The 72,089-nt window shown below is 38.2% G+C and overlaps 2 protein-coding genes and 2 long non-coding RNA genes across 9 annotated transcripts in view; 3 read left to right on the forward strand and 1 right to left on the reverse strand.

The window, feature by feature from the left end:
- The first annotated feature begins 23,790 nt into the window (after positions 1 to 23,790).
- LOC130462519 (uncharacterized) lies at positions 23,791 to 24,436 on the forward strand. The gene is made up of 3 exons (XR_008922925.1): positions 23,791 to 23,999; positions 24,085 to 24,234; positions 24,306 to 24,436. It is a non-coding gene; the product is annotated as an uncharacterized lncRNA (long non-coding RNA).
- A 2,428-nt stretch (positions 24,437 to 26,864) lies between these two features.
- LOC110787481 (calmodulin-interacting protein 111) lies at positions 26,865 to 32,880 on the forward strand. Of its 6 annotated transcripts, none has more exons than XR_008922905.1 (8): positions 26,866 to 27,093; positions 29,162 to 29,287; positions 29,400 to 29,648; positions 30,089 to 30,596; positions 31,018 to 31,098; positions 31,232 to 31,422; positions 31,507 to 31,683; positions 32,619 to 32,880. XR_008922905.1 is itself a non-coding variant. In XM_056830891.1 (7 exons), exons 3-5 carry the CDS (start codon positions 30,248 to 30,250, stop codon positions 31,243 to 31,245), a joined length of 444 nt encoding a protein of 147 aa, XP_056686869.1. In that variant the 5' UTR covers positions 29,173 to 29,287; positions 29,400 to 29,648; positions 30,089 to 30,247; the 3' UTR covers positions 31,246 to 31,422; positions 31,507 to 31,683; positions 32,619 to 32,880. The 6 variants fall into 6 exon arrangements, 2 of the variants coding, with proteins under 2 accessions (XP_056686870.1, XP_056686869.1); XR_008922906.1 differs by having other exon boundaries at positions 29,173 to 29,287; XR_008922907.1 differs by having other exon boundaries at positions 26,882 to 27,010.
- A 29,092-nt stretch (positions 32,881 to 61,972) lies between these two features.
- Positions 61,973 to 63,427, reverse strand: LOC130464251 (uncharacterized). The gene is made up of 2 exons (XR_008924632.1): positions 63,246 to 63,427; positions 61,973 to 62,345 (listed from the first exon to the last, which is right to left on the reverse strand). It is a non-coding gene; the product is annotated as an uncharacterized lncRNA (long non-coding RNA).
- Positions 63,428 to 69,487: 6,060 nt separating this feature from the next.
- The window catches only part of LOC110787090 (uncharacterized), a 5,438-nt gene continuing 2,836 nt past the window's right edge, over positions 69,488 to 72,089 (forward strand). The window contains exons 1-2 of the mRNA XM_056833707.1: positions 69,488 to 71,760; positions 71,924 to 72,089. The exon at positions 71,924 to 72,089 is cut by the window's right edge and continues 2,836 nt beyond it. The gene's annotated coding sequence lies outside the window, so the exon portion shown is untranslated. The remainder of the gene's footprint in view (positions 71,761 to 71,923) is intronic.

The following is a 72,089-nucleotide window of genomic DNA, read 5'->3' on the forward strand; positions in this document are numbered from 1 at the left end:
CATCCGAGCACGGCCATGCATTTCACAGTTTCTAGCTCTCCGAGTGGCCTTGTACAACTTTTAAGCATCTCATCCCGATTTATGGGAGGACAATCCCAATCTTGCGATCTTGAGATTAGACTTCGTTTGATAGGTGATTACCTGAGCGTTGCCTTTATAGCCTCCTTTTACGGTGCGACGGTTGGTCAACGTCAAAGCAACCAGTTCTCAAACAAGTAATCTCAAATCACTCAGGTATTGAGGATTTAGTGTCTAATAATTTTAATGAGATTTACTTATGACTGATTTTCATCTCTTACAGTAAAGTTTCATAGGTATGTCCGATACTAGTCTTTCCAAAGTAAGTATCTATGCAAATGATTATGACATTGCCATGTCCACATAGTTCAAGAAACAGAACTACTAGTCATCTTGCATTCTAGTCGTCTAACGTTTTCTATGCGTCCAATTTTATAGAAAACTCCGACCAGGGACCATTTTCAACTTTTGACATTCAAGTTCACTTGATAGACATTTCTTAGTCACAGGACTGGTCCTGACAGTCTATCTTGAATATATCGTCAAATTGAAGGGACTCATCATTTAATACTAAACCAAGATTAAATGGAATACATTTCATATATGATAAATTTTCAACCCCAACGTTTTACAACCATGGGCCTCTAACCCATCTTTAAAACATTTCATGGAATTCAAAGCTATGCTTGATTTCCAGTGCTACAATGTGAGTGTTGCTTCTCACTTGTTGCATAGGTTTAGTTATCATGCTTTGCTAATCTTAATATCCCTTTCATCGAATGTTTTTCGAGATAGGATGATAAGATCTTTTGAGTTTGTTTATTATGTGATCTAGTCTTTGTTACTTAAATAGTGGTTCTACGCATTTTGCAATGAAGAACCATCAAGTCAGCAGACATGTGATCCAGCCAAGTCCAGTGAGGAACTTTTTAATGTAAACAACTCAGTTTTATTGCTTCTTAGGCAATAAGTACTTCTACTTCAACTGTATAGGTTGCTAGTGATGCTTTGGTTTGGATTTACTTATCCAAGCAGTTCATGGATATGTGGAAGACTTTTCAGCTGTATCTTAGAACATAGAAATTAATATTTAATTTCCCACGCAACAACTCATGGTCTCCAATCCATGTTTCCATATCAAAACACGATGCTCTATAGCTCGTCCTTATCAATGGTTAACTCCAAGGGAATCTTGCTTGATCCTTTGCCAGTGTTTATGCGTGTAGCATCAATATTTAGCATATCTTTATTTCCTTGAATCAAGAACTATTCCTATGTACCTTTTCAAGTACCATAAGTTTTTCTTGATATCAATCTAGTCGATCTTCACTTAGATCAATAGAGACTGGTATATGTTCGTCATGCCTAAAGCCATACGATACGTTTTTGGCGATCCTTATATTATATCATACATGATAAATTCTTTTGCAGAATAATTCCCAATTGAATTCTATTCATGTAACTTTAGCTCATCTAGTTTCAGTAGATACTAATTACAGCTAAATTCTTTGACATATAATATAGGTTAAGAATCTCATTTAGAATCTTTGATGTTTAACTTAGTAAATGCTTATACATAGTTCAAACATCGTTTACTTAGATTTATTCACATAGGTCGAATATCTCCAATGGAGTATTTCGTGTTTGATTTAGTAAATGCCATTACTTAATCCAAAACAATATTATAAGATCTTTGTATATAGATCTTAATACCCAGTATGCACTAAGTTTCGCCATGGTCCATCATAATTTCAAATCTAAGTCATTAGCATTTGAATGTTATTTCACAATAGAGAGATATGTGTGTGATACACATAGGACCAATTAAGTTTTACGTACTCCCACTAAACTTCTTATATATGTACATTTTATGAAACTAAAATACTTATTAGCTTCACTAAAATACAATTCCAATTCCCAATTGCTTGCTTAAACCTGTACTTAGATTTCTTAAGCTAGCTTTCCTTTTCAAGCATTTATTTGGATCCAAAAATCCTATGACATACCATGTACATAGTTTATTCCAACATTTGATTGAGGAATACGTTTTGTCATCCAATTTCCATATGTACCAATATGCAATCATTGCTTGAATTATAGACTAAAGCATTACGATTTTGCATGAGGTTTTAACACAATCCACACCGTGAATTTGCTTGTAACCTTTAGCAACTAATCTAGCTTTGTGTGTGAACACAATTTCATGTTTGATGGTTTTTATCCTTAAAACAAACTTGCAACCAATAAGTGTGAAACTATTCTTGCAAATCAACAAAATTTCAATTTTGTCATCAAAACATTGAATATGTTTTTATGGCCTTTAACCAATTAAACATTAAGTCTATATACGGTCTCTAACCATTTTAGGGAATCTAGGTTTCTTCATAGCTTTCTTACAAGTCACAAACTCATTAATCTACATGATAATAGTTTGACTGTAAGTTGTAGGTTTCTTCACTATTTAATAGAAGAATCGCATAGCTTCAGTGACCTGAACTCCATGTTTCTTCACTATTTAATAGAAGAATCTCATAGTTTCAGTGACTTGAACTCTATGCCTACTTTGGTATAGAACATCAAACAATAGAATATCAATAGCCACTTGAAAGTCCTTTGAATATTCTGTTCTCCTTGAAGCACTTGTAAAGTCTTCTAAGAGATGTCTATTCTTTAAAGCCACTTCTAAAGTCCTTAAAGAATAAATTCGGATTTTCTGAAGCACTTCGAAAAGCCTCTGGAATGTCCGTTTATGTTTGTTGTTCGCCTCGAAGACTTTCGAGGTCTATTTTCTCCCACTTGTCATTTTGGAAACGAATCTCCAAAAGGACATTATTTCGAGCAAACAAACATTATGTTCTCAAAAATTCGTGGTAGAAACAATACCCTTGTGTCTCATTTGAATAAATCACAATGAAACATATATCTATACTTGGGCCTTAGTTTGTTAAATAACAAACGCTAAGCTCCCACTGAGTTTGGCAACTCTCTAGATATATATATTATGAAAAGATATTCTGAAATTACTTTTCAATAGCTTTGACGAATTTGGTTTAGTTTGGTGGTAGTTGAGCATTTTTTTTAAAAATTATAGGAAAAAGTCTTTATGATCCATCATTGATCGAATTAAGTACTAATCGACTTCGATCATTCCAACTTAGATATACCATATCTTATGGAGCTAGATCGTGAAATTACAACACACAATCATTGATGATCATACTTGGTATAAGCAATCAACAACATGATCTAACCTAGATCTTTATGATTTCTTTCCAAGTGGATTTTATACTTCTGAATCTTTGAACTAGCCAAACAGATTCAACTTATATCACATTTGAGTAAATAAACCTATATTCACTCAAATCCATGTGAAATAAAGTCATAAAATATTTCTTTAGCTTTGAACTCTATTGTCCAGGCGTTCTAACAATAGTTCATATCTTTTGTTACTTTCAACAAGTAAGACTAGTTGTCTTAAATTGATCTAGAAATCAATCAACTTTCAAAAGTCCATCAAAATAGAGCTTTTGAATGTTAACTTGTTGATATGGTCTAAGCAACAATGCTAAAGGTTAGTGGCACTCAAATCAAGAGATTGATTTGAACCTAGTAAAGTTTTTTAAAGAGTTGTTTGTTTTAATCAAGCATATTGACTCATCCCGTAATTGACCATTTCACTCAAATAAACAAACAAACATTGTTTTTGTTTTTCTTGAATGTGAGTCTTTCTGTGTTTGAAAAACAGAAATTTAGGTATGCTGATTATGGAACAAAATAGCCATCAAGTTCCAGCCTTTGAAAGGACTTAAAACAAACTAGATGACCCTACAACTAATGTAGCATTGCCATGCTTCATTTCCCACTTGTAGGCCATTAGTGTAGCCTAGCTTCCATTGTTTGAGTTATTACCGAAGTAAGAACCTCAAGCGGTATATGATACCAAGGAAGTTTGATTGCTAGGTCACTTTTCTTTAAACATAAACTTACAGGTAGAAACGGAATTGTAAATTCCTTTCATCTGTTCCTTTGTTTTCCTATTTCTTGTACCCTTTCTTATAGCCTTAAGAATTGAATTCTCTAGTGTTGACTTTTATATTTTGTTAGACATGTCCAATGTCACTCCAACAAGGTTCTTTCCATTTAATTTATGTTGAATATTCTGTTTCAACTAGATGATCATACCAGAAGCTTCTAAAGTTCTCTAAGCATCGATCTATTCGAATGTCTAGGGACTAGACTCATTCGAGAATTAAATGGACAAAGATATTAGGTTGTTAACCATTGGTAAAGCTGAGCGTTTAAGCTCAATGCTTTATGATCTCAAAACTACAGTGTATTTTGAATTCACAAGCACCAATTGGTTTGCCATTCGATTTTGATATTCGAAAACAACCATAAAAGTCGCTAAAAGAAACGTACATTTTAAATTGCTCATTTTCTCTCATTTCCGTGAATCGTTCTTGGATTCACTACCAATCGAAGAAATTTACTGTTACCTTTCTAAAAGGATTTACCGCAGTGCAAGATATTTAATTATAAACAATAATTAAAACATACATTGAAGCATGCAAAGTCTAAACATTTATCATGAATAATAACTTGAAAATTAAAGCAATCATGCAATTAAAACAAGTTATTAGCATTTTATTCGAATTTATTGTTCCGGCAGGTGCGAATAAAATGATTCCAAGATCCTAAAACCATTGAAGAATTAAGCACAGTTTGTCAACTCAATTCTAAAACATTTTAGGTAAGCAAAAGCCTTTTTCTAATAGTCTAGAAAGTATTCTTGGTTGATAGGTACGTCTAAGAACTTATTAGGTAAACCTATCGATTTTGCCACGACATAAAAGGACTCCTTACTTATATCGTTGAGTTTCACCAAAACTAACATGTACTCACAATTATTTGTGTACCTTGCCCCTTTAGGACCAATAAGTAACACCTCGCTGAGCGAAAACTATTACTAGATTGATGTAAAGGATATCCAAGCAAGTGTATATTTTGGCATGGCACCTTTTAACTCAATTTTTAAGTTTGGAACTTAAGGCTCTTATTATGTTGGTTAGATTTTAAGTGAACTAAAATCCTTAATCATGCAACATAATCAAGCTTTGATCTCATGCATATTTAAGACATATTTAAAAGCAATAAATAACTTAAAACATGCATAAGATAAATGTGATCTAGTATGGCCCGACTTCATCTTGAAGCTTCAACTTCAAAGTCCGTCTTAAAAATCTCCGTGGGAGGCACCATTTTTTTTTCAAATAGGATAAGCTATAATTAAAACTAATTACAACTATTTGATGGCACGCAGACCATATTTGAATTGAAAAACAATTTTGGTACTTTAGACCAATTACATTCAAATTAATGGTACGCATACCATATTTTCTATCCTATTTGGGCCATACTAGTCACTTCATAACCTGCAAAACAGTAAATATACAATATATACCATTCACCCATTCATTATCATGAATGGCCCACATAGCTGGTTAGTAAAACACATTATGCATCACATAAACATTTGCAGCAATTAATTAAGGGCACCAATAATCTACAAATTATTCAGTCCTTATTAATTCTAATCAAGTTGTTTTAACCTTAAGGATTTGTAGACCTAATCAAGAGTATATGACTAAAAAGAGCTCCCACTTAAACCAATAAATTCATATGCTTTACTAATTTTAAACATAAAAATGTATTTCTAGTCTAACCGGAAACATACAAATTTAATTAAAATTTAAAGCTCATATAAATTTATAATTGAATTCGCTTATTTAATTTATTTTTCAGTCGTATTTAAATTAATTCATGATTTTAATTTTAGTAAAATAATTAGAATAAATAAAATTTATTATAATTATAATATTTAAAATTAAAATCCAAGAAAACAATTTAAATTATTAATTTTAAAATTAATTAAAATTACGAAAACTAAAAATTTCAAATTAAAATTTTAAAACGATCTAATCGCAACGCAAAAACCCCACGCATCGCACGCCCATGGGCCACACGCACACAGCCATCGCTGGCCATGTGCGCGCAGCCCATACGCTGCGTCGAATCGCTGCTGCTCCCCATCGCAAGGCGCGCGCCAGCGCTCGTCGCAACAAGCATGCTGCTGACCATCGCTGGGCGCAGCGCTCGTCGCACGTCGCAACAAGCACGCTGCTCGCCATCGTTGGGCGCAGCGCTCGTCGCACGTCGCAACAAGCACGCTGCACGCCATCGCTGGGCGCAGCGCTCGTCGCACGCACACTAGCGCTCGCTGCGCGCGAGGCTCCGCACGCTTGCGCGAGGCAGTGCGCGCTGTGGCGCAGCACGCTTGCTGCCCACACGCGACTGCTCGTGCCTTGCTCTCGCCCTTGCCCATGCGCCCATTGCTCACAGCCCACGACACAAGGCAGGGCTGCTGTCTTGTGCTCGTGCACCATTCCCTTGCTCGCTGCATTCGTACCGCATGGGCGACGAGCTCCCTTGCTCGTCGTCGCATGCCCGCACTATACAACACCCCTTAAGGGTAACACGTAGCGTCCATTGCTTTGTGCGTGCAAGTTATATGAGCGAATCGCATAAAAATTTAAAATTTATATTCAAAATTAATGACAAATTGATAAATAATATTAATTTCATAATTTTAGGGCGAAAAATCGAAAATTTATTATTTAATTGATTTCCGATTAACATGGATTCAAGTCTAGGTCATAACAATTTAAAATTTAACATAAATTTACAATTTTATGGTGGTTTTTAATCATAGGTTTCTAATTAAATTATAACTAATTATGAAAATCAAATTAATTCTAAATTATTCCAATTTTCAACAAATTAATCATAATTACAAATTAGATTGCATAATTAAAAAGGCTATGCATTCAAACTTGTTAAACATATATAGTAGGTCAATCAAAAATTCAAGATTTATCAACAAGAATCGCAAATATTTAATTTAACATCTTAAATTTACGAAATTTTGCATTCGTAAAACTAAAACCTCCGAAAAGTCATAGTTAGGCTTCGAATTTGAGAATTCTGGGTTCGGCCGAAAAAGATTTTTTTTGTCAAAATTTTAGAATGCCTTTTACATGCGGAATTGACACAAAAATCACTCGATTTGGATGAGTAACGAAGAAACTGCCGAAAAACTGCGTACGTATAATTAAATAAACGCAATTTGCAATTAATTAACAATTACGAAAATTAATCACCCCTTTTAATTCTTGCAAATTTGTAATATTTAACCATGTTCATGAAATTTAGATTATGAAAATAATAAGAGGCTCTGATACCACTGATAGGTTATGATACATATGACAATTCATAAATCATGCGGAAAAACCATAAAGCCAGGAAAGCATATTATTTTCACATAATCATTTAGCATAGAATAGATGCATACATGTTGTAGCGTGCCTTCCCTAGCTGCGCCCGAACCGAACAAGAACAAGTCTTTAGGACTCCAAATGTCGTCCCTCCGTAGATAGTCCACAGTACGTCCGGATCCGCCTCAAGTTAGACCAACTAGAATCGCCCTTAAGGTTACTAGGAATTTCGGCTATGTGTTTGCAAGTGTATGGCTGATTTTTCTTTCAAAAACTTGCCCTTTGAATACTTCAATCGTACCCATAAATTATGACCCTAGGCACTTATTTATAGGAGTAAGGAAAAGGAATTGTAATCCTACTAGGATGTGGATTTGTTAATTAGAACTTTATTAGGACTCTAAATAACAAAGCAAATCTAATAGGATCAGGATTTTAATCTTTGCACAAATCCTAATAGGATTAGGATTTCCCGCACACGCATCATACAAGCCGTGCACCCGCGCAGGCCATGCGGCCCACGACAGGCGCACAGCCCATGTTGATGTGCTGCGCGCGCGCGCGCCCTTGGCTGGGCCTGGCCTTGCGCTGGGCCTGGTCGAGGCGTGCGTTGCTGCGTGCGGCTCGCTGGGCGATGGCCTGGCTTCGTGCTGGGCCTTCGTCTAGCGGGCCTCGTCCGATGCTAATTCGTACGATACGCTTCCGATTAAATTCCCGATTCCGGAATTCATTTCCGATACGAACAATATTTAATATTTCCGATTCCGGAATTAATTTCCGTTTCGAACAAATATTTAATATTTCCGTTTCCGGAATTATTTTCCGATTCCGATAATATTTCCGATTCTGACAATATTTCCGTTTCCGGCAATATTTCCGATTCCGGCAATATTTCCATTTCCGATAATATTTTCCGATACGTACCATGTTTCCGTTTCCGGCAACATCTACGACTTGGATAATATTTATATTTCCGATACGATCCATATTTCCGTTTCCGGCAATATCATCGTTTCCGGAGTATTCATTTCTTGCCTGTGACGATCTCAGCTCCCACTGAAACCAAGATCCGTCAATTCCGAATATCCATAGATGGAGTATTTAATGCCATTAAATACTTGATCCGTTTACGTACTATTTGTGTGACCCTACGGGTTCAGTCAAGAGTAAGCTGTGGATTAATATCATTAATTCCACTTGAACTGAAGCGGCCTCTAGCTAGGCATTCAGCTCACTTGATCTCACTGAATTTATTAACTTGTTAATTAATACTGAACCGCATTTATTAGACTTAACATAGAATGCATACTTGGACCAAGGGCATTATTTCCTTCAGTCTCCCACTTGTCCTTAGGGACAAGTGTGCATTTCCTAATTCCTTTGTCGCTCGATGCTTGCTCTTGAACATAAGGTAAGAGTTGTCATCCTTTTTATGTCCAGAGGTGTTTCTCGGTTTCAGAGTTCAACTGATCAAATAAACAGATAATCATAGCCTATGATTCATCCGAGCACGGCCATGCATTTCACAGTTTCTAGCTCTCCGAGTGGCTTTGTACAACTTTTAAGCATCTCATCCCGATTTATGGGAGGACAATCCCAATCTTGCGATCTTGAGATTAGACTTCGTTTGATAGGTGATTACCTGAGCGTTGCCTTTATAGCCTCCTTTTACGGTGCAACGGTTGGTCAACGTCAAAGCAACCAGTTCTCAAACAAGTAATCTCAAATCACTCAAGTATTGAGGATTTAGTGTCTAATAATTTTAATGAAATTTACTTATGACAGATTTTCATCTCTTACAGTAAAGTTTCATAGGTCTGTCCGATACTAGTCTTCCCAAAGTAAGTATCTATGCAAATGATTATGACATTTCCATGTCCACATAGTTCAAGAAACAGAACTACTAGTCATCTTGCATTCTAGTCGTCTAACGTTTTCTATGCGTCCAATTTTATAGAAAACTCCGATCAGGGACCATTTTCAACTTTTGACATTCAAGTTCACTTGATAGACATTTCTTAGTCACAGGACTGGTCCTGACAGTCTATCTTGAATATATCGTCAAATTGAAGGGACTCATCATTTAATACTAAACCAAGATTAAATGGAATACATTTCATATATGATAAATGTTCAACCCCAACGTTTTACAACCATGGGCCTCTAACCCATCTTTAAAACATTTCATGGAATTCAAAGCTATGCTTGATTTCCAGTGCTACAATGTGAGTGTTGCTTCTCACTTGTTGCATAGGTTTAGTTATCATGCTTTGCTAATCTTAATATCCCTTTCATCGAATGTTTTTCGAGATAGGATGATAAGATCTTTTGAGTTTGTTTATTATGTGATCTAGTCTTTGTTACTTAAATAGTGGTTCTACGCATTTTGAAATGAAGAACCATCAAGTCAGCAGACATGTGATCCAGCCAAGTCCAGTGAGGAACTTTTTAATGTAAACAACTCAGTTTTATTGCTTCTTAGGCAATAAGTACTTCTACTTTAACTGTATAGGTTGCTAGTGATGCTTTGGTTTGGATTTACTTATCCAAGCAGTTCATGGATATGTGGAAGACTTTTCAGCTGTATCTTAGAACATAGAAATTAATATTGAATTTCCCACGCAACAACTCATGGTCTCCAATCCATGTTGCCATATCAAAACACGATGCTCTATAGCTCGTCCTTATCAATGGTTAACTCCAAGGGAATCTTGCTTGATCCTTTGCCAGTGTTTATGCGTGTAGCATCAATATTTAGCATATCTTTATTTCCTTCAATCAAGAACTATTCCTATGTACCTTTTCAAGTACCATAAGTTTTTCTTGATATCAATCTAGTCGATCTTCACTTAGATCAATAGAGACTGGTATATGTTCGTCATGCCTAAAGCCATACGATACGTTTTTGGCGATCCTTATATTATATCATACATGATAAATTCTTTTGCAGAATAATTCCCAATTGAATTCTATTCATGTAACTTTAGCTCATCTAGTTTCAGTAGATACTAATTACAGCTAAATTCTTTGACATATAATATAGGTTAAGAATCTCATTTAGAATCTTTGATGTTTAAATTAGTAAATGCTTATACATAGTTCAAACATCGTTTACTTAGATTTATTCACATAGGTCGAATATCTCCAATGGAGTATTTCGTGTTTGATTTAGTAAATGCCATTACTTAATCTAAAACAATAGTATAAGATCTTTGTATATAGATCTTAATACCCAGTATGCACTAAGTTTCGCCATGGTCCATCATAATTTCAAATCTAAGTCATTAGCATTTGAATGTTATTTCACAATAGAGAGATATGTGTGTGATACACATAGGACCAATTAAGTTTTACGTACTCCCACTAAACTTCTTATATATGTACATTTTATGAAACTAAAATACTTATTAGCTTCACTAAAATACAATTCCAATTCCCAATTGCTTGCTTAAATCTATACTTAGATTTCTTAAGCTAGCTTTCCTTTTCAAGCATTTATTTGGATCCAAAAATCCTATGACATACCATGTACATAGTTTATTCCAACATTTGATTGAGGAATACGTTTTGTCATCCAATTGCCATATGTACCAATATGCAATCATTGCTTGAATTATAGACTTAAGCATTACGATTTTTCATGAGGTTTTAACACAATCCACACCGTGAATTTGCTTGTAACCTTTAGCAACTAATCTAGCTTTGTGTGTGAACACAATTTCATGTTTGATGGTTTTTATCCTTAAAACAAACTTGCAACCAATAGGTGTGAAACTATTCTTGCAAATCAACAAAATTTCAATTTTGTCATCAAAACATTGAATATGTTTTTATGGCCTTTAACCAATTAAACATTAAGTCTATATACGGTCTCTAACCATTTTAGGGAATCTAGGTTTCGTCATAGCTTTCTTACAAGTCACAAACTCATTAATCTACATGATAATAGTTTGACTGTAAGTTGTAGGTTTCTTCACTATCTAATAGAAGAATCGCATAGCTTCAGTGACCTGAACTCCATGTTTCTTCACTATTTAATAGAAGAATCTCATAGTTTCATTGACTTGAACTCTATGCCTACTTTGGTATAGAACATCAAACAATAGAATATCAATAGCCACTTGAAAGTCCTTTGAATATTCTGTTCTCCTTGAAGCACTTGTAAAGTCTTCTAAGAGATGTTTATTCTTTAAAGCCACTTCTAAAGTCCTTAAAGAATAAATTCGGATTTTCTGAAGCACTTCGAAAAGCCTCCGGAATGTCCGTTTATGTTTGTTGTTCGCCTCGAAGACTTTCGAGGTCTATTTTCTCCCACTTGTCATTTTGGAAACGAATCTCCAAAAGGACATTATTTCGAGCAAACAAACATTATGTTCTAAAAAATTCGTGGTAGAAACAATACCCTTGTGTCTCATTTGAATAAATCACAATGAAACATATATCTATACTTGGGCCTTAGTTTGTTGAATAACAAACGCTAAGCTCCCACTGAGTTTGGCAACTCTCTAGATATATATATTATGAAAAGATATTCTGAAATTACTTTTCAATAGCTTTGACGAATTTGGTTTAGTTTGGTGGTAGTTGAGCATTTTGTTTAGAAATTATAGGAAAAAGTCTTTATGATCCATCATTGATCGAATTAAGTACTAATCGACTTCGATCATTCCAACTTAGATATACCATATCTTATGGAGCTAGATCGTGAAATTACAACACACAATCATTGATGATCATACTTGGTATAAGCAATCAACAACATGATCTAACCTAAATCTTTATGATTTCTTGCCAAGTGGATTTTATACTTCTGAATCTTTGAACTAGCCAAACAGATTCAACTTATATCACATTTGAGTAAATAAACCTATATTCACTCAAATCCATGTGAAATAAAGTCATAAAATATTTCTTTAGCTTTGAACTCTATTGTCTAGGCGTTCTAACAATAGTTCATATCTTTTGTTACTTTCAACAAGTAAGACTAGTTGTCTTAAATTGATCTAGAAATCAATCAACTTTCAAAAGTCCATCAAAATAGAGCTTTTGAATGTTAACTTGTTGATATGGTCTAAGCAACAATGCTAAAGGTTAGTGGAACTCAAATCAAGAGATTGATTTGAACCTAGTAAAGTTTTTTAAAGAGTTGTTTGTTTTAATCAAGCATATTGACTCATCCCGTAATTGACCATTTCACTCAAATAAACAAACAAACATTGTTTTTGTTTTTCTTGAATGTGAGTCTTTCTGTGTTTGAAAAACAGAAATTTAGGTATGCTGATTATGGAACAAAATAGCCATCAAGTTCCAGCCTTTGAAAGGACTTAAAACAAACTAGATGACCCTACAAGTAATGTAGCATTGCCATGCTTCATTTCCCACTTGTAGGCCATTAGTGTAGCCTAGCTTCCATTGTTTGAGTTATTACCGAAGTAAGAACCTCAAGCGGTATATGATACCAAGGAAGTTTGATTGCTAGGTCACTTTTCTTTAAACATAAACTTACAGGTAGAAACGGAATTGTAAATTCCTTTCATCTGTTCCTTTGTTTTCCTATTTCTTGTACCCTTTCTTATAGCCTTAAGAATTGAATTCTCTAGTGTTGACTTTTATATTTTGTTAGACATGTCCAATGTCACTCCAACAAGGTTCTTTCCATTTAATTTATGTTGAATATTCTGTTTCAACTAGATGATCTTACCAGAAGCTTCTAAAGTTCTCTAAGCATCGATCTATTCGAATGTCTAGGGACTAGACTCATTCGAGAATTAAATGGACAAAGATATTAGGTTGTTAACCATTGGTAAAGCTGAGCGTTTAAGCTCAATGCTTTATGATCTCAAAACTACAGTGTATTTTGAATTCACAAGCACCAATTGGTTTGCCATTCGATTTTGATATTCGAAAACAACCATAAAAGTCGCTAAAAGAAACGTACAGTTTAAATTGCTCATTTTCTCTCATTTCCGTGAATCGTTCTTGGATTCACTACCAATCGAAGAAATTTACTGTTACCTTTCTAAAAGGATTTACCGCAGTGCAAGATATTTAATTATAAACAATAATTAAAACATACATTGAAGCATGCAAAGTCTAAACATTTATCATGAATAATAACTTGAAAATTAAAGCAATCATGCAATTAAAACAAGTTATTAGCATTTTATTCGAATTTATTGTTCCGGCAGGTGCGAATAAAATGATTCCAAGATCCTAAAACCATTGAAGAATTAAGCACAGTTTGTCGACTCAATTCTAAAACATTTTAGGTAAGCAAAAGCCTTTTGCTAATAGTCTAGAAACTATTCTTGGTTGATAGGTACGTCTAAGAACTTATTAGGTAAACCTATCGATTTTGCCACGACATAAAAGGACTCCTTACTTATATCGTTGAGTTTCACCAAAACTAACATGTACTCACAATTATTTGTGTACCTTGCCCCTTTAGGACCAATAAGTAACACCTCGCTGAGCGAAAACTATTACTAGATTGATGTAAAGGATATCCAAGCAAGTGTATATTTTGGCATGGCACCTTTTAACTCAATTTTTAAGTTCTGAACTTAAGGCTCTTATTATGTTGGTTAGATTTTAAGTGAACTAAAATCCTTAATCATGCAACATAATCAAGCTTTGATCTCATGCATATTTAAGACATATTTAAAAGCAATAAATAACTTAAAACATGCATAAGATAAATGTGATCTAGTATGGCCCGACTTCATCTTGAAGCTTCAACTTCAAAGTCCGTCTTAAAAATCTCCGTGGGAGGCACCATTTTTTTTCAAATAGGATAAGCTATAATTAAAACTAATTACAACTATTTGATGGCACGCAGACCATATTTGAATTGAAAAACAATTTTGGTACTTTAGACCAATTACATTCAAATTAATGGTACGCAGACCATATTTTCTATCCTATTTGGGCCATACTAGTCACTTCATAACCTGCAAAACAGTACATGTACAATATATACCATTCACCCATTCATTATCATGAATGGCCCACATAGCTGGTTAGTAAAACACATTATGCATCACATAAACATTTGCAGCAATTAATTAAGGGCACCAATAATCTACAAATTATTCGGTCCTTATTAATTCTAATCAAGTTGTTTTAACCTTAAGGATTTGTAGACCTAATCAAGAGTATATGACTAAAAAGAGCTCCCACTTAAACCAATAAATTCATATGCTTTACTAATTTTAAACATAAAAATGTCTTTCTAGTCTAACCGGAAACATACAAATTTAATTAAAATTTAAAGCTCATATAAATTTATAATTGAATTCGCTTATTTAATTTATTTTTCAGTCGTATTTAAATTAATTCATGATTTTAATTTTAGTAAAATAATTAGAATAAATAAAATTTATTATAATTATAATATTTAAAATTAAAATCCAAGAAAACAATTTAAATTATTAATTTTAAAATTAAAAAATTACAAAAACTGAAAATTTCAAATTAAAATTTTAAAACGATCTAATCGCAACGCAAAAACCCAACGCATTGCACGCCCATGGGCCACACGCACACAGCCATCGCTGGCCATGTGCGCGCAGCCCATACGCTGCGTCGAATCGCTGCTGCTCCCCATCGCAAGGCGCGCGCCAGCGCTCGTCGCAACAAGCATGCTGCTGACCATCGCTGGGCGCAGCGCTCGTCGCACGTCGCAACAAGCACGCTGCTCGCCATCGTTGGGCGCAGCGCTCGTCGCACGTCGCAACAAGCACGCTGCTCGCCATCGTTGGGCGCAGCGCTCGTCGCACGTCGCAACAAGCACGCTGCACGCCATCGCTGGGCGCAGCGCTCGTCGCACGCACACTAGCGCTCGTTGCGCGCGAGGCTCCGCACGCTTGCGCGAGGCAGTGCGCGTTGTGGCGCAGCACGCTTGCTGCCCACACGCGACTGCTCGTGCCTTGCTCTCGCCCTTGCCCATGCGCCCATTGCTCACAGCCCACGACACAAGGCAGGGCTGCTGTCTTGTGCTCGTGCACCATGCCCTTGCTCGCTGCATTCGTACCGCATGGGCGATGAGCTCCCTTGCTCGTCGTCGCATGCCCGCACTATACAACACCCCTTAAGGGTAACACGTAGCGTCCATTGCTTTGTGCGTGCAAGTTATATGAGCGAATCGCATAAAAATTTAAAATTTATATTCAAAATTAATGACAAATTAATAAATAATATTAATTTCATAATTTTAGGGCGAAAAATCGAAAATTTATTATTTAATTGATTTCCGATTAACATGGATTCAAGTCTAGGTCATAAAAATTTAAAATTTAACATAAATTTACAATTTTTATGGTGGTTTTAAATCATAGGTTTCTAATTAAATTATAACTAATTATGAAAATTAAATTAATTCTAAACTATTCCAATTTTCAACAAATTAATCATAATTACAAATTAGATTGCATAATTAACAAGGCTAGGCATTCAAACTTGTTAAACATATACAGTAGGTCAATCAAAAATTCAAGATTTATCAACAAGAATCGCAAATATTTAATTTAACATCTTAAATTTACGAAATTTTGCATTCGAAAAACTAAAACCTCCGAAAAGTCATAGTTATGCTTCGAATTTGAGAATTCTGGGTTTGGCCGAAAAATATTCTTTTTGTCAAAATTTTAGAATGCCTTTTACATGCGGAATTGACACAAAAATCACTCGATTTGGATGAGTAACGAAGAAACTGCCGAAAAACTGCGTACGTATAATTAAATAAACGCAATTTGCAATTAATTAACAATTACGAAAATTAATCACCCCTTTTAATTCTTGCAAATTTGTAATATTTAACCATGTTCATGCAATTTAGATTATGAAAATAATAAGAGGCTCTGATACCACTGATAGGTTATGATACATATGACAATTCATAAATCATGCGGAAAAACCATAAAGCCAGGAAAGCATATTATTTTCACATAATCATTTAGCATAGAATAGATGCATATATGTTGTAGCGTGCCTTCCCTAGCTGCGCCCGAACCGAACAAGAACAAGTCTTTAGGACTCCAAATGTCGTCCCTCCGTAGATAGTCCACAGTACGTCCGGATCCGCCTCAAGTTAGACCAACTAGAATCGCCCTTAAGGTTACTAGGAATTTCGGCTATGTGTTTGCAAGTGTATGGCTGATTTTTCTTTCAAAAACTTACCCTTTGAATACTTCAATCGTACCCATAAATTATGACCCTAGGCACTTATTTATAGGAGTATGGAAAAGGAATTGTAATCCTACTAGGATGTGGATTTGTTAATTAGAACTTTATTAGGACTCTAAATAACAAAGCAAATCTAATAGGATTAGGATTTTAATCTTTGCACAAATCCTAATAGGATTAGGATTTCCCGCACACGCATCATACAAGTCGTGCACCCGCGCAGGCCTTGCGGCCCACGACAGGAGCACAGCCCATGTTGCTGTGCTGCACGTGCGCGCGCCCTTGGCTGGGCCTGGCCTTGCGCTGGGCCTGGTCGAGGCGTGCGTTGCTGCGTGCGGCTAGCTGGGCGATGGCCTGGCTTCGTGCTGGGCCTTCGTCTAGCGGGCCTCGTCCGATGCTAATTCGTACGATACGCTTCCGATTAAATTCCCGATTCCGGAATTCATTTCCGATACGAACAATATTTAATATTTTCGATTCCGGAATTAATTTCCGTTTCGAACAAATATTTAATATTTCCGTTTCCGGAATTATTTTCCGATTCCGATAATATTTCCGATTCTGACAATATTTCCGTTTCCGGCAATATTTCCGATTCCGGCAATATTTCCATTTCCGATAATATTTTCCGATACGTACCATGTTTCCGTTTCCGGCAACATCTACGACTTGGATAATATTTATATTTCCGATACGATCCATATTTCCGTTTCCGGCAATATCATCGTTTCCGGAGTATTCATTTCTTGCTTGTGACGATCTCAGCTCCCACTGAAACCAAGATCCGTCGATTCCGAATATCCATATATAGAGTATTTAATGCCATTAAATACTTGATCCGTTTACGTACTATGTGTGTGACCCTACGGGTTCAGTCAAGAATAATTTGTGGATTAATATCATTAATTCCACTTGAACTGAAGCGGCCTCTAGCTAGGCATTCAGCTCACTTGATCTCACTGAATTTATTAACTTGTTAATTAATACTGAACCGCATTTATTAGACTTAACATAGAATGCATACTTGGACCAAGGGGATTATTTCCTTCAGTTAGTTCCCTTCAAAACCTCAACTACTAACTGCCAGTACTTTGGTCTCCACGTCCCTTGACTTGAGGAACAAGGGGAAGAACACTTCCCACGTTCAACCACAAAGCAGATAGTGTTTGACTCAATCAAACTCTAAAAGATTTTCTTTAAAACAGATTTTTATTTATCTACAAAAACTTAGGAGAATTTTTAGGAAAATAAGTTTTCTTAAATAAAACAAAACGTAAATCTATTTTATATTAAGTATGTAAAACTTATTTTTATTTAATTAAATGCTTTCCATAAAAATTGCTTCCAGTAAAATAAATGGCCTAATTAAATCACAAGTTCCTTGAGTACCCTATATACCATTAGCATAATTAATATTTACATAAAATTCTAAGTACAGTAGACTACCTAGACTTTTATGTCTTCCCTTTGTCTGGAACTTGCAACTCAGAAGCTTCAGACGTTCCAGCTCTGGAACAGTGGTGAGTTCCTTTTGTTAACTAGAGGAACTCAAGGTTAGAAACTGCAACTGTCTTTGCGTATTTGAGGATCACTTGATTGCAGGTGGATTTGTTTCTATTTTGTTGACCCTTGGTGCTTTAGCCTTTACTGTATCCAACCCAGGAACTCCAGCAGTTATTCCTAGTTCCTCACAGGAACTCGACCATTTAACTGTCAACACTTATTAACAACATCAATCAGGAAGTTTGCAGTGTGTGTCATCAACCAAAATCAGGAACAACAATATTCCCCCTTTTTGGTGAAGACAACACGTGCAAACTTTTACAATCAGAAATTAATCAGTACTAGGAGCAATTACAGTTTCTAATTTTGCAACAACAAACAATGGAAAATAATTTAGAGAGAAAAAAAATTAAAAAAAACTTACAGAGGAGAGAACACTTGATGGTGAGTCAGGAACTAGGTTTGATTCACCTTGGAAGTTTGCAACTGATTTCCCCCTGTTGGCATTAACAAAAACTAGAGCATGAAATATAAAAATTCCAAACACAGTGCCCCACGATCAACGTTTGTCAAGTTAAGCTAGCCTCAAAGTGTTGGAACTACGCATACCACAAATAAGACCAAGAAGCAGTTTTCAAGAAACCATTAGATAGAAGATACTAAGTTAAGCAAGTTTAGTTTAAAGTATGGAAACAAGTACCCAAGGTTAAATTATACAGACCAGCAAAAACCAACAATAAATACTAAAAAAAACATTGTTCCATTGGCAAAAGAGAAGATTAGGCATGATAGTAATTTAGGCTTGGGAAGGGGAACCAGAGGCAGTTGTTTCTTCAATCACAGTTTCCTCAAAGGATTCCAAATTGTTGATCTTGGTAATAATAGTAGCTCGAGCCTTGTTAGCTTGATCAGAGTAGTGATGGAGGGTGGTCTGCAAGTTCTTGATAGTGTCAACCAGAGCTCCCACATGAGCTTGTAGCTGACTGAGCCTATGGTCAGTTCCTTCTGGCAGGTGTACTAGATGAGCCACCGTCTCCTTGAGTTCCTTGATTTGATGATCCTTGGAACTCTCTGTGTTCCCAAACCCAGCAAATCCAGATGAGCCACCATAAGTTGAACCTGGTTCCTGAGCTGGAGGAACTTGTTGAGGAATGACTTTCCTAGAAGTAGTGGCGACCCTTTTTCTCAGCTTGACTGCTTGAACCAGTTCCTCCTTTTGAATAGGAACTGCAACCTCATACTCAGTCTCCTCTTCTTCATCCTGTTCCCCCTGTGCCAGTGTGTCCACCTCTACTCCTTCCTCCCCTGTGATATCCATGTATACTGGACCCTTCTTCTTATTTTCCCTACAAGCTACCCTCATACTCTTCCTTTTTCCAGTCTGTGCATTTGCCTTATTCTTTTGGGAGGAGTGAGGAACTCGAGTGAGTTTAACTTTCAAGGGAGTGAGTTCCTCATCCTCCTCCTCTTCTTTCTTTTCTTCCTTACCACATCTAATCACTTTACCTTCAACTATTTTTAGTTTTAACAGTGTAAGCATTTCGGATTGAACAATTTGAGTGGATTTGAGGGGTATAGTGGCATATTTGCTCAGGTCAACCGAGAAACTCTCAAAGATTGTGAGTAGTGAGGAATAGGGTATTTTGAATTTTGGGATGCAGGTGGAGAGGTGTTTGATCATGATAGCTGGGAAGCTGATTGGAATTTTCCGTTCAAGACAGTACATTAGGCATGCATCAGAAAGACTGGCAATGTTCCTCTTTTGAGTGCGAGGAACTATGCCTCTCCAAACAATATTGAACATGAGTTTTTGTAAAGGGGAAAATGAGTTTTGTTGGGTGGAAATAGAAATTTTACAGTTGTAGGGGGGTGTTTTTTTTATCCCGTTTCCTACAAGGGGGGTTTGGCACGCGGCGGTTCGTTTAGAGAACCGTTGAATTGTTTTTGCACCTCGAAGGAGTCGCCACCAAACATTATTTTAGGTCCCGTTTGGGAAGACCGCAAAATGACTCTATTTTTGGATAAGGCCTTGAATCCTTGAAACGGATGGGTGAGATCTGGGCTCGGAACGAAAATGCTTATTCGGCGAGCTTTAGAAATATTCAAGTACGTTGGCACAACATTGTTTCGAAAATAAACCCTAAGATTAGACTATGTGGGTTCGAAATTTAGAGCAAAATAGAATTTCTAATTGTACGGTGGTCACTTTGCTTTAAAGATTGATTTAAGGAACCTAAGGCCGGTTTGTCCAAAAATATCTTCGTTAAGCGTGATGTAACCTTTGTATTTTGTTTTATTTAGCATGTTGGTGATGAAAGCGATAAAGCACATAAAGCAACATCACAATACTAAATAAAGTGCGGAATTAGTAAATACAAGACCCCCTAGAAAAGGACTAGGGAGTAGGTCGCATTGCCTAGAAATGGACTAGGCAAGTAAAGGTGTGGAATTGAAAGTGCGAAATTGAAATTGCGGTATTGAAAGTGCGATATTGAAAGGTGCGATATTGAAATTGCGATATTGAAAGGTGCATAATTGAAATTTGTACTTGGGCACATGAGATTCGAACGCCAAGCGGCTCCTCAAAAATAAGTGCGCCCAACACGAATTCAAAGCCAAAAATCTCAACTTGGGAGAGGTTGCTCAACCCAAATGTCCTAGATTTTGCATATTGAACTTGAAATTGAAAGCTTGAATATTGAAAGGTTTGAACTTGAAAAGATTGAAACTTGAAATTGAAATGATCCTAGTTTAGAGAGGTAGTTATGAACAACCCTAAACATGGTGGGATATTGAAATTTGAAAACTTGAACTTGTATATTGAAAAATGGAGTCTTGAATCTCAAAAGACTAAACCTTTAAATGCTAAAAAGGTGTCATCTTTGATTACTCCACACTTGAAGGTGATTCTAGTTCAAAGAGATGAATGTAAGAAACTTTGAGCATCCTTGAATCTTGAAAGTTTGTATTTTGTATTTTGAAAAAGTTTGTATTTTTGAAAAAGCATGTATGATTGTTGCAAGTGGTGTTTTTTATGGCAAAAAACACCAACTTTCTAATCATTTGAAATCAAAATAACATGATTGATTGAAATGGGATTCGGATTTACCTAGTTAGGCTTAGGCATGAGCTCCCAATTGCTTTTGAATTTAGGAATTTTGTATGTGTTTTTGAGGAGTTTTGGAGTTTGTATTGTGAGGAGTAATGTCGAAATTACGACGTTGTATGTGTTGTGCTCCCCCCTTTTTTCGATGTAAATGAGGGGTATTTATAGGAGGGAATGGTGCAAAACGCCAGCACACGCCAGCGCCTGGCGCCTGGCGCCAGGCCAGCGCTGTGCGCTGCTGACGTGGCCTGAATGCCGCCAAAAAGGACGGAAAGATGCCGCCTTGATTTGTCTTGTATGGGTGTACCTTCGTACGAATAGTACGATGTTTGGCGTGTAGTGTTTGCTTGGAGGTTAAGACTTGAATTTGGGTCTAAAAACAAGCCTTTCTCGGTTTTTTGAATTTCGGTTTTACGGGGCGGGGCCCGGCATGCTCGGTTTTGTGGGTCGGCGCCCGAATTTGACTTGCCTTATATGATTTTGAGTGGAAAGGGCCTAGTAAAACCAATGGGATGGTCCACTAGTTGAGATTGAACTTGAATTTTGAAATTGGATTTTGGAAGTTGTATCTTGTACCGAGTTCCGGAAGGGGAACGGTCTCGGGGATTGGATTTTGGACCTTGGATCTTGGAGGTGTTCTTAGCAATTGGGATTTCCGCCTGGAGTTACTCCAATCGCCTAACAAGGATAATGGTATCGTCATCATCCCAAAGGGGAGACACAAATTAGGTGTCTACAGAAGCCCCCACTTTGACTGAGCGTTCGGTTAGGAAAGCGCAAGTCAAAGTATTTCGAAAGGGACGGAGAATGGTCAAGATGTTCTGCAATCGAGACCACTCTTTGTACGCCGGTACCTGCATAAAAACAGGCGTTAGAAAAAGGATGGAGTCTACCTCGGTGCGGTTGGTGATGACTCCGATTTGTACTTGTATTTTTCCGCCTTCAGTTCAGGACGGAGCTTGGCATCAAAAATTTTGAATTTTTGAATCTTGAATTTTGAACTTTGACACCCGGAGTTAATCCGTTGGGATGTGCTTTGCTGGGGATAAGAGCTTTTTACTGGCCCTTAAAATTTTGAACTTCGACTGACTTTCCCGGAGCTTGGGTCCGTTGGGAGTTGGGCGCCTGATTCGTTGTATTTTTTGGACTTTGTATTCTTGAAATATTCATCTGTTTGTACTTGGAGATACGGGTTTATACCCGTATTTTCGATGGATGGTTCGATGCGACGTTTGATGCTTGGTGCTGAAGACCGTAGCAGCAAAGGACGTGCAATCAGCACGGGAGACCGCGCGCGCTGCAGACTTACGCATGCAGCAGGTCAGCGCACGGCGCTGGGGCGGTGCCTGGCGCGGGGCTGCACTATAAAAGTGCCCCTTGCCGTGCCATTTTGAGGCACATTCACTTGAAATTCTTTTGCTCTTTCTCTCAAAGGTTGATTAAGCTCTTCCTTTGGTCTTGTTCTTGCCTTCTCCATGTAAGTTTTTCATGTTTTTGCTTATGAAATAACTCTAGGAGTGCACGTAGTTTTGATTTTCTCGTACTTTGAAATGATGCTTGTATGCTTAAGCTTTGAATCTTGTAGAAAACTGTTTGATAGCCACTTGAACTTGAACTGTTGGAACTTGTACTTTTGAAAAAAAAATTGAACTCGTATCTGCTTCGGCATGGATAGCCTAGGCGTTGATGTAGAACTTGAATACCTGCTTCGGCGTGGATAGCCTAGGCGTTGGTGTAGGAATTGTATACCTGCTTCGGGGTGGGTAGCCTAGGCGTTGGTGTAGAACGTGTACTTTGAATTAGAGGTCCACTGGGGATTTTGTTTTGAATTTTTTTTGACTTTGTTTAGGCTAGTATAGGATAGCCCCCAGTTTAGAATTTTGACTCTTTGTATGCTACTTGATTTAGTATGCCTCGTCACACTCGGAGAAAGCTCGCTGAATCATCTGTGGTTCAAGCTCCTGAGGAAGACGCTTCGGATGATGAAGCGGATGCAATAAATGCGCCTGGTGGGGGTATGGTTCCCCGAGATGCGCCTGCTTTCCCTGGTGTTGGTTGGACCCCTTCCGACCTGGTGTTTCGGCCGGATTGGCACTTGTCTCAGCGGCCTCGCGCTGGCATGGTGAGTCTTGTACTGTGTTTTGGGTTTGTATTTTGTACTTGTATAGGTCTTGAGCTAACTCGTTCACCTGTAGGCCGACGGAAAGTCGTTCCGTACTTACTGGTCCTTGGTGAAGGTTCAGAGGGCCTTTAAAGCTCTCCGTGCTGATGCAAAGGCTATGGAGATTCGGTCGCAGATGGGCTTGGCGGATTTCTGGCGCACCATGGGAGGTTCTCCGAGAAGAACGAGGATTAAAAACCGTTTGTGGGCTTTGTTAGAGCTTTGGTGGGATACCACCAACACTTTCCACATGGCATGGGGAGAGATCGCTGTTACCCCTCTTGAGTTTGCTATGATTACAGGTCTTCCTTTTTCTGAGAGGAATGTGACCTTTGATTCTGAGCTGACGTGGCGCTCGACCGCTGTTAGGGACTTGCTCGGCCCTGTTGTTGATTTGTCAAAGGACGACTCCCACGCTTCTGTGACGGTGCTTGTGGATGCTATCTGTGGTGAGGGTGTGTCCGCGGAGCAGAGGGTTAGGATCTTCCTCCTTGTCTTGGTTAGCAGAGTGATTGCCCCGAGTAGGAACAGTCTGGTGCATATTAGCTTCTTGTCCGCTCTGAGGGACTTGATAGCTGTCTCGAGTTATAACTGGGGTGGTTTGGCATATAGCCACCTCTTGTATGAAATGGGGCGGGCCTCCCGGACTGCACTGGGGAGTGACCCGAGCATGGCTGCTCTGTGGAGCGTGCTGGAGGTATTCGAGACTCCTTGTACTTTGTACTATGTATTTGTATGCTTGTATCTTGAACTTGACTGATGTTTTGTTTGTTCCTTGAAAGATTTGGATCTATGAGCACTTTCTGACTTTGGCGCCGTAGCGTACTAGAGATGCGGCTTACCCGTATGTTGCCTCTTGGATAGGAGCGGTGCGCGTTGGTGCGTCCCTGGCGGCTTCTCGCAGAGCTTGGAGAGTTTTACCTGCTGATAGGGTAATATTCTTGTACTGTTTTGCTCTCTTGTATTTGTATTTGTACTGTTGCCTGAGTTGTCTGCTTTGTAGGTGGTATGGCGTCCTTTTGCCAACGCGGTTGTACCTGCCTCAGCTGCTCGTGCCCATTTCCTGTCTGGGCGGCGGGTTTTGCTTCCAGGGGTGTACCGCCATATGTGGTATCTGGGGGAGCGGGTGTCCCCTCAGCACAATTCGGGGGAGGGACTCATCCCCAAGGACCCACCAGGGTCCATGCTGGCGTTGGATGAAGAGTTGGCCCGGTTCTATGTGGAGGCTAGGGGCGATGCTGTTTGCCGCTCTTGGAGGGATTTTGTACACAGGAAGGGGAGCTATGATGACTTCCTGAGGAGGCTGGCTCCACCGGTACGCTTTATACTGCCGGTGAGCTTTTGAATCTTGTATTCTTGTATTCTTGTATTGATTGGATGATTGCATGATTGTATGATTGTATGATTGTATGGAGGAGGAGGAGGTTGATCCTGAGGACATTCCTCATGCTGATAGGATCCTCCGCTATGAGAATTCGGACGGGGAAGAGGTGGTGGAGACCATTCCTTGGGCTTCTCCTCCGCACCGAAAATCATATGATGTTGTACCTGAGCATTACGCCCCTGTAAGTACTGTTGCATTTTTGAAACTGTTTGTAACTTGTATTTGGAAATTGATCTTGAATTTTGTATGCAGGCGCCTCGGGTGAGAGTGCGTCGCTGGATGCTCTTGCTTGATTCTTGGAAGAGGCAGTGCGCCAAGCTGACCCGGAAGCTTTCTGGCCAGAACAGAGAGGTACCTCACTTGATCTTGAAACTTGTATACTAGAAATTCCAACTGGGAAATTGATTCTTGAAATTGTATCTTATATAGGAGCGCCGTCGAGACCGTAGAGACTCTATTGACAGGAAGCCTCAGGCGGAGACGTCTTTGGGACAGGAGGGACCAAGCTTGGAGCTGGGACAGGGGTCCGGTGCTGGTGCTCATCAGAGGCATTCTGATGCTGAGCCGGGAGCTTCCCCTTTTGTACATGTTGACCCCACCAGGCATTCATTTGGAGGTGCTAGCGGTTCACGACCCTTCGTTCCTCCTTCCGGCTATTACTTCGGAGGAAGTGGTCCTCAGCCTTGGGGTGCGGGTTCATGGGCTTGTTATGCGGAGATGGAGAGGATGCGCCAGGCTCAAATGTTTGCGTCGTACCCGTATATGCCGATGCCGCCGCCTTATCAGTATTCCTCTCCTCAGCAGGGAGTTCATCCCTCCACTGGCACACTTCGTATCTCGGAGGAGGATCCTAGTACCCCTGGGACGGAGCTGGATCGGGAGCTGGAGCGCCTTAGGAGGCGTAACAGGGACAAGGGGCCTGTGGTTGACGTCACCGCTGATGATGACTCAGACTGACCCTGCATGGTAGCGAGTTCCAGCTTGCCTGGGTTGATTTTGTGTAGACATAATTGTATTGTGTTTGTATGGCTTGAAACTTGAATTTTCGTATGGTTTGTATGGTTTTGAACTTTGAATTGGTTTGTAAAATTTGAAGATTGGCTTTTGTATGTTTGAATGCTTGAAATTGTATGCGTTGTGTGTGCCTTGAAATTTTGTAGCTATATGCATGCATGACAATTTTGCGAAAAAAATTGAAAAAAAATTCCCATTTTTTCGGGTGTATGTACCCACTATAAGCCCCCACTTTGACTGAGGTTTTTTGGTTAGGAAAAGCGCAAGTCAAATTATATTCAACTCTTTCTAATGCATATGCAGACTCGACTTAGGACGCCGATCTAGGACTAGAATGCTTGAATTTTGAAAGAAAGAATTGATCCGAAATCTACTCGAAGCGTTGATCCGGACTGCTTGAAATTGCGCGGCTTGCGGCTTTGGAATCTTGAATAATGGAGGTTGTACTCTGCTGTCCGAAACACTAAAGAGTGTATACTCGGAGTCATAAGAGAGGACGGTGGCCTCGTCCTTTGGTGCAGGCTCCCGGTGTCTGGCGCGGGCTTGGCACCTTACGCCTTTGAGCTATCGTGCAAGCCAATTCTTGTATAAATAGGGAGCATTTCGGATCATTTCTTGTATCAATCCTTCCCTGCTATCATTGCATACTGCTTCCTCACGAAGAGAAAATATGGTTGTGTTTTTTGAAAGTGCCTTGAACTCGTGACTTGGTTCGCTAGGCAAGTTGGAGAAAAGGGAGCTTGATGGCATGCATCTTGGGGTGCTCGTCTCTTTCCGGTTTGTAAAATTGGATTTGCACTTCATTCTTGCTGCTCTGGAGGCTTGGGACCCGAATCATTATGTCTTCCGCTTTCACTGGTACAAAAGTGACATTAGGTAACACCAAATGGTAACACTTTTAAAGTAATAAAATTATTCAGTGTATATGTAACACTTTAGTAACACTTTGATATTAGGTAACACTTATTTGTAACACTTGATATTAGGTAACACTTGATATTAGGTAACACTAATTTGTAACACTTTGATATAAGATAACACTTATTTATAACACTTTAATTCAGGTATTTTTTTTAAGGTAAGGTATCATTAATTTATTCGGAACACTTAAAAGTTAAGTTTTAACATTTTTTCTTTTTTTCTTTTTATTTTTCTTTTTATTTTTTCTTTCCCTTGAATTCACAGGGTTCTTTTACAAACACTTAAACCTCCGCCGTTTAGCAGTTTAATTTCTTCTCCCAACCAGTAAAATTGGATGTTGAAGATCTAGAGTAGCATTTTTCTTCCATCAAATCCATGAGCAAGGATAGGTAATTGGTTTCATGTTCAACTCGCAGCTTAGTATCTATTATTCTTCTCGATCAATTACCTTCTCTCTCCTGTTGTCTTTGAGGTAAAATCATCCTCATTTTCTTATTCTTTCAATTTAATTAATTGTTATTTTCCGATTAATTGATTCCGAGATGCTTTGGAATGGAATCTGACGAATTTTAGCATTTCTAATGGTTTGTTAAGCAAAATTATCAATTTTTAGGGTTTTGATTTACAAGATTGAGCAATCAGATTTCGGTTTATGTTCTGCAATTGTTTACCTAACTAATTTCGTAACATGTAGTTAATGTAGGTTAGGCTGATTGTTCTACTCCATCTAAATTAGTTTAAATGAGTAGTATACAAAAGTATAATTTTGAATTGTTTTACTTGTTCTTTGTCCAGTGTTATCATAGTGGTATAATTACTTGGTATTTTTTGGGTTTTTGATGCTTAAGATCAATTTTTTATACCCATACGTTTGAATTACAGCTGTATATTCTGATGAACCAAAGCTAGGTATCCTACTTTTGGGGGCCTAAAATATTTAGAAACAAGCTCTCTGCTCAGTATTGTTTCCCTAATTGCAACTCCCTAATACTCATCAAAGGATGTGAACTTCAAATTTGTACGTAGTGGACACAATAACATTGATCATGATATTACTTAACCATTGAGCAATATTAAGGGGGGAAATAGAAGGGGAAGAAGCCAACAATTATATGTCTGGGAATGCCAATGGGAAAAGATAGAAGGGTATAGAATTCTCAAGCATTCGGTTCATTATTTTGTTCATGGTTGATTGAGGAATGAATAACCACCTGATTGGGTGGTTTTTAGAGTTTCATTTAAATGGATTTTTTGGTGTGATTAAGCTCACTTTACTATAATTAAACTTGCAGTTCTTACTTTTTTCTGTCATAGCGCTTATCATCGATAACAAGTTAATGCCTATTTATATTATTTTAGTTGTATCCAACTAGCAGTAATTGAAGTTAGTGTAGTCTTTGTTATGTTGTGATTAGAATTAAAATAATAATAAATAGACTTTCTTAGCTACTTAAAAAAGAAATTTGAGTCTTTATAGTGTTCTGAGTTAAGTGCACTTGAATTTCCTTTGACTATGAATGTCTCGTAGATGATGTTCTTTTTGGATATTCAGGTGTTGGAAAGTATAATGTGCAACTTATTTTGTATTCAAATAGATGGGGAAAAATGACTCATGAATTATTGACTAATCCTTGTTACCAAACCATACTCAAACCGTGTCCTAAACAATCTGACATCATAGTATTTATCTTCGAGCCAAAAAAATAATTTAGCGTATATATTGAATTTTCATACTCCTTTCCCGGTGTTTTTTGCACTTGATTGTAAAGGTCATTCCGAAAGAGTTTTTCACACCTCTATATTGAGTTTAAAAACAACTCATCTCTCTCCATCACATCAACCCCTTCTATCTCTCCATCCCAATACTTTCTCCTTTTTTTTCTCTCTATATTTACTTCTATTTATGTTAATTCTTCATCTAATAATCATTCTTCTATTTATGTTAATTCTTCATCTAATAATCATTCTTAAACTCATTGTACCCCTAACGAATTGGAAAGTCTGACCCAAACCGAATATATTGGATAGTAGCCAAATTGAAAATGCCATGACTTTTATATGACCTAAACTGAATCAATGGAATCCCAATCAATATAGAAGTTCATTTTCCAAGTCTATTTCCAGGTCTATTTTCAAGCTCTACATACTAGGACTTTTCCTCCAATCAAAATGATACTTTTAAGCATTATTTGTTGATTTTCTCTATCATTACAGTCAATATCGTCTCCCCTTTCTCTGCCCAAATGAGGTCAGTAAGCTTGGACCTTGAAATGACGGTTCCTATATTACATCATCAGCTTTACTTTGTTGTTATTGCAGCAGGCTAGTTTAGTTTTCCTATTCATGTGCTAGATGTGTTGTAGACTATAGGCTTGCATTACGTTTGTACATTGCCATGAGACTTCCCTTACAATAGTACATATAATATGATTTTCCATTATCGCTATTTATTACCACCTAAGACATGGGCCATTAGGACAAACTCAAAACTTTGAAATTTTGGATATTACTGACACTCTCCTTTTCTGATATAATGGAAGATTTACCATAGTCCTTGGCTTTGGAAGTTATTTGAAAAGTTTAAGGTCAAATTCATTTCTTGATCTTCCCCCTTCGATATTTTGCGGACACGAAGACCCCACTCCTTGATGTCACTTGCAAGTTAGGTAGGTTTTGACCCTGGAAAGACCTGATATGGCATTCTACTGCTCAAAATGTTAGTGATTGTTGAACTCCTTTTTTGACACTGTTTTCTTGATTGCCTGTTGCTTCATTCAGAATATTTTGTAGCAGTTGACTTTCAAAGGGCTCATGATATAATCAATCAGGTGGCTCTTAAGCCGTCTACAATTCATCCTTCACACTATCATCTTCATCCTTGGATGAAGAATCATCCATCAATTCAATCTCTTCTTCAACTGCTGCATCAGGGTTGATGCAAAGACTAGACTTCACAGAATCATATACACGAGAAGCAAAATCCTTAGGGTCATCCAGCAAGAAGCCACTCTCAAAGAGAGATGTCTGGTAAGTGAGTCGCGCTGTCTAGTACACGAACTATTAGAATCTATTTCAGGAAATCCATGCATTTATGTACAATTTCAGGATAAAGTCCTTGTGTCCGGAATTTCAAGCCACAGTTGGTCAAATACGTGGATATGTACTTATACCAGACACTGGTTGGATATGTACAAAAAATGGTTGATTTTGTTTAGTTTCCTGTTCTTGAAGCTTCCTTCTCTTCTGTCATATCCCCTACGTGTGCAGTATGCTGCCGGTTCATGCATTGATGCAGAGATTTCAATATCTTGGTCTTTTCTGCACAAAAGTCTATGAAATTCCTTGTTGTCAGAAAGTATTCAAGGAACTTCTTTTACCTGTTTAGTTTAAATTTAGAGTTATGTGGTTTATATATCTTCTCCTTTGGCTTTGTATTATCTGTCAACTTTGATATCTTCTGTGAATAGGTAGCTGCGATGGGTTCAATAGCATCGTCAATGGATCTGGTTTTGCTGGACAAGAATCAAGATTTTCATTTTATCTGAAAGATGCTTATCAGTATCCCTGTCCAGTAGAGATTAGAATGCTTCAAGTACAAGTTGCATGTGTAGAACATTTCTCGGGTGATGTCATCTTTTCCAGAGCATCCTAGAGAAACAGATAATCAAGAGCATGCGCACCAACAGGAGTGTTGTTGTTTGGTCCCCCCTGGATGCAGCAAAACGCTCATGGCCCATGCTGTAGCTTCTGAGGCAGGACTGAATTTTCTGGCTGTCAAGGGTCCAAAGTTATTCAGCAAGTGGGTTGGTGAATCTGAGAAGGCTGTTAGATCTCTTTTTGCCAAAGCAAGAGCTAACGTGCCATCAGTTATATTTTTTGATGAAATAGACAGTCTTGTTGTCATCCGTGGAAAGGAAATTGATGGTGTTTCAGTTGCAGATAGGGTCATGAGTCAACTTTTGGTTGAATTGGATGGTAAGCTATTTGTGGGTCTAGTAGAAGTATCATTGTTTAATAGATTTGGAAGTGTTACTTTGTCGTAAAGTTGTTTTAGCTATTTACCCTCTGTTGTCTTCTTGCTGTTTTGTTGCTTTCTTTAATCTCTACCCTTACGCCTTTCTTTAGTTTTCCTTTGGGTTTGCATTCTTGTTGGAACTGGATTGTTTCCTTATTTTACACTCAAGATCTATTAGTGAACTTGAAAGAACCATGTGAAGATATCTACAATCTTCGAGTACATTTAAGGCCCCCTCAAATTAAGTGGTGGCATGGTGCAATGATGGAAATTGTGTCAATTAAAAGTGAAGCAAACTAGACTTATGTATGGTCCGAAAATGTTTTTTCTTATTCATGTCATATGATGTTTGGAACCCTAAGAAGACCTGCTTTCTTCTAGGTCTACATGGAAGAGTTAATGTTACTGTTATTGCTGCTACAAATCGTCCTGACAAGATTGATCCTGCCCTTCTTAGACCAGGTGATCTTCTGCGGCTCTCTCTGATACACAAATATGAGTAATTGTTTGGTTAAATTTGCTTTTTTTTTTCTTTATCCTGCATGTTACCAACTTCTTAAATATTTTCCTGATGTTGGACCCGTTTATTGAACAGGGCGGTTTGATTGAATCCTATATGTTGGACCCCCTAGTGAAACAGATCGTGTTGACGTATTTCATGTTCATTTGCGTAAAATGCCTTGCGGTTCTGATGTTGATGTAAGCGAGCTGGCTCATCTCACTGAAGGTTGTACCGGTGCTGACATATCTTTGATCTGCAGGGAAGCAGCAATTTCAGCAATTAAAGTATGTTGTATAAGTTCTTGGGTTACATAAACGTTTGTTATACTTTCAGCTGTAATTTTTATTTGCATATTTCAATGAAATCAGGAGAACCTGAATTGTTCAGAAGTAAAGATGGAGCACTTGAAGACTGCAATTCTTCGTGTACACCCATCAGAGATTCAACCTTATCAAGAATTGTCGGACAAGTTTCAGCGGCTTGTCCAAGTCTCCATCAGAGGCATGTGTACATCAGCTTAATAGACCAAAGGAGTTATCATCCTGGTAACAGTCCTTTTCTACATTGCCTATTTGGTTTAAATTGTCAGCCTACCAACCTGCTTAAAATCCTTTTGATTGCTTGTAGTGCTCCCTTGTACTGTTATTAGCTTATAAAATGTAAAATTTCTCTAAGATATCGTTTTTCCATCTGACCAACCTATTTGGTTTTCTAGACTATCTGCTGAAATATTCTGAGACTTGTGTTGCTGCATAGAGATTAATAGCTGAACCACCAAAGCCACATGCTACAAGCTTAGAACTATTTGGGATAACTGACTTCTACTGCAGATAACTGACTTCATTTACTGCAGATAGAACATTAGCAGTAGAAGGAATTGCATCATCTAAAGGAATAGACTGTCTTGATTTTCCCATATCTGTTGCCTGACCAGACGAATCACACCTTGTGTCATCATTTGCAATTTGTCCCTAGCTCTGATGTGTTCATATTATTTAACCGAGTCTCCAACAGCAAAAAGCAATGTTTGTAATCAGCTAATTCTGATTGCAGCTCTTCAAACTTCTTCAGGATGTTGTTATTCAATCTATCTGCATAACACCCATGTCAAAATGTTGTTATTGATCATATCTACCTGAACAGCAAATTAAAGTAGATTATCTGGATAGTCCTCGAAATGATAGGAAATGTGGAGTAACATGTAGGTGCCTGTTCTTGCAGTGACCATAATGTTTTAGAAGTATGGTTGCTTAGCGTCCTTGCAGAAGGCAAGAATCTGATGTACAGTGTGGAATTAGCTAGGGGGCATTGTCTGTCATCTCTCTTAACAGTTACCACTCACTACACAACTTCGTCTTATTTGTTAATCGCATGCGGTCTGCAAAATCATTTTGCACTAACTAAAGAAGCAGAGACTTTTTTTTGTTGTGCTAATCTTTATTATGGATATTGGATCTTAATAATTTTATCCTTCTTATAGGATCAAGATGATGGATTGGATCTGATAGCAAATGAAGATTAAGTTGACATGAGAATCATGCAGACATAAGGGAAAGCAGATGAAGATGAAAAGATAGAAGACATTTAGTTTTGGATTATACATTTTATTTTTAGATATGATCATTTGGTTTTATTTTGAACATAATAATATAATTTTCATCATTCGTGCAATAACTATTTCGGATTCATATTATATATTATTAGTATTATTCTTTTTATGGTTAATATTATTGTTCTTATAATTACTTTATCGTATATTTTTATTATACAATCATAGGTATTGTATTTAATATAGTATAATTATTTGTGAACCAATTCTATAACATTTGTAAATTATTATATTTAATTAAAATCATCACTTTGCAAGTGTTACAATAGATATAAAAAGTGTTAAATACGTAATGTTACCTAATAATAGAAAAGTGTTGCTTAATATTGAACAAGGTGTTACGTTATATGGCGAGAAGTGATACCTATGATTCAATAAAGTGCTACTGTAATTCAAAAGATGATATAAAAACGTGATACCAATGGTTAAAAAGTGTTATCTAAGATATTATGAGTAACACTTTTAAGTGCTAGAATAGGAAAAGAAAGTGTTACATAAAACTATTTTTGGTAACACTAGTAAAAGTGTTATAATATGTTATTAAAAGTGTTACCTAATAGAATAGGTAGCACAGGCAGATGTATCACACACAAAGTGTTACTTATAATCTATGGAAACACTTTACCCCTTTATGTAACAGTTTTTTGGTGTTACCTAAACTCAATTATGTACTAGTGTATGGAAATAATGAGGTATGTCCCCTCCCTGAGGAATTTAGTGCCATATTGGGGTGGTCCTTGATGTTGGAGCCATGCATGCCTAGTGTTGAAGAACACTTTTTCTCGAGTTTTGAAAGGTATTTGGGCTTGAAGCCCCCACTTTTGAGTGCTGTTGTATATGGCAGAGGGGTGGATTTGTCCCTCTTTGTCACCTACTTTGCTGGGCTTGATGTTCCCAAAGTTTTCCGCTTGAGAGCCTTGAGTTTTTGTATATTTGCTCGCTTTCTCTTTTCGAAGCAGGGGTTTGGCAATGGCGATGCCTCCCTAATTGAGATTGTAGAGCAGTTTGCTAATGGTCGGGACCCAATGCCGCTCGTGATTGGCGAAACATTGATGGGCCTTGACATGCTGAAGTCGGACCCCTCTTCATTGCCGGCGGGAAGTCCGGTATTACTCCAAGTAAGGATCTGGAGCCTTCTTTGTATTGTTGAACTTGTACTTGTATTTGAATTTTGAATGTTGAATTGTGTTTCTTGTATACTCCCCAAGGTTTGGCTTATGGAGAGGCTCGTGTTGGTGGCACCACCGGAGAACATGGCGAGCTACAATAGAAGAGGCTTCACCGTGCGGCCCAAGGTGTATGGCCGGCTTTCATTGGATGAGTGGAGATGCGCACTCTCTGGGATTGAATCTTGTATAAGGTGGGTAGTTCCTTTGTGGGGAATTGCTGCTATGAGACATGCCCCTGGTTCTACTGCTTTGAGGGTGCCAAGCCTCACAATGCTGGTCTTCTACTCGCCTGTGCGAGTGATGAGACAGTATGGCTTGAAACAGGAGATCCCGGACTGCAAGGAAGAGAACCCGAAACCCGTTGCGCTGAATGCAAATCGACTTGAAGTTTGGAGGCGGTATTGGATCGCCAAACCATTCTTGAGTATCCAGTTCCCACCTGATCCAGCTACTCTGTCTTTGGGGTATATTGTATGGATGAGAGGCCTAGGCCAGAGGGACATTTCTTTCTCAGGACCAGCTAGAGTCCGAGGTTCTAGAGCTAGACGTCCTGCATCAACTGACTATGAGGAAGGTGACGGGAGTATGGCCCATCTTATGCTTGACCGTTCGGAATCCAAAGGAGGTTCGTCGTCCTCCCGTCTTGGAAGGCTTGCAAGTTCCTTCTCCCGCCGCTTGGGCAAGGGGAAGATTGATGATTGATTGCGGGAGGAGCCAGAGGATAGTACTCAAGGTGCCAAGACTCGAGAGCATAGTCGCCAGACCCTAGATCTTTATAGGCTAAATGTGTTTGAAATTGTATTGGAAGGAATTGTGTTTAGAATGTGTTTGGAAGATGTGTTTAGAAAGATGTGTTTGGAAAATGTGTTTAGGAAGTGAAAAGGCTTTGAACTTTGCTTCACTTGATCCCGACTTTGTATTTGAATTAGCTTTGAAGGCCTTAGGGCCAAATAAGTTATTGTGTTAAATTCCGCTTGAACATGCTTTGCTTTGAATTGGCACGTTTGGAATAAAGACAACAACATTTGAGTTTTGAAATTTGATTTGATTTGATTTTAAAGATGCCCTTAATTGAGGAAATTTTGAATTTTTTTTGTATTAAAGTGGTCGGGCCTCGAAATGAGGTTGCCTACGTGTCCCGTTAGGGAATCAGGCCGGACGTAGTTCTGACTACCTTACAAGACCTGAATTTGGATTCTTGAATTTGAACATGGAACTTAGACATAGAACTTCTTGAGTTGATCGAGGTTGGTAAGAGATCTGAATTCTGTTCCGTCGATGTCTGTTAGTTCAACTGCTCCCCCGGAGAGGATCTTCTTGACGATGTATGGGCCTGCCCAGTTGGGTTTGAATTTTCCCCTTGGGTCCATGATGCTTTTGCGAAGGGCTTTCAGGACAAGCTCGCCTTCCTTGATGTTTCGGGTTCTGACCCTTTTGTTGAAATGTCTGGCCACTCGGCGCTAATAGACTTGTACATGGTGAGCCGCTTGAAGCCGTCGCTCATCGAGCATGACTAGCTCGTCATATCTTGCTTGTACCCATGCAGCTTCTGGGATTTTGCTTTCTAGGACTATCCTTAGAGAAGGTATCTCCAGTTCGATAGGTTGTACTGCTTCCATTCCATAGACCAATGAGAACGGAGTTGCACCAGTTGAAGTGCGAATTGAAGTTCGATATCCCCACAATGCGAAATGTAGCTTTTGGGGCCAATCCTTGTAATTGGTAGTCATTTTCATGATGATGGTCTTGACATTCTTGTTGGCTGCTTCGACTTCCCCATTGGTTTGTGAGCGATAAGGTGAAGAGCGATGATGTTGAATCTGGTATTCGGTGAATAGATCTTCACACTCTCCTTGAAAATGGGTTCCCTGGTCGCTGATGAACTCGTGACGAACGCCATATCTGCATATGATGTTTTCTTGTATGAACTGGGCCACTTGCTTGGAACCCAATACTTTGAATGATCTGGCCTCGACCCACTTGGTGAAATAATCGATGGCGACCAGTATGAACTCGTGACCCCCGGTGCCTGTTGGAGTGACTTTGCCGATGACGTCGATACCCCAGGCTGAGAATGGCCACGGTGATGATTGAGAGTATAGTAGTGATGGAGGAATGTGCTTCAGATTCGCACACTTTTGGCATGTGGGACATTTCTTGACAAAGAAGTAGCAATCCCGTTCGAGGGTAGTCCAGTAGTATCGTGCCCTGACGATCTTGAGAGCTAGCATTTTCCCATTCATGTGGGTGCCACAGACTCCCGCATGTATGTTGTCCATGACTCTTTGAGCTTCGAGCTTGTCAACACATCGGAGGTTAGGACCGTTAAGGGACCTTTTGTATAGAATGCCACCTTCTATGACGAAATTGGCTGATTGTAGTCGTAGAGCCCTTCGATTCTTGCTTGAAAAGTGTGGGGGATACTACGAACTTTGTAGATACCTTTGGATGTCTGTTAACCAAGGTTCATCTTCTTCTTGCTCGACGTTGTCAATAGCATGGACATATGCTGCTTCTTGACGTGTTTCAATTGTAAGTGGCATTTCAGCCATGCCGCTTGGAATGTTGATCATTGAGGCCAGTTTTGCCAGTGCATCGGCGAATTGATTCTCCTCTCTCGGGAGGTATGTATAGCGGAGCTCTTCTATTTATTCGGACAGCTGCTCAAGGTAAGACTGGTATGGAGCCAAGCTCTCGCTCCTTACTTTCCATTTGCCGGAAATTTGATTGATGATTAGGGAAGAATCCCCGTACACTCGAAGTTTCTGGACACCTAGGGCTAAGGCGGCTTCCAGGCCCATGATGCATGCTTCATATTCTGCCGCATTGTTTGTGACGTTGAATTGCAGTTTTGCTGATATAGGAATGTGCGTGCCGTCTGGGGTTACTAGAATTACTCCAACACCACATCCGTTCTGATTGGAGGCACCGTTAAAATGCATTGACCAACTGTCATCACTGGTCATTAAGATTTGCTCGTCGGGTAAGTCGTAATCTTCCTCTTCTGCCTCGACAGGACAGTCGGCTAGGAAATCTGAGACTGTTGAACCCTTGATAGATTTCTGTGGAATGTATTTGAGGTCGAATTCTGCTAGCATGACCAACCACCTGGACAAACGTTCGTTGAGTGCTGGTTTCTCGAATAGATATTTGAGAGGATCGGCTTTACTGATCACATGTATTGTATGGGAGAGCATGTAGTGCCGCAGTTTCTTTGTGGCCCAAACCAAGGCGATGCTAAGTTTCTCGAGTTGAGTGTATTTGGTCTCGTACTCGGTCAGTTTTTTGCTTATGTAGCATACGACATTCTCCTTGCCTTCAATTTCTTGAGCAAGCATAGCCCCCACTGCCGAATCTGTTGTTGTGAGGTAGAGCCTGAGGGGAATCCCTGGCATTGCTGGTTTTAGTACTGGTGGGTTGGAAAGGTAGCTTTTGATTGTTTCGAATGCATGCTGAAAATCGTCATCCCACACTTTGGGCTCGCTTTTTCGGAGCTTTCGAAATACTGGTTCACAGATCATTGTGAGTCTTGAAATGAACCTGCTGATATATTGTAGTCTGTCGAGAAAACCTCGAATTTCCTTTTCATTCGTTGGTGGCTGCATCTCGAGAATTGCCTTGATTTTTGAAGGGTCGGCCTCTATGCCTCGAGAGCTGATAACATATCCGAGCAACTTGCCTGACGTTACCCCGAATGCGCACTTTTGAGGATTGAGCCTCATATTGTATTGTCTGAGCCTGTTGAAAAACTTTCGAAGTACTGAGGTATGCTCATGCCGTTCTTTGGATTTGACAATCATGTCGTCGACATATACCTCAATTTCCCTGTGAATCATATCGCTCATGATAGCTGTTGCTGTTCTTAGGTAGGTTGCTCCTGCGTTCTTTAGTCCGAACGGCCATAACTGTATAGCAATATGTACCCCACTGAGTGATGAAGGTTGTTTTCTCCATGTCTTCCTCTGCCATGGGAATCTGATTGTAGCCTGCGTACCCGTCCATAAAAGAGAGTAAGGCATGATTTGCGGTGTTGTCGACCAGGATGTCGATGTGAGGCAATGGAAAACCGTCTTTAGGGCTGGCCCTGTTAAGATCCCTGTAGTCCACACACATTCGTACTTTGCCGTCTTTCTTTGGAACTGGGACGACATTTGCGATCGATTCTGGATATTTTGCTTCTCGAATAAACCCGGCCTCTAACTGCTTGGAGATCTCTTCTTGAATTTTGAGGGAAACATCCGGTTTCATGCGACAGAGCTTCTGCTTGATGGGCTTTGACCCTGGAATAAGGGGAATTGTATGCTGACCGATGCTTGGATCAACCCCTGGCATATCATGATAGGACCATGCGAAGACGTCTACATACTCTGAAAGTAGCTTGATAAGATCGTCCCGCTCTGATGGAGAAAGAGTTAAACGAATCTGAACTAGTTTTGAATCACTGCTGTTAGAAAGGTTGATTTTTTCTGTTTCCTTAATTATGGGAGTCCTGTTTTCATGATTTTCGATAGCTTTTAGAAATTCAAAGTCAGTTTCTTGTGAAGCAAAGTTGTGTGGATTAGGATTTGATTTTGAATTAGGACTCGAAGAGTAAGTAGAAATTGAAGTGTTATTGAAATCAGCAATCATTACATCGACTGTTTTGACTTGTATCTCGGCCTTTAGAGGCCCTTGATTGATGCAAGACTCTAGTTCTAGACACTTAGACTCATTGCTAGACTCAGATCCAGACTCATCTTCCGACTCGGACTCGCTCATCATAGATCCTTCGCCCACAGTAATCTTGAACATTTTTCCATTTAGAGCTGTTATCTTGAGAGACTTTCTCCAGCCATTGACCGTCTTCTCACTCGGAGTAATCAGCTTAGATGGGTCGAAGTCTTCGATTTGAGTGATCATTTGAACCATGGTGTCTTCGTAAATGGTTGGGGTCATCTCCTGGCCAAATAGCAGACCGAAAGCTGTTGAATCAAGGCATTCAGGGGAGGCCTTGTCTTGTATTGGAGGAGCATCCTCTAGAAAGTGACAGTCTTGAAAGATCTCGAATCCGGGGTAGAGAACCCCCTTTGGAGAGTCATAGAATGGTTCTGGGAAGTCGAAGTATAAGTCATCCTCTCCTTCTTTCACGAATTTCCCATTGAGTGTGAGTTGATGAGAAGGTATTTTGAATTGATCTTTGCCAGCTCGACGGGCCTTTAGCTTAGCCTTTTGCTGCTTGTCATCGAACTTAGTCGGCTTGTATCCCAGACCGCAACAGTTGGTCTGTCCTTGGGCTTTGAAGGGAGATTCGGCGGATGGTGGCAGAGTAGTGCCCAGGAAACGCCCACGCTTGATCATCATGCGTTTTTCCATGGGATTCATTCGGGATTCGATGGCTCCAACTTCAGCACTGAATCCCCAGAGGTCTTCGTCCCTGTCATCATGTTCGATTAATATCAGAGCCTTGTCGGCTATCTTGGTCCTTGGATGAGACGCGTGCAGGGTAATGACATTTCCTTGGACCTCCATTCGGACTTTCTGGTGAATTGAAGATGTCACTGCCTTGAGGTCATGAATCCAAGGTCTTCCCAGTAGGAGATTGAAACTTGCTTTGATGTTGAGCACTTGAAAGCTCACTTTCCGCTCGATTGGCTCTGTGCGGAGTAGTAAAGTGAGAGTTCCCATTTCTTCCCGACGAGTGTTGTCATAGGCACGAACACCTTGGGAGGAACTAGAAAAGTCACTAGGGGTGAAACCCATATTCTCGGCAATGCGGAGAGGACACACATTGATGGCCGATCCATTGTCCACTAGAGTCATGGGGATGATCTTGTCTTTGTACTCGACAGTCAGATAGAGGGCCTTGTGATAGCCTTCCCCCTTAGGTGGGAGGTCTTCATTAGTAAAGGTGATTCCTTCTTCCAGATTTGTAAGCAACCCGATTAATTCGTCAGGAGTGACTTCTGGGGTGACATTCAGTTTGACCAGAGCATTGATAAGAGCAGCGCGGTGCTCCATAGAGGAAGCCATGAGTTGCCAAATATTAACCTCTGCCTTAGTGCGCTTCAATTGCTTGATTAGAGGGTTCTCCTCGGTGGGTAGAGGGACATCTGTTGCTGGTGTCGTTCTGTTGGTTGGCTCTTGAATTCGACCAGACCTAGTCATGACTTGAACACTGTTTTCTGCCTTAGGGTCCAAATACCAGTCGGCGCTTACAATTTCTCGGCATTCATCGTCAGAGATGTTTTCAACAGGAGGGTCCTGATATGTGTCTTCATCATCGCTGGCCCAGATCCCGCAAATGTCTCCTTGAGGTAACCCAGATTTCGAGTTTTCACTTGGCTGCACAAAGTGTGGTACAGACCCTTGATTATGAAATATTTCCTCTACCTCGAATGGGCCCACAACATGGAAAAGAGTTTCTTGATTGTCTTCGAGAACCCTTATGCGAGCCTCAGCTTCCTCAACACGTTCATAGAGCTCTGCTACAGCTGCTGCTAGTGAAGTCATCTTTGAGTAGGATCTTGAGAAGAGGAATCTGAGCACCTAGTTTGGACATGATTTTGAACTTTAGAACTTGAACTTCCCGACACATGATATGATATGCATGCAATGAATGAGACCTAGACTTGACTCTAAGTGTCACTCCGAAGATTCGGGATTTTGGATTTTGTACTTGTATTCGGGATTTGCAACCCGTTGGAAATGTTTGAGAGGAGCCTTCATTCTTTTGTGAAAGTTGACTCTTTGTACTAGAATTTAGGAATGTCGAAAAAGAGTATTTCGATCTATTGAAAATTGGACTTATTTGAAGGAGATTTCAACCCGCTCTAGGATTTGGAAATTGGACTTGTACTAGGAAATTGAATTTTGTAAGGGAATTTCGACCCATTGGACTTGGAATATTTGAAGGGAATTTCAACCCGATTGAAAGAGAGCTGGTTTTGCATTATTTAAAGGGAATTTCAACCCGATTGAAAGGGATTGATTTTTATTATTTAAAGGGAATTTCAACCCGTCAATATTTTAGGGGAGTTTCAACCCATTGGAATTGGAGTATTTGAAGGGAATTTCAACCCAATTGAAATTTGTATTAATTTTCAACCCGATTGAACAATTGGACTTGTATTATTTCTGGGGATTTTCAACCCGTTGGAAATATTTGGAATGGGGTTTGTATTATTTTAGGGCATTTTCAACCCGTCAATATTTTAGGGGAATTTCAACCCATTGGAATCGGAGTATTTGAAGGGAATTTCAACCCATTGGAATTTGTATTATTTCAGGGGATTTTCAACCCGTTGGAATTTGAGTTTGACTCGAAGTTTGAATTTTGAAATGGAAAAGGACGCACTTTGCATGTAGAACATGAAGCTTCGTATTTGGAAAATCCGGCATTATGTCGCCGTGGATTTGAGACATTGAATTTGGGAACTTGAAAGTCCGGCATTATGCCGCCGTGGACTTGGAGTGTAGGATTTGAGATTTGAAGGTTTGGAATTTTTGAACTTCGAGCTTGAGGTTTGAAATACGGAATGGAAAATCGGCATTACGACGGCATGTATTTGGAATTTGAAGTTTTGAGCATAGGACTTGAAATTCGAAAGATGGACATGGAATTTGAGGTTTAAAAGTTGGAGTTGAAAAGTTGGCATTACGCCGGTCATGAACTTTGGCATTTGAACTTTGAGGTTTTGAGACTTGGAATTGGCAACTTGACTTCGATGCTTGAAGACTTGAATGTTTGAAATAGGAAATCCGGCATGACGCCGTTGGATTTGTGGTTTTCGACTTTGAAGTTTGAAGCTTGAAATTTGGACTAGAAAATCCGGCATTAAGGCGCCCTTGGATTGAGTCTTGACTTGGAACTTGAAACTCGAAATTTGGACTAGAAAATCCGGCATTATGGCGCCGTTGGGTTGTATTTGAAAATTGAAGTTTTGGACTAGAAAGTTTGAATTTGAACTTGAAGCTTGAAGACTAGGAAATCCGGCATTATGACGCCGTTGGGTTGAATTTGACTTGAAAATCGAAGCTTGAGTTTGGAAAATCCGGCAATATGGCGCCGTTGGATTTGGACTTGAAAATTGAGGTTTTGGACTAGAAAATTTGGTTTGAACTTTGAAACTCGGAATTTGGACTAGCAAATCCGGCATTATGACGCCGTTGGATTTGCACTTGACTTGGAAACTTGAGGTTTTGAAAATAGAAAGTCCGGCATTACGACGCCGTTGGATTGATTTTGAATTTGTAGCTTGGAATTTGGACTTCAAAATCCGGCATTATGACGCCGTTGGATTGACTTTGATTTTGTAGCTTGGAATTTGGACTTGAAAATCCGGCATTATGACGACGTTGGATTGAACTTGAAATTTGACATTTGTGCGTGAGGCGTGTTTAAGGGTTTTGAATCAAATGGAGTGACACTCCTAAAGACTCTAAAATCGGCGATTTAGATGCATGAGGTTTGAATGATACTCCTAGGGGTTTGGTTTCCTAGTTGGAGGCTAATTGGTTTTGGCAAGCTAGAACTCGAGGTTAGCCATTCACGCGTGCAAAAACGCCCACACAATGCACAAGTAGCACGTTGTCACACTAATCATGAATATGAATGCGACATGCACAGTTCTCAACCTAAGGTCGGTCTAAGTTTTGTATGATGCAAGTGGTCGGCTTTGGGTGTCAAAAAGGTACTTGGCTAAGAGACGGATACGGCGACAAGCATTCACATCCGCCTAAGGGAAGTGTGTGTCGGCAGACGGCCTCCATACTTGACATCGGGAATGTCAAGCAAATGCCAAGTTTTGGTAGGCGCGGAAATGGTCACACACTTTGGTCGGGAACCGTATGGAGAGTCACCATTTCGTTGCCCCCGGGGCTAGCCCGAATGTAGAACACATCCGTTTGGGCAAAGGTAGAAATTCATTTTGCACAATATGGTTTTCGAAAAATGCATGAAATGCCTAGAAATTGAAATTGAAATCGTACTTGAATTTGTATTTGTAAAGCCCGTTTTTCGGCACTCGTTCACGAGGCTTGGGAGCGTCCTTCCAGATGCAAAAACAGACTAACTCCCAACACGAAAAGTTGAGCAAAATTGGGCGACAAGCCACTGTGAGCCACTGTCCTGGATGCAGGCAGTGGCGTTGGGCGCAGGGGCTGCGCCTGGCGCCAATGCTGGCATCCAGTACTTCGGCAGATCAGTGGCTGGTTGCTCGATATCTACTCTCATTTTCGAAATTGAAATTAGAAAAGTCCCCAGTGGAGTAGCCAGAATTGTAGGGGGATGTTTTTTTTTATCCCGTTTCCTACAAGGGGGGTTTGGCACGCGGCGGTTCGTTTAGAGAACCGTTGAATTGTTTTTGCACCTCGAAGGAGTCGCCACCAAACATTATTTTAGGTCCCGTTTGGGAAGACCGCAAAATGACTCTATTTTTGGATAAGGCCTTTAATCCTTGAAACGGATGGGTGAGATCCAAGCTCGGGAACGAAAATGCTTATTCGGCGAGCTTTAGAAATATTCAAGTACGTTGGCACAACATTCTTTCGAAAATAAACCCTAAGATTAGACTATGTGGGTTCGAAATTTAGAGGAAAAAAGAATTTCTAATTGTACGGTGGTCACTTTGCTTTAAAGATTGATTTAAGGAACCTAAGGCCGGTTTGTCCAAAAATATCTTCGTTAAGCGTGATGTAACCTTTGTATTTTGTTTTATTTAGCATGTTGGTGATGAAAGCGATAAAGCACATAAAGCAACATCACAATACTAAATAAAGTGCGGAATTAGTAAATACAAGACCCCCTAGAAAAGGACTAGGGAGTAGGTCCACATTGCCTAGAAATGGACTAGGCAAGTAAAGGTGCGGAATTGAAAGTGCGAAATTGAAATTGCGGTATTGAAATTGCGGTATTGAAAGTGCGATATTGAAATTGCGATATTGAAAGGTGCGATATTGAAATTGCGAGATTGAAAGGTGCATAATTGAAATTTGTACTTGGGCACATGAGATTCGAACGCCAAGCGGCTCCTTAAAAATAAGTGCGCCCGACACGAATTCAAAGCCAAAAATCTCAACTTGGGAGAGGTTTCTCAACCCAAATGTCCTAGATTTTGCATATTGAACTTGAAATTGAAAGCTTTAATATTGAAAGGTTTGAACTTGAAATGATTGAAATTTGAATTTGAAATGATCCTAGTTTAGAGAGGTAGTTATGAACAACCCTAAACATGGTGGTATCTTGAAATTTGAAAACTTGAACTTGTATATTGAAAAATGGAGTCTTGAATCTCAAAAGACTAAACCTTTAAATTCTAAAAAGGTGTCATCTTTGATTACTCCACACTTTAAGGTGATTCTAGTTCAAATAGATGAATGTAAGCAACTTTGAACATCCTTGAATCTTGAAAGTTTGTATTTTGTATTTTGAAAAAGTTTGTGTTTTTGAAAAAGCATGTATGATTGTTGCAAGTGGTGTTTTTTATGGCAAAAAACACCAACTTGCTAATCATTTGAAATCAAAATAGCATGATTGATTGAAATGGGATTCGGATTTACCTAGTTAGGCTTAGGCACGAGCTCCCAATTGCTTTTGAATTTAGGAATTTTGTATGTGTTTTTGAGGAGTTTTGGAGTTTGTATTGTGAGGAGTAATGTCGAAATTACGACGTTGTATGTGTTGTGCTCCCCCCTTTTCGATGGAAATGAGGGGTATTTATAGGAGGGAATGGTGCAAAACGCCAGCACACGCCAGCGCCTGGCGCCAGGCCAGCGCTGGGCGCTGCTGACGTGGCCTGAATGCCGCCAAAAAGGACGGAAATATGTCGTCCTTGATTTGTCTTGTATGGGTGTACCTTCGTACGAATAGTACGATGTTTGGTGTGTAGTGTTTGCTTGGAGGTTAAGACTTGAATTTGCGTCTAAAAACAAGCCTTTCTCGGGTTTTTGAATTCCGGTTTTACGGGGCGGGGCCCGGCATGCTCGGTTTTGTGGGTCGGCGCCCGAATTTGACTTATGATTTTCAGTGGAAAAGGCCTAGTAAACCCAATGGGATGGTCCACTAGTTGACATTGAACTTTGATTTTGAAATTGAAATTGGATTTTGGAAGTTGTATCTTGTACCGAGTTCCGGGAGGGGAACGGTCTCGGGGATTGGATTTTGGACCTTGGATCTTGGAGGTGTTCTTAGCGATTGGGATTTCCGCCTGGAGTTACTCCAATCGCCTAACAAGGATAATGGTATCGTCATCATCCCAAAGGTGAGACACAAATTAGGTGTCTACAACAGTCCCCTTCAATTGATCCTACTATGTCATTCTCACTGACTGTTCCTATGGTCACTTTAATTTGACCTTTAACCCAATTATCAAATCCCGAATTGGGAGTTCCAAACAGTTTCTCCAAGTACACAACATCAAATTCTATCTTAGTTCCATTAATCATACTTGAACACACATTATCAACACACGAAAAATTCTTGCAAAATTCTTTCATGGCACCGGGAGTTAAGGGAGATTTAGCATAAACACTCAATAAACTTACCCACTTTTGTTGTTCAAGAATTTCCATCAATTCGTTGAATTGGATAGCCTCACACCAAGTTGAATTGATTGCGAACCCCTCCACTAAGTTGTTCTCTTTTGCCGTGAGTTTCGCTGACCCTATTTCTTCCCCCTGAGAACGAGGACTCTCCACCGCCTCCTCGAGTTGATCGTCGGCTTCTTCGGTGCGGCGTTTCTTGGTTTTTCTGGTGGATGATCGAGGTGTAGGGTTTGGGGTAGCCATTTCCTCATCGGAGTTTATGTGTTCCCCTTGAGTGAGAGCAAGCAAGGGGGAGTGCATCCGAAGAGGAATTGGGGATTGCATGGGTGAGGTGTCTATTGGAACTGGGGAAGATGGATCTCGTTTGCGTTTCAGGTTGGAGAGGTCGGTGTTGTTGCTGGTGAGGACCATAGTGGAATCGGTTTTATAGGTGGATTGTGGGGTGGTGTTTGTGGCGAAAACGTGTGAAAGTGGTGAAGGAGATGGAAATGGGGAATGAATGAGGGAGATGGAGGGTTTCTCTTATTTAATGCCAGTAGGAACCGAAACGATAGGTGTTTTGAATTGGGTAATTGTTTTTTAAATTTCGAAAATTTGTTTTTAAAAAAAAATTAAAAATAAATAAAAAAATAAAAAATAAAAAAAATAAAAAAATAGAAGGAAGACAGTGGTTTGTTAAAAAAAATACTTGCTTAATTTTTGTACCTTTAATCTATTGATTTTAAGGAGAGATGCGTACCTGGCATATTTGTTGTGTGAGTTGCTCGTCCACGATGGTAAGCTTCAACTATGTTTGCACACGTAAAATTGTGTTTGTAATAATCTATATGTACAATAATATTTGTTTTTCCTTGGAGGAACTTGAGTTGCAACTACCTTAGCTTGATCATCCCGAGTTCCATCCTCATTTTCTCATGTTTCTCCCTGTTTAATGGCTTAGTCAAAATGTCAGCAATTTGGTAATCAGTTTGACAAAAATCTAACTTAATTAATCCTTTCTCAACATTATCGTTAAGAAAATGGTGTCTAATGTGAATGTGTTTGACCCGGGAATGATGAACCGGATCTTTTGAAATACAAATAGCACTTGTGTTATCACAATAGATCGGAACACAATCATAGATAATACCAAAATCTCTTAACTGTTGTTTTATCCATAGAATTTGTGAGCAACAAACTGCAGCAGCTACATACTCAGCTTCAGCTGTGGATAGAGCAACAGTGTTTTGTTTCTTGGAACCCCAAGAAACCATGCATGGACCTAGGAACTGTACCATACCTGATGTGCTTTTTCTATTCACCAAATCACCTGCATAATCAGCATCAACATATCCTTTTAACTCGAATGATCCACTTCTTGGATAGAATAGGCATAGGTCATCAGTTCCTTTGAGATATCTTAGTATTCTTTTTACAGCAGTTAAGTGGGACTCCTTTGGATTGGATTGGAACCTTGCACATAGTCCTACACTAAAAGAAATGTCAGGTCTACTAGCTGTTAAGTATAATAGTGATCCAATCATACCTCTATACTTTGTTTGATTTACACTTTTCCCATTTGGATCAGTATCTAATCTGGTAGATGTTCCCATGGGAGTGTGATTTACTTTGGCTGATTCTAGCTCATATTTCTTTAGGAGTTCCTTCACGTACTTTTGTTGGTGGATCATGATTCCTTCCTCCGTTTGCTTGATTTGCAAACCAAGGAAAAAGTGGAGTTCCCCCATCATGCTCATTTCAAATTCACTGCTCATCAAGTTTGCAAAATCCTTGCACAAGTTCTCATTATTTGCTCCAAATAATATATCATCAACATAAATTTGAACTACTAACAAGTCAGTTCCTCTAGATTTTAGAAATAAAGTTTTGTCTATTTTACCTCTTTTAAAATCATTTTGTAGGAGGAACTTTGATAATCTCTCATACCAAGATCTAGGAGTTTGTTTTAGTCCATGGAGAGCCTTATCTATCTTGTAAATATGGTTTAGAAATTCGGGATTTTCAAAGCCAGAAGGTTGTTCCACATAGACATCTTCTTCTAGGAAGCCATTTAAAAAAGCACATTTAACATCCATTTGATAAAGTTTAAAACCCATAAATGCAGCAAAAGCAATCAAAATTCTAATGGCTTCTAATCTAGCAACAGGTGCAAATGTTTCTTCGAAGTCAATACCTTCCTGTTGATTATAACCTTTGACCACTAACCTTGCCTTGTTCCTTATGATTGTTGCATGTTCATCTTTCTTGTTCCGGAACACCCATTTCAGTCCTATCACTTTCTGGTGCTTTGGTTTGGGTTCCAAGTGCCTCACTTTGTTTCTTTTGAATTCATTCAATTCTTCTTGCATGGCTATGATCCAGTCAGCATCCTCTAGAGCCTCAATGTGGTTTCTTGGCTCAAATATGGAGAGGAATGCGTGGAAAGAACAGAAGTTCCTTAGCTGTGACCTTGTCTGAGTTCCTTTTCTAATGTCACTCATAATGAGTTCCATTGGATGAGACTTTTGATGTTTCCAAGGTTTAGGTTGGAACTGAGCTGCTGGTGTTGAGGCATTTCCGTTCCTTGTTGGTCATTGTGGGGTTCCTCAGGTTCTGGAGTAGTTTCTGGATCTTCTTGGATTTCTTCGTGTTCCTCTTGTACAGGAACTTCTTGATTTTGTTGAGCAGTTCCTGTGGCAGTGTGTCTGCTTGGTTGGAACTCCTCATCATTGTCTGCAGCACGAGATAAACCAATTTCGAAATGTTCTTGTTCCTGTACTATATCAGATTTGTTAGATTCATCAAATATTATGTGTACACTTTCCTCAACACACATATATCTTTTGTTATAGACTATGTAAGCTTTGCTATTTAGAGCATATCCTAGGAACACTGCCTCATCGCTTCTTTCATCAAACTTCCCGAAGTTCCTTTTGAGATTGTTGTGGACAAAACATTTACTACCAAAAGCTCTAAAATAAGAGATGTTGGGTTTTATACCTTTTAACAGTTCATAGGGGGTTTTGTTTAAGATTGCTCGAATCATAACTCTATTTACAATATAACAAGATGTATTGACTGCTTCAGCCCAGAAGTTCCTGGGCAAGGAACTGGCTATTAACATGGTTCTTGCCATGTCCTCTAAGGTTCTCTTTTTCCTTTCAACTACTCCATTTTGTTGTAGAGTTCTGGGAGCTGAGAAATTGTGATCCATACCTTGTTCCTTGCAGTATTCATCGAATTTGTAGTTTTCAAACTCTGTTCCATGATCAGGTCTTATATGGATCAATTGATGACCTGTAGTTTTCTGGATTTTCTTTGAAAATGCAACAAACTCATCAAATGTTTCATCTTTACTTGTTAAAAATATGACCCAAGTAAAGCGAGAATAATCATCAACAATAACTAGAACATATCTTTTCCCACTTCTACTTTGGATTCGCATTGGTCCACACAAGTCCATATGGATGAGTTCCAAAGGTTTTGTTGTGCTTACCAACTTCTTTGGCTTAAAGGAACTTCAGACATGCTTGCCTTTTGCACATGCATCACAAACTTTATCATTTAGGAACTTGATTGAGGGGAGTCCTCGAACCAGTTCCTTTGATTTTAGTTTGTCGAGTAATGAGAAACTGGCATGTCCAAACTTCCTGTGCCATAGTAGGGGATCTTCATCAATGGCACTGAGGCAGGTTAAGTTGTTCCTTGGAACCGTATTGAGATCCACAGAATATGTGTTCCCTTTACGAGTTCCTTCCAAAATAACCTTCCCAGTGTTATTGTTAATAATTCGGCAATTTTCAGAAGTAAAACTTACAGAGTTCCCTTTGTCGCAAAATTGTGAAATACTTAGTAGACTGTGCATTAAACCCTTGACTAAAAATACATTTTCAATGGCATGGGAACTTGACCTTCCAACCTTTCCAATTCCAACAATTTCTCCTTTCATGTTGTCTCCAAAGGTCACAGTTCCTCCATTGTAGGCTTCTAGTGAGAGGAATTTAGATTTGTCTCCTGTCATGTGTTTGGAACACCCGCTGTCGAGATACCACGAGCTGTTCCCCTTCACTAGAACCTGTAAAGAAATCAAAGGTTAGTTATAGGAACTCGGGTTTCCTCGAGTTCCTTTTCAACTACAATATCTGACTTCTTAACCCACTTTTTCTTTACATAATCTATGTTTCTTTGATCCAGTTCCTTTTCAACTACAATATCTGACTTCTTAACCCACTTTTTCTTTACATAATCTATGTTTCTTTGATCCAGTTCCTTCATCTTGGAACATTCAGTACTTACATGATTTCCACTTCCACAAGAGAAACAGACTTTCACACTTGGGAGTTCCACATACCTTTTCTTATGACTAGTTTTATGATTAAAGCCTAAACCTTCTGTTCTCTTAGATTGAGTATTCTCAATCCACTTGGGAGGAACTTTAGGTGGTTGTTTATGTGCCCTGGCCATGGCTAGTTCCCTTTCTAGTTTCTCTTTTTGTTCCTTTGTGGTGATAAGATCTTTGTTTAATCTTTCTAGGTTGACGTTAAAAACTCCCATGTTAATCTCCAAGGATTGTGTAGGGTCTAAACTTAGATTAAACATTTTATCTTGACTGAGTTCCACTTGTAGAAGGATGTTTTCATTTCTAATTTTCTCGAATGACTCATTAATGGTGGTATTCCTATCTAGCAATTCAAAGAACCTGCCTTGAACATCAGATCTAACATTGTTTAGATAATTCATGTGGTCTTTACTGAGTTCTAAGGCTCTATCACTTTGCGCTTTTAGCATACTTAGCTTTTTGTAATCATCTAGAGTTTCTAGCAACAGTTCAATGAGTTTAGACTTTGAAAGACACTGAAGAGTGGAGGAACTTACTTCATCTGATGGAACTCGTTCAGTTGCCTCAAAGCTTTCAATCTCGTTTGGATTCATCAAATATTATGTGTACACTTTCCTCAACACACATATATCTTTTGTTATAGACTATGTAAGCTTTGCTATTTAGAGCATATCCTAGGAACACTGCCTCATCGCTTCTTTCATCAAACTTCCCGAAGTTCCTTTTGAGATTGTTGTGGACAAAACATTTACTACCAAAAGCTCTAAAATAAGAGATGTTGGGTTTTATACCTTTTAACAGTTCATAGGGGGTTTTGTTTAAGATTGCTCGAATCATAACTCTATTTACAATATAACAAGATGTATTGACTGCTTCAGCCCAGAAGTTCCTGGGCAAGGAACTGGCTATTAACATGGTTCTTGCCATGTCCTCTAAGGTTCTCTTTTTCCTTTCAACTACTCCATTTTGTTGTAGAGTTCTGGGAGCTGAGAAATTGTGATCCATACCTTGTTCCTTGCAGTATTCATCGAATTTGTAGTTTTCAAACTCTGTTCCATGATCAGGTCTTATATGGATCAATTGATGACCTGTAGTTTTCTGGATTTTCTTTGAAAATGCAACAAACTCATCAAATGTTTCATCTTTACTTGTTAAAAATATGACCCAAGTAAAGCGAGAATAATCATCAACAATAACTAGAACATATCTTTTCCCACTTCTACTTTGGATTCGCATTGGTCCACACAAGTCCATATGGATGAGTTCCAAAGGTTTTGTTGTGCTTACCAACTTCTTTGGCTTAAAGGAACTTCAGACATGCTTGCCTTTTGCACATGCATCACAAACTTTATCATTTAGGAACTTGATTGAGGGGAGTCCTCGAACCAGTTCCTTTGATTTTAGTTTGTCGAGTAATGAGAAACTGGCATGTCCAAACTTCCTGTGCCATAGTAGGGGATCTTCATCAATGGCACTGAGGCAGGTTAAGTTGTTCCTTGGAACCGTATTGAGATCCACAGAATATGTGTTCCCTTTACGAGTTCCTTCCAAAATAACCTTCCCAGTGTTATTGTTAATAATTCGGCAATTTTCAGAAGTAAAACTTACAGAGTTCCCTTTGTCGCAAAATTGTGAAATACTTAGTAGACTGTGCATTAAACCCTTGACTAAAAATACATTTTCAATGGCATGGGAACTTGACCTTCCAACCTTTCCAATTCCAACAATTTCTCCTTTCATGTTGTCTCCAAAGGTCACAGTTCCTCCATTGTAGGCTTCTAGTGAGAGGAATTTAGATTTGTCTCCTGTCATGTGTTTGGAACACCCGCTGTCGAGATACCACGAGCTGTTCCCCTTCACTAGAACCTGTAAAGAAATCAAAGGTTAGTTATAGGAACTCGGGTTTCCTCGAGTTCCTTTTCAACTACAATATCTGACTTCTTAACCCACTTTTTCTTTACATAATCTATGTTTCTTTGATCCAGTTCCTTTTCAACTACAATATCTGACTTCTTAACCCACTTTTTCTTTACATAATCTATGTTTCTTTGATCCAGTTCCTTCATCTTGGAACATTCAGTACTTACATGATTTCCACTTCCACAAGAGAAACAGACTTTCACACTTGGGAGTTCCACATACCTTTTCTTATGACTAGTTTTATGATTAAAGCCTAAACCTTCTGTTCTCTTAGATTGAGTATTCTCAATCCACTTGGGAGGAACTTTAGGTGGTTGTTTATGTGCCCTGGCCATGGCTAGTTCCCTTTCTAGTTTCTCTTTTTGTTCCTTTGTGGTGATAAGATCTTTGTTTAATCTTTCTAGGTTGACGTTAAAAACTCCCATGTTAATCTCCAAGGATTGTGTAGGGTCTAAACTTAGATTAAACATTTTATCTTGACTGAGTTCCACTTGTAGAAGGATGTTTTCATTTCTAATTTTCTCGAATGACTCATTAATGGTGGTATTCCTATCTAGCAATTCAAAGAACCTGCCTTGAACATCAGATCTAACATTGTTTAGATAATTCATGTGGTCTTTACTGAGTTCTAAGGCTCTATCACTTTGCGCTTTTAGCATACTTAGCTTTTTGTAATCATCTAGAGTTTCTAGCAACAGTTCAATGAGTTTAGACTTTGAAAGACACTGAAGAGTGGAGGAACTTACTTCATCTGATGGAACTCGTTCAGTTGCCTCAAAGCTTTCAATCTCGTTTGGATTCATCAAATATTATGTGTACACTTTCCTCAACACACATATATCTTTTGTTATAGACTATGTAAGCTTTGCTATTTAGAGCATATCCTAGGAACACTGCCTCATCGCTTCTTTCATCAAACTTCCCGAAGTTCCTTTTGAGATTGTTGTGGACAAAACATTTACTACCAAAAGCTCTAAAATAAGAGATGTTGGGTTTTATACCTTTTAACAGTTCATAGGGGGTTTTGTTTAAGATTGCTCGAATCATAACTCTATTTACAATATAACAAGATGTATTGACTGCTTCAGCCCAGAAGTTCCTGGGCAAGGAACTGGCTATTAACATGGTTCTTGCCATGTCCTCTAAGGTTCTCTTTTTCCTTTCAACTACTCCATTTTGTTGTAGAGTTCTGGGAGCTGAGAAATTGTGATCCATACCTTGTTCCTTGCAGTATTCATCGAATTTGTAGTTTTCAAACTCTGTTCCATGATCAGGTCTTATATGGATCAATTGATGACCTGTAGTTTTCTGGATTTTCTTTGAAAATGCAACAAACTCATCAAATGTTTCATCTTTACTTGTTAAAAATATGACCCAAGTAAAGCGAGAATAATCATCAACAATAACTAGAACATATCTTTTCCCACTTCTACTTTGGATTCGCATTGGTCCACACAAGTCCATATGGATGAGTTCCAAAGGTTTTGTTGTGCTTACCAACTTCTTTGGCTTAAAGGAACTTCAGACATGCTTGCCTTTTGCACATGCATCACAAACTTTATCATTTAGGAACTTGATTGAGGGGAGTCCTCGAACCAGTTCCTTTGATTTTAGTTTGTCGAGTAATGAGAAACTGGCATGTCCAAACTTCCTGTGCCATAGTAGGGGATCTTCATCAATGGCACTGAGGCAGGTTAAGTTGTTCCTTGGAACCGTATTGAGATCCACAGAATATGTGTTCCCTTTACGAGTTCCTTCCAAAATAACCTTCCCAGTGTTATTGTTAATAATTTGGCAATTTTCAGAAGTAAAACTTACAGAGTTCCCTTTGTCGCAAAATTGTGAAATACTTAGTAGACTGTGCATTAAACCCTTGACTAAAAATACATTTTCAATGGCATGGGAACTTGACCTTCCAACCTTTCCAATTCCAACAATTTCTCCTTTCATGTTGTCTCCAAAGGTCACAGTTCCTCCATTGTAGGCTTCTAGTGAGAGGAATTTAGATTTGTCTCCTGTCATGTGTTTGGAACACCCACTGTCGAGATACCACGAGCTGTTCCCCTTCACTAGAACCTGTAAAGAAATCAAAGGTTAGTTATAGGAACTCGGGTTTCCTCGAGTTCCTTTTCAACTACAATATCTGACTTCTTAACCCACTTTTTCTTTACATAATCTATGTTTCTTTGATCCAGTTCCTTTTCAACTACAATATCTGACTTCTTAACCCACTTTTTCTTTACATAATCTATGTTTCTTTGATCCAGTTCCTTCATCTTGGAACATTCAGTACTTACATGATTTCCACTTCCACAAGAGAAACAGACTTTCACACTTGGGAGTTCCACATACCTTTTCTTATGACTAGTTTTATGATTAAAGCCTAAACCTTCTGTTCTCTTAGATTGAGTATTCTCAATCCACTTGGGAGGAACTTTAGGTGGTTGTTTATGTGCCCTGGCCATGGCTAGTTCCCTTTCTAGTTTCTCTTTTTGTTCCTTTGTGGTGATAAGATCTTTGTTTAATCTTTCTAGGTTGACGTTAAAAACTCCCATGTTAATCTCCAAGGATTGTGTAGGGTCTAAACTTAGATTAAACATTTTATCTTGACTGAGTTCCACTTGTAGAAGGATGTTTTCATTTCTAATTTTCTCGAATGACTCATTAATGGTGGTATTCCTATCTAGCAATTCAAAGAACCTGCCTTGAACATCAGATCTAACATTGTTTAGATAATTCATGTGGTCTTTACTGAGTTCTAAGGCTCTATCACTTTGCGCTTTTAGCATACTTAGCTTTTTGTAATCATCTAGAGTTTCTAGCAACAGTTCAATGAGTTTAAACTTTGAAAGACACTGAAGAGTGGAGGAACTTACTTCATCTGATGGAACTCGTTCAGTTGCCTCAAAGCTTTCAATCTCGTTTGGATTCATCAAATATTATGTGTACACTTTCCTCAACACACATATATCTTTTGTTATAGACTATGTAAGCTTTGCTATTTAGAGCATATCCTAGGAACACTGCCTCATCGCTTCTTTCATCAAACTTCCCGAAGTTCCTTTTGAGATTGTTGTGGACAAAACATTTACTACCAAAAGCTCTAAAATAAGAGATGTTGGGTTTTATACCTTTTAACAGTTCATAGGGGGTTTTGTTTAAGATTGCTCGAATCATAACTCTATTTACAATATAACAAGATGTATTGACTGCTTCAGCCCAGAAGTTCCTGGGCAAGGAACTGGCTATTAACATGGTTCTTGCCATGTCCTCTAAGGTTCTCTTTTTCCTTTCAACTACTCCATTTTGTTGTAGAGTTCTGGGAGCTGAGAAATTGTGATCCATACCTTGTTCCTTGCAGTATTCATCGAATTTGTAGTTTTCAAACTCTGTTCCATGATCAGGTCTTATATGGATCAATTGATGACCTGTAGTTTTCTGGATTTTCTTTGAAAATGCAACAAACTCATCAAATGTTTCATCTTTACTTGTTAAAAATATGACCCAAGTAAAGCGAGAATAATCATCAACAATAACTAGAACATATCTTTTCCCACTTCTACTTTGGATTCGCATTGGTCCACACAAGTCCATATGGATGAGTTCCAAAGGTTTTGTTGTGCTTACCAACTTCTTTGGCTTAAAGGAACTTCAGACATGCTTGCCTTTTGCACATGCATCACAAACTTTATCATTTAGGAACTTGATTGAGGGGAGTCCTCGAACCAGTTCCTTTGATTTTAGTTTGTCGAGTAATGAGAAACTGGCATGTCCAAACTTCCTGTGCCATAGTAGGGGATCTTCATCAATGGCACTGAGGCAGGTTAAGTTGTTCCTTGGAACCGTATTGAGATCCACAGAATATGTGTTCCCTTTACGAGTTCCTTCCAAAATAACCTTCCCAGTGTTATTGTTAATAATTTGGCAATTTTCAGAAGTAAAACTTACAGAGTTCCCTTTGTCGCAAAATTGTGAAATACTTAGTAGACTGTGCATTAAACCCTTGACTAAAAATACATTTTCAATGGCATGGGAACTTGACCTTCCAACCTTTCCAATTCCAACAATTTCTCCTTTCATGTTGTCTCCAAAGGTCACAGTTCCTCCATTGTAGGCTTCTAGTGAGAGGAATTTAGATTTGTCTCCTGTCATGTGTTTGGAACACCCGCTGTCGAGATACCACGAGCTGTTCCCCTTCACTAGAACCTGTAAAGAAATCAAAGGTTAGTTATAGGAACTCGGGTTTCCTCGAGTTCCTTTTCAACTACAATATCTGACTTCTTAACCCACTTTTTCTTTACATAATCTATGTTTCTTTGATCCAGTTCCTTTTCAACTACAATATCTGACTTCTTAACCCACTTTTTCTTTACATAATCTATGTTTCTTTGATCCAGTTCCTTCATCTTGGAACATTCAGTACTTACATGATTTCCACTTCCACAAGAGAAACAGACTTTCACACTTGGGAGTTCCACATACCTTTTCTTATGACTAGTTTTATGATTAAAGCCTAAACCTTCTGTTCTCTTAGATTGAGTATTCTCAATCCACTTGGGAGGAACTTTAGGTGGTTGTTTATGTGCCCTGGCCATGGCTAGTTCCCTTTCTAGTTTCTCTTTTTGTTCCTTTGTGGTGATAAGATCTTTGTTTAATCTTTCTAGGTTGACGTTAAAAACTCCCATGTTAATCTCCAAGGATTGTGTAGGGTCTAAACTTAGATTAAACATTTTATCTTGACTGAGTTCCACTTGTAGAAGGATGTTTTCATTTCTAATTTTCTCGAATGACTCATTAATGGTGGTATTCCTATCTAGCAATTCAAAGAACCTGCCTTGAACATCAGATCTAACATTGTTTAGATAATTCATGTGGTCTTTACTGAGTTCTAAGGCTCTATCACTTTGCGCTTTTAGCATACTTAGCTTTTTGTAATCATCTAGAGTTTCTAGCAACAGTTCAATGAGTTTAGACTTTGAAAGACACTGAAGAGTGGAGGAACTTACTTCATCTGATGGAACTCGTTCAGTTGCCTCAAAGCTTTCAATCTCGTTTGGATTCATCAAATATTATGTGTACACTTTCCTCAACACACATATATCTTTTGTTATAGACTATGTAAGCTTTGCTATTTAGAGCATATCCTAGGAACACTGCCTCATCGCTTCTTTCATCAAACTTCCCGAAGTTCCTTTTGAGATTGTTGTGGACAAAACATTTACTACCAAAAGCTCTAAAATAAGAGATGTTGGGTTTTATACCTTTTAACAGTTCATAGGGGGTTTTGTTTAAGATTGCTCGAATCATAACTCTATTTACAATATAACAAGATGTATTGACTGCTTCAGCCCAGAAGTTCCTGGGCAAGGAACTGGCTATTAACATGGTTCTTGCCATGTCCTCTAAGGTTCTCTTTTTCCTTTCAACTACTCCATTTTGTTGTAGAGTTCTGGGAGCTGAGAAATTGTGATCCATACCTTGTTCCTTGCAGTATTCATCGAATTTGTAGTTTTCAAACTCTGTTCCATGATCAGGTCTTATATGGATCAATTGATGACCTGTAGTTTTCTGGATTTTCTTTGAAAATGCAACAAACTCATCAAATGTTTCATCTTTACTTGTTAAAAATATGACCCAAGTAAAGCGAGAATAATCATCAACAATAACTAGAACATATCTTTTCCCACTTCTACTTTGGATTCGCATTGGTCCACACAAGTCCATATGGATGAGTTCCAAAGGTTTTGTTGTGCTTACCAACTTCTTTGGCTTAAAGGAACTTCAGACATGCTTGCCTTTTGCACATGCATCACAAACTTTATCATTTAGGAACTTGATTGAGGGGAGTCCTCGAACCAGTTCCTTTGATTTTAGTTTGTCGAGTAATGAGAAACTGGCATGTCCAAACTTCCTGTGCCATAGTAGGGGATCTTCATCAATGGCACTGAGGCAGGTTAAGTTGTTCCTTGGAACCGTATTGAGATCCACAGAATATGTGTTCCCTTTACGAGTTCCTTCCAAAATAACCTTCCCAGTGTTATTGTTAATAATTTGGCAATTTTCAGAAGTAAAACTTACAGAGTTCCCTTTGTCGCAAAATTGTGAAATACTTAGTAGACTGTGCATTAAACCCTTGACTAAAAATACATTTTCAATGGCATGGGAACTTGACCTTCCAACCTTTCCAATTCCAACAATTTCTCCTTTCATGTTGTCTCCAAAGGTCACAGTTCCTCCATTGTAGGCTTCTAGTGAGAGGAATTTAGATTTGTCTCCTGTCATGTGTTTGGAACACCCGCTGTCGAGATACCACGAGCTGTTCCCCTTCACTAGAACCTGTAAAGAAATCAAAGGTTAGTTATAGGAACTCGGGTTTCCTCGAGTTCCTTTTCAACTACAATATCTGACTTCTTAACCCACTTTTTCTTTACATAATCTATGTTTCTTTGATCCAGTTCCTTTTCAACTACAATATCTGACTTCTTAACCCACTTTTTCTTTACATAATCTATGTTTCTTTGATCCAGTTCCTTCATCTTGGAACATTCAGTACTTACATGATTTCCACTTCCACAAGAGAAACAGACTTTCACACTTGGGAGTTCCACATACCTTTTCTTATGACTAGTTTTATGATTAAAGCCTAAACCTTCTGTTCTCTTAGATTGAGTATTCTCAATCCACTTGGGAGGAACTTTAGGTGGTTGTTTATGTGCCCTGGCCATGGCTAGTTCCCTTTCTAGTTTCTCTTTTTGTTCCTTTGTGGTGATCAGATCTTTGTTTAATCTTTCTAGGTTGACGTTAAAAACTCCCATGTTAATCTCCAAGGATTGTGTAGGGTCTAAACTTAGATTAAACATTTTATCTTGACTGAGTTCCACTTGTAGAAGGATGTTTTCATTTCTAATTTTCTCGAATGACTCATTAATGGTGGTATTCCTATCTAGCAATTCAAAGAACCTGCCTTGAACATCAGATCTAACATTGTTTAGATAATTCATGTGGTCTTTACTGAGTTCTAAGGCTCTATCACTTTGCGCTTTTAGCATACTTAGCTTTTTGTAATCATCTAGAGTTTCTAGCAACAGTTCAATGAGTTTAGACTTTGAAAGACACTGAAGAGTGGAGGAACTTACTTCATCTGATGGAACTCGTTCAGTTCCATCTGTTTTTGCCATGAGGCAGAGATTTGCAGTTTCCTCATTAGGTTGTTCCTCATCATCTTCTGAGTCTGTTGCTTCGCCCCATGCAGCTATCATAGCCTTTTTGACGTTAGGCCTATTGAAGGTGGACTTATTATAGCGTTCCTTGACCTGTTCCTTTCCTTTTCCTTTGACTTTGTCGTTTTCCCACAGAGGGCATTCACGAATTTGATGATCAGTTTCTCCACATTTGAAACAACCTTGCTCAGTTTTGGAACTAGTAGTTTTCTTTGCAAAGTTCCTTCCTTTCTGGTTCCCTAGTTTGAAGTTCCTGTAGATCTTTCTCATTCTTCTAACCAGCATGGCAGCCTCTTCTTCATCTGGCTCAGACTCGTCGAGTTCCTCAGCTTTTAGAGCAAGTCCTCGATTTCTGGAACTCTCAGGAACAGCAGCTCCAAGATGCAATTCATGTGTCATCAAGGAACCAGCAAGTTGTTCAATGTTAAACTTGGTAAAGTCCTTGGTCTCAAACAGTGCAGTGACCTTTGTTCTCCAACGATCATCTTGTGGCATGCTCCTTAGTATTTTTCTTACCTGTTCATCTGTGGGAATGATTCTACCAAGAGAAACTAATTCATTGGTTATGTAAGTAAATCTAGTGAACATCTCTTGAATAATTTCTTTTGGAAGCATTTCAAATCTTTCGTATTTAGACATCAAAAGGTCAATTTTGGAACGCTTAACTTCATTAGTTCCTTCGTGGGTTACTTGTAGTAATTTCCAAATCTGTTTTGCATTCTTGCACCCCATGACCCTGTTGTGTTCATGGGGTCCAAGTCCACAATGTAAGATTTTAACAGCCATAGCATTTATCTCATATTTTTCAAAGTCCGCTTTGGAAAATTCAGATATTGGTTTAGGAACTACCTCGTTTTCTGCATTGGTTTTTGTTACCTCAAAGTCTCCAACTTCTATCACACGCCATACTTGGTAGTTTTCAGCTTTGATGAATATCTCCATCCTGTTCTTCCAGTAAGAGTAAAACTTCCCATTGAACATAGGTGGCCTTTGCGTGGAGTAGCCCTCTTCCAGTTTCTCTTGTGAGTTCATACTATCAGGAACTTGACTCAAACAGGGTTTCATGTGGTTTTAGTAGTACTGGCTCTGATACCAATTGATATTCCAGTAGAGACACGCACAAGAGGGGGGGTGAATTGTTATTGGAACTTTGACAAAGTTTCTTGCGGAACTTAGAAATAATAAAGGATTTGAGAATAGAAAAGAAAGAAATAACAATTGTGAAAACTTCTTGACACTAATCAAGAAGAGAATTCCTTTTATTATGGTAATACCTCGATTACAATAACTCTCAAACACAATTTCCTCTCAAACTCGTGTTCCTCACAGTAATCTACTCCGATTACAACTCTCTTTTCTTCTCTTTCTCTCAGACTTAAACTCTAAGTCTAAACCGGATAACTCTATCCTCTCTGATTTGAAAATACAATTCTTGTTTAGATAACTCTAGATATTAATAATGCTTTTGTATATATAAGGAACTTAGGAACTCTAAATTAACTAGGACACAAACTGTTTTAGAAAATCTTTGATAATACGTTTTTTAGGAAAGAAAAAACTCTTAGAATGTTTGTGTATATTTAACTAAAAACGATTTCCCTTTTATAGAGTTTATCCCTAGGGTTAGTTCCCTTCAAAACCTCAACTACTAACTGCCAGTACTTTGGTCTCCACGTCCCTTGACTTGAGGAACAAGGGGAAGACCACTTCCCACGTTCAACCACAAAGCAGTTAGTGTTTGACTCAATCAAACTCTAAAAAAATTTCTTTAAAACAGATTTTTATTTATCTACAAAAACTTAGGAGAATTTTTAGGAAAATAAGTTTTGCTTAAATAAAATAAAACGTAAATCTATTTTATATTAAGTATGTAAAACTTATTTTTATTTAATTAAATGCTTTCCATAAAAATTGCTTCCAGTAAAATAAATGGCCTAATTAAATCACAAGTTCCTTGAGTACCCTATATACCATTAGCATAATTAATATTCACATAAAATTCTAAGTACAGTAGACTACCTAGACTTTTATGTCTTCCCTTTGTCTGGAACTTGCAACCCAGAAGCTTCAGACGTTCCAGCTCTGGAATAGTGGTGAGTTCCTTTTGTTAACTAGAGGAACTCCAGGTTAGAAACAGCAACTGTCTTTGCGTATTTGAGGATCACTTGATTGCAGGTGGATTTGTTTCTATTTTGTTGACCCTTGGTGCTTTAGCCTTTACTGTATCCAACCCAGGAACTCCAGCAGCTATTCCTAGTTCCTCACAGGAACTCGACCATTTAACTGTCAACACTTATCAACAACATCAATCAGGAAGTTTGCAGTGTGTGTCATCAACCAAAACCAGGAACAACAAAGGCTATCCAGAGTCTGTGATCAAAAGGCTATACATAGCCTACCTCAAAGATCGACTATTCATAGTCATTTCAAAAGGCCAACAACATATCTCCAACGGAGGGACATGCCTATATACAAGTCTGACTAGCAAAAGTTAATACAGCTCAGGCTAATCTCAAGCCTATTTCAAGATCAAGGGCCCCCTCAACATCCCCAATGGTAGGGTGAACCCTATACAAGACCGACTAGCAAAGTCGATCCAAAGCACTTCAAATATCCCCAGCGGTAAAACAAACTCGATTAGCCCAAGTTTGCCTCAAAATCAGGGATCTTATCCAAGCGACTATCCAGAGTCTACATCAACGCCTAGTAGGGGTGGCAATCAGATCAGGTTGGGTCGGGTTCGTGTTTGGGTTGACTATTTTCGGGTTGACTACCCTATACCCGAACCTGATCTGTTTAAGAATTCGGGTTGAAATTCTAAACCTGAACCTGATCTGTTGACTATCAGGTCAACCTGAACCTGGTCTGTTTTCACCTGCGAATTTTAAAAAATTTAAAACACAAAAAAAAAACTTAAGTTGAACCTGATGTTTTCAAGTCAGGTTGACCTGAACCTTCTGTTTTCATGTTGGGTTAACCCGAACCTGCTGTTTTCAGGTCTAACCCAAACAATAAATTCTGAATTCTGCTCACTTATACAGTGATTTATGCTAAGTTGCTGCTAACCGGTACAAACAGTTGGGAAATAATAATTTAAAATTTAGCCTCTAAGGGCAGCCGCTCCAAGTTCTACCCGAATATTTTACACAAAAGTTTAACTCTTAAAGAGTTAAAGTTTAGGAGTTAAAGGTGCCATTAGGTTAGCACACCTTAATAAGTTTGCACAAAGTATTAAATAGTTTTACAGACCAAATAAAGTTGCCTCAAAGGTACAAATTACACAAACTTGAGTTTTTTAAAACAGGAACACGACATTATATATTGTTGGAGGAGGATGGTAGATGAGCCTCAACCGGTGGCGACATTGGCAACGGAATCTCATCACCTTCTACATTCACTCTCAAATTCATGACGGATCCACATAAAGCCTCAAGTTGCGGCTCCAAAGTCACTACATAATAATAAAACATGCAATAAAATCGAAAAATTAGCATAAATCGAAAATACCCGACTATGAACATTACTATAAAATAAAATCGAATATAAAATCGAAAAAAACACAATAAAATCGAAAAAAACAAAATAAAATCGAAAAAAACAAAATAAAATCAAAAAAATAAAACCAAAATAAACAAAATAAAATCGAAAAAACCAAAACCGAAATCCTAAACCCTAAACAAAAATACTACTCCCTCCGTCCCGGAATACTCGACCCGGTTTGACTGGCACAGAGTTTAAGGGACTTAAATTGACTTATTTAATTTAATAGGTAGTAGTTGATAATGGGGTATTATTTTAATGTAGTTAGTGGGAGGTGGGTTAAGAGGTGGGGTTGGAGGAGAGTAAGGGTTGAATTTTTAATTATTTTTTGTATGGAGTAGGGGGTAGGTGGGTTAATAGGTGTGGAGTGAGAAATAATATAATATTGTTAGAATATTTCCATTTTTAGAAACAGGTCAAGTATTAAGGGACGGCCCGATAAGGAAAACAGGTCAAGTATTCCGGGACGGAGGGAGTAAACAAATTCGATAAAACCCTAAACCCTAAACAAAATCGAAAAAATCGAAAATAAAATCAAAAAGTTTTAAAACATTAGCATAATAAAATCGAAAAAACACAAAAACGATGAAATCAAAAATATCAGCATATAAAAATCGAAATAATCGAATAAAACAAAAAAATCAAAAAATCAGCATATAAAATCGAAAAATCGAAAATATCATCATATAAAAATCGAAATTGAAAAAACAAAAAAATCGAAAAACCAACATATGAAAAATGAAAAAATCAAAAACAAATTCCATAAATTAGAGAAAGAACAACAAAGGAAATGAATAAAGAGTAACATTACCGAGTGAATGAAGAGGAACCGAAGAATTGAGCAGAGGATGAGAGGATCAGACCTCAGATTAGTGAAGAGCGGCGCAATTTTTATAGAGAGAGAGAGTGAAAGAATGAGAAGGTGTGAGACTGTGAGAGAGGGTAGAAATTTAGGGTTTAGGTACTTTTATACTGACACAAAATTTAGAGTAAAAGAAATGTGGGTATGGCCCAAGTAAGTGAGTAACCGTGAAGTGAAGCTCCCCGTGTTCTTTTTATTTTTACAAAAATTTCGTTATTTTCTAAACTAAATTTTATTGTAAAATTTTATTTTTTAAAAAACTTTTTCAGGTTATCACGTCGGGTTGACCTGACCTGATTTTGACCCATATAAATAATCGGGTTACACGGGTTGATTTCGGGTTGAGATTTTTAACCCAAACCTAACCCATTTAACTTCAGGTCGGGTTCGTGTCGACCCATTTAATTAATCGGGTTGAAAATCTCAACCCAAACCCGCTATTTTCGGGTCGGGTTCGGGTCGGGTTATCAGGTCGAGTCAGCTTTTTCCAACCCTAACGCCTAGGATATCTATGACTAAGCAGTTATATAGGCCTACATCAATGCCTAGGCTATCCAAGCCTACCATTTCCTAGAAAGACCCCTAAAGATCTATATTCAAGAAACATTTACTCAGGGCCTCTATACAAAATTCAAAATCTACAATCTCTGGCCGAGCAAGGTTATGCCAAGCAAGTCATCTACAATTTCAAGTACAAAATTCAAAGGTTAAAGTTCTAAAAGCACTACAAGGTTCCAATAGTTCAAAGCCCAACATGGCTACCATATAATCTTTAATATAACACAAATGTTCCAGCGGACCAAAGCTCCGGGAAGTTCAAAAGAGAAATATATTCCCAACGGACCCAAGCTCCGGGAAAATAAAGAGTATATTCCTAGCGGACCCAAGCTCCTGGAAGTTCAAAAGAGAAATACATTCCCAGCGGACCCAAGCTCCGGGAAATTCAAGCACATTTCAAGTCTTCAAAAATATATTTCCTAGTGGATATTTCAACATTCCCTAACGGAACTTCAAGAAAATCTCAAGCACCCAACGGGCTCAACCCAGGGTATTCAAAATTATAAAAGCATTCAAATTTTTTGATGCCAAACTCCGTTCCAAGCAAGGACCGGAAAAATTTAAGCCATACATGATCAGGAGCTCAAAGCCATCAAGCCAAACTGGAGGCATGTATGATCTTCCTTTTGAATACTGACGTTTTTTTTTATACAGGTACCGACGTACAAATGGTGGTCTTGATTGTAGAGCATCTTGACCATTCTTCGTCCCGTTCGAAATACTTTGACTTGCACTTTCTAGCTAAAAGCTCAGTCAAAGTTGGGACTTCTGTAGACACCTAATTTGTGTCTCCCCTAGAGTCTAATGACGATACCGCCAATATATTTGGGCGGTTAATTTCTAAGTGCAAGTGATCGATTGTAAAGGACATAATTCCATTCAATTCCGAACTTTCGTTCAAAACTCAAGTTCAAATTCCGAAGCAAACACATTCCAACTCCAAAATTCCAACTCCAATCCTTATCAAAGGCTATACAAATTCAATCCCGAAGTTCGATTTCAATTTCGAACTTCCAATTCAAAGATACAAACCTCAGGTCCAGATCCTAACCTCAGACTCTAATTCAAGCTCAAACACATTTCCAAAATGCAATTTTAAAATCCAAGTTCAATATCAAGAAAAGGATTCCACTATCATTCTCCGAGGCACATTTCCACTCAAAATCATATAAGGGAAGTTAAATTCGGACGCCGACCCCAAAACCGAGCATCCCGAGCACCGACCCGCAAAACCGAGAAAACCCCGTAAAAATCAGCAATCCCAATAAAATCCTCAAAAATTCCACTTTCAAAGACGTAAAAGTCCGTTCCTTAACCTCCAAGCAAAAGGACGGAGAAGGTAAAAGAGCATCTTTTGCAAAACCGTCAAACGCGCAAAAGGACAAAAACAGATGTCATGTTGCCAGATGTGCCTTCTCCTGGGGAAGCATATGTGCCCGGCGTTACCCCCTACCTGCATTTGGCGCCAATCCAAGGTTCCTACAAACTTTTTTTTATAAATACCCCCATTTTCCACGAACAAACGAAGGTAGCAGCGCACAATTTCGAGCAGCGAAGCTCTGCTTATTTTGAAACTCTTCCATATTTAATCTTCAAATCCTTCAATATTCAATATTTATATTCTCTACAAAAACACAATAATACAAATCCTACAAAAATACAAGTTCAATGTTCTAATGTCCTAAGAAATTTGGGAGTCCAAGCTTGGAAATTAATCAACACCTAAGTCTAGGTAAATTTCCGAAGACTCTTCAAATCTATTTTTCAACCTTTCTTATTTCATGTTTTCAATAATCCCATGATGTTTATGTAAGTTCATACTCACGTAAACTAGCATGTGTAAAAAAGGAGTAATCTTTGACGGGTTATCATACTTGAATCACCCCTCAAATGATCTTCCACACTCCATTTCAAGTTTAAAGTTCTAATTTTTAATGTTCATTTTCGAAAACCATGATTAGTAAATGAGGTTTTCACTCTTGAAAATACTCTTTATAACAATCATCATACAAGTTTTACAAAAACCCTAACCTTTGCAAATGTTCAAGGATGTTTGAAGAAGAGCAATTCCTTCTTCAAACTAGCTAGAACTCATGAACTTTAAGTTTCAGGTTCAATATTCAAAACTCAATGATGTTTAAATGAGAGAAAAATCTCTTTAATTAGAACAAATTCAAGTATTGGAGCATGTCAAAGATAAGATAGTTTGAGCATAAAAGTTCTAATATTTGAATATCTAGCTAGCCTCCTAATTTCAATATTTGAGTTCAATATTTAATTTCTACATTCAAGTTCAAGTTGTATAATCAAGTTCAAATTCAATATTCAAGTTCAAAATCGATGACACTTTTTAGTGAGCAACCTCATTTTAAAGTTATATTCTTACAAAGTTGAATCCACGAGGAACCAAGTCATACTGGAACAAGTGTTTCTCGTTTGGATTTCCAACATCACATCTTTCAATCTCTTTATTGCAATTTCGGTTATTTATGCACTAACCTTGCTTATTTGATTGCTTATTTCAATGTTGCACCTTTACAATTCATTCAATTTTCACACCTAGTCCTTCTAGGCGGTTTTGTGCATCTAGTCCATTATAGGTGGTGTACAATCTTTATTTTCATGCACCATATATCTATTGATTGTGATGATTTTCCTTACTTGTTTATTGCTTTCATCACTTCACATGCTAATCAACAAAATACGAAGGCTCGATCACGCTTAACAAAGATAATTTTTGGACAAACCGGCCTAGGTTCCTTAAATTTGACTTAAAGCGAAGAGATCACGTCAATTTAGCAATTCAATGTGCTAAAATGCATGCCAAACCCGCCTTAATATAGTGTCATGATTAGGATTTTCTTACACAAAAACTATCTTTGACTTGCATAAACCAAACTTGCAATCTTTCTAAATAAGTGCCTCGTTCCCGAGCCAGAAATCTTTATACGGTTTCGGGTCCTGTGCCTTATCCCTAGTCATAGTAAACCGGACCCTTAAATTTTTTTGGTGGTGAATCCATCGAAATTCAACATTCTAAGCCGTAGGGGAATTTTACGCATTTTGCATGATTGAATTTCGATTTTGTAATGTTCAAACCGATTAACGTCATTAGTGTGAACCTGGATTTTGGCTCCCTTTGGGGGTTGGATTTTCAAAACTCAAGCCAAAACTAGTGGTCATGCTTCTCGATAAATCGGGCCAAGTTTGGGTCTTTGGCGGTTCCTAAACGAGAATCATCAAATGCCTAAAACTTACATTATGAAAATCAAAATATACAAAGTACGAGAAAAACCCCTATAACATGTTTTTTTCTTTTTTTCCCATATTTTGAAGAAAACATAAAAGAAAATGTAGAAATTAGTCTACAATTAATCGAACTGCTTTGAATTGTGTATAAGCATAACAAGTATATGTTCTTCAGGTCTTGAATTTTTAAAATTTTGATTTTCGGTCTGGTTCGCCTTAGGACTGATAAACACCCCTAATTATAGACTGTCTATATCTCGATAGATTGACCATCCAATAAACAATATAGCTATTTAACGTATCATGATCACATTTTGCACGGGTACAACCCGTTTAATAAGCATTGATGATAATAAATGTCGGTGCATACAATGTAAATTAGCATGATCGGCTGTAAGTCTTAAGACTTGATTTGTGCTGACATGACATATGACTCACCTAGTCTTAACACTAGACAAAGGAATTTGTAGCATTGAAGTGGATAGGTCTTGATTTTTTTTTTAAATTGAGTCTTGAAAACCTGAGACTCTACTTAAGACTCCTTGTGAGTTGAATAAAATAATAAAATAATATATGGTGCATATATATATAAGGGGTTCGGCGCAACGTCAAGCTGTGATGTGTGAGAAAACACATCACAAGGGTGTTTTAGTAAATTCACACCAACAAATAAACAAAATAGAAATATGACAAAAAGAATAGGACAACCGGAAAAGGAAATCCAAAAAGGACAAAAATAATAAACGAAAGAGAGGAAAATTACAGAAAAGGAAGAGAGAAAGTGACATAAAGTACCATTTTCTTTTAAACAACACCATTTTTTTTAAAGTACCATTTCTTTTTTTTAAAGTACCATTTCTTTTTTAAAATACTATTTTTACTTAAAAAATACAATTTATTTCATTTTTTGTACCATTACTTAAAAATAAATATTCAAAATCAGTCCCGAAAAAATGCAGCAAAAAGTTTTGTCCTTTTCCTATTTTATCTTTTTGTTGCTGTTATGTTTGGCAAAATATCACAACATTGGGTTTTTACATTCCTCTGTATATATACCATTTCTTCCTCTACTTGGAACTCTTGGACCAACTCTATATCACTGATTTCAAGTGATTCAACTAGTGAAAATTATAACAATTGAGGTTGACATGAGTGGTTAAGGGCCTCTTGCTCCTTAACCAATGTCTTAGTCCTTGGGTATAAATCTCAATTGGGAGGAATGCTGCTCATTGAGATACTCAAACTTACGCGGAAGATTAATCTACTAGCTGAAGGTGGTGGAAATTTCTCTTAGTAGAACCAAAAAAACTAGTGAAAATTATAGTGTGATTGAAACTTTTTGCACAAAAAATTCAAATAAAAAATATTACTTCCAAAGTTCCAAGACCTCCTGAAGATTCCTGTGGGTCATCGACTCATCGGTAAATAAACTACGATAACATTTATAGCCCGTCTACTCCTTTTTAGTGGGCCGGTATTGTCTGGGAAGTTCTTCAGCCCACATTCTCTTGTTTTTTCGCAGTCAAAATCCAATCAAAAACTCTCTTTTCTTCCGGCGAAATACGAGAAAGTAGTAGTACAAAAAAGACTTACGCTTGGGAGAAAAAAACTGACCTAGACTTGACTAATTCGTTACAAATTAATCGTAATTGGAACACTTTTATACTTATTTTTGTTTCAACTTATAAGCAATGAATTGACTTTTACGCTTGGGCATGTATAATACTATGTATCAAGTAAAAATTATATCACGGTTGTCTACGAAGGAAGTATTACGTCAACAATGTGAAGTCCCCTTACATAGTTACTCCCTCCGTGTCGGAATACTCGAAACGGTTTGACTTTTGCACTATTCACATAATTTAGTTTGACCCTATTTTATTTCAAGTATATGGAAAAAATGTTAGTATATAATATATTGTTGGCTTCATCTTCATATATATTTTTAAAATATTAATATTTTATAAGTTTTTTATAATATGTAGGTAAAGATATCGGTGGTCAAATTTGTGCATTGACAAGCGTGTCCAGTCAAAACGTTGCGAGTATTCCGGGGCGGAGGGAGTACATCCTTGTATGTTATAGTAATACAGAGCATGTGACTGTAGAGTACAACTTACAAGTTTTTTTTAAAGGTAAAATTAGTTTATTAATAAAAAAAATGTACGACATCTACAATAGAAATCAAAACTAACAAACACAAAATAACTTGGATCAAACGAAATTTTAATCTGACAAAATTACGATTTTTGTGAATGAGATCTGACAATGATAAGTACAACTTAAAAATTACGAAGCACATTTACCTTGTATTTTAAGTACCTTCACTTTCTTAAAATAATTAGCTATATCAAACTTTCTTGCGAATGAAGCTTCCTTAGAAAATCAAGTTCATTCAATCATCTACTTCACTTTATTGCTCCGTATTTACAAGATGGTATTAATTTCAGTTAATATCCCTGATAGAGATAAAATAATCATAGGATATTTAATGTATAATAGACTTCTATTGTATTACTCCATCCGTCCCGGAATGCTCGACCCGGTTTGACCGGCACATAGTTTGAGGGACTTGAATTGACTTATTTAATTTAATAGGTAGTAGTTGATAGTGGGGTATTATTTTAATGTAGTTAGTGGGAGGTGGGTTAAAAGGTGGGGTTGGGGGGAGAGAAGGGGTTGAATTTTTAATTATTTTTTGTATGGAGTAGGGGGTAGGTGGGTTAATAGGGGTGGAATGAGAAATAATATAATATTGTTAGAATATTTCCATTTTTAGAAACAGGTCAAGTATTAAGGGACGGCCCGATAAGAAAAATAGGTCAAGTATTCCGGGACGGAGGGAGTAGGTTTTCTTACGACTAATGTTGTAATTCCTTATACGTTGATCAATGGAAATGAATACACTTCAATTCAAGGAGTTTTCATACAATATAACAGTCACGGTCTCCATTTAACCCTTTAGTAAGCGCATACTCGTAATAGTCCTATTATGCAGTATTATACTTCTAGACACCCATATTAGAATAAGGCGTATCATTATATTAAAAAAAAAAACAAAGAAAAAAAAGAAAAATGGTAGGAGGGCACGAGAGGGGAGATGACAAGTCACAACCAGCACGGTGAGTAGACTAGAGAGTATTCAAGGATGGGGGACCATATACATGAGCAGTCTCACCATTTTTGGCACTTTGCTTTTGCACACTTTACGAGGCTAGCAGAGTGATACATGGACCGTACCTTTCTTTCTCCTCAGGACCGGTCAAATTTTAATATCTGCGAATTATTCATTCGGTGTTCATGTAGGATCCGATTTGAGTCGAGTTTGGGTGAATAACAATTCGGGTTATTTTGGATTTGGATTTGGATTGTTGGGTTTTGGTCGGGTCAATTTTGGTTTATTGCCGTTAGGCTATAATTACGGAGTATAAAATAAAATTACTCTTATCATTGTTAAACATATTTTGGTTGGGTCAGTTCGGTTCGAGTCAGTTAAAATTGGGTCGAGTATCATTCGGATCAAGTGTTATTGGGTAGTATGGTGTACTCTGTACTGTATTATGGAGAATTTTGCGACAATAGTTCATTTTGTTGAATTTACTTTTATTAATTTTAGAAAAAAAACAGGTTAGAATGAATTTCATCAAAGGAATTTTTATTCATAAAATTTTAAGCAAAATGAGGTAAGATAAATTCAATTAATATAATGTTTATTTTTTACCACCTCAAAAAAATTAAAAAAAATTCGTTTTATCATATTTTAACAGTAAAGTTAAAGGAATCGTTACTCCATCCACTTCAAAGGCTAGTGCAAGTATTAAGAGACGGAGGGAGTACCCCGGTGTTTGACTTAATTCACCATATACCCATGAGCTTTGTAAAATTAACATGGCGATGATGTCTAACGTCGTCAAGTTTTCGATATCTCTTACCTTTATCCATAAACCAATTATCTCCACTCCATGGAAGTCGGTCAAGGTTGTTCCCCTTTCTTATCTCCTCTCCGGCCTCCATGTTGCCCCCATCATCACCCACCTCCCATGCCACCCTCTTATATCTCCAGACTCCTACAGTCTCACTCCTACTCTCCCACTCACTTGTTTCTAGTTTGTAGCGCTCCACCAGACCACCAGTCCAACACCATAGGAGCATAGAAACTCCGCCAACTCCACCAGTGCGAAAATTTCGGGTATCTTTGTAGATCTATAAAATTTCCGATGGCGGCATTTCCCAAATACCTAATAGTCTTAGAAATATTCTCCAAGATTGCATCCCAAATCTCTTGTACACTTCAAATGTGTCTCTAAACCTTCGATGCCACAATTTCATCTCCCCATTTCATCGATCATCATCATCGGTCCCCAAAAACGGCCTTTTCGTTCACTATTTTGACCTCGACTCCCCGGAATCCCCTTACACCCCTCTCTCCCCCCTCCCTACCTTTAATCGCAACATGGGCATCATTTTAGACTGTCCATCCCCTGAAAACGAAACACACTCACTTGTTACGTAATTTAATACATATGCTGCCTACTTCATTTCTGATTTCTGTAGTTGGATCTTGGAATAGTTTGCTTCGTCTTTCAAAATGTATTGCATCTGGATCCCCATTGGTGGCACACTTAATAGTTCTCAACCAATCTACCCGAAATTGTTGGTAAATATACTACTTGGATTCACAAGTATTTAATACAATTTTGAGATTTTGATTTCTTCTTTTCCCTCTCATTTTTGCTTTGATTTTCGTTGAAATTGAATCGTCAATCGATAATTTGATATTAATGTTGATATATAATGATTTTGATGTTTAATTGAAATAGGTTTCTATGATTTTTTGCTTGATTGAGAAGATTATTTTAACGAAGATGATGGTGAAGGTGGAGACAAATGATGAAGGAGATTGAAGAAAATGAGGAGAAACGAAAAATTTGAAAAATGAGAGATCCAACGGAGAGTTAATAGTAGGGTCACATTATGTTAATTTTT

The sequence above is a fragment of the Spinacia oleracea genome, chromosome 6 (assembly GCF_020520425.1).
Source record: "Spinacia oleracea cultivar Varoflay chromosome 6, BTI_SOV_V1, whole genome shotgun sequence".
Classification (NCBI taxonomy): Eukaryota; Viridiplantae; Streptophyta; class Magnoliopsida; order Caryophyllales; family Amaranthaceae; genus Spinacia; species Spinacia oleracea.

Bases quoted from the DNA above. Each gene is read 5' to 3' on its own strand.
- LOC110787481 (XM_056830892.1), top strand. From the start codon at position 30,248: ATGTCATCTTTTCCAGAGCATCCTAGAGAAACAGATAATCAAGAGCAT. The intron at 30,597-31,017 runs GTAAGCTATTTG...GCTTTCTTCTAG, and splicing joins ACTTTTGGTTGAATTGGATG to GTCTACATGGAAGAGTTAAT.